The sequence below is a fragment of the Chironomus tepperi genome, unplaced genomic scaffold (genome assembly GCF_022539635.2).
Source record: "Chironomus tepperi strain 1889 unplaced genomic scaffold, CSIRO-AGI_Ctep_v1 contig_163, whole genome shotgun sequence".
Classification (NCBI taxonomy): Eukaryota; Metazoa; Arthropoda; class Insecta; order Diptera; family Chironomidae; genus Chironomus; species Chironomus tepperi.
The window spans coordinates 1259657-1331745 of record NW_027226285.1 but is presented as its reverse complement, the minus strand read 5'-3'; the positions used below and the strand labels follow the sequence as shown (position 1 = coordinate 1331745).

Here is a 72089-nt window from a genome sequence, read left to right as displayed (position 1 = left end):
TCCAACAGAAATACTTTTTAATTTTCACAAAAAAAAAAACATTCGTGGATATCTATTGACGTCAAATCAGCTTAAATATCCCTCACACAAAAATCCATGAATCAATAAGTTTTGTGGTACGAGGACTTTTATGAACGTGACACTTCTCGGAAAGACTGTAATATCAGAAAAAGGGATTTTATTTATTTTGAGTCTCCATAAAAATTCCAACTCATTAATTTTTGGCTTATAAAGTTTATGCCACAAGCTATGTTTCTTCTTTAAAAATGTTTTAACTTTGTAATATGATTTAAAACAAAGGACGTGGAAGGAGGAAACATTCAAGTGCACATCAAACATCAGTATTATGTATAAGATGATGTAGATGATTATGGAGTGATGCTTTCCCAGATTTTGGTTTGTCTGACTTGTTACAATGGTTTATTCATGAGATCTAAGATTGATGGTTGTTCAAATTTCTAGGACAGATCTAGTGGACGGGATAAGGTGAACGGGGGTAGGGAGAGCTTTGATTTTGTTGTGCATCCTACAGTCTGTGACTGTCGACATCTTGTCATAACAAATGCATTCACAAAGTCAACGTCATGATGTGTCTCTCGGGCATAAAACCTTAAACCAGAAAACAATATGACCTGTCAAGCACTGAGTACATGAGATTCAACAGACACAAATGCGCTTCAAAATTATTAAAACAAATTCCTTCCCACAACCAGCGACTTTTATTGCTTTTTTTTTCGAAAAAATTCCTCTAATAAAAAAATGAAACTTTTTTTGAAAAATGAGGATGCGAGGAAAATTTTGTGGCTTTTCGATCATTCCTACCCACATCAGCCTTATTTTCTTTTTCAACTTCCTTTGGTGGATATATTGTATATGTGTGTATATATCAAGAAAAGAATTTTGTGCTTTAATTGAAACATTACAAATTGTTTTTCTCCATTTTTATGATTTATGATTTCACATTCGTGTAATGCTTCCTAGTATAAGCAGACACACACATACATCCACATAACCATTGAACCCAAAAGAGTTTAATGATTGATAGCTTCAGCAGTTCGAAAATTACACAATTTTTTTTACCCCTTTTTTTATTCATTCTTCACCAACATGAACACGTGCTATGATGGTGTATTGCGGTGTCATGATGTGATGACTATCGAGCGTAATATAGCAGGAATTATTATATGGAATGAGTCATTTGGGGATTTTAGCACCAGTGCATTAAATGAGCAGTTGCACACGATTTATAGCTTTAAGTTTGTTAATTTTTCACATTTATTGAGCGTTTTTTCGTGAAAAATGTGAAAAGTAGCATGGTGAGGTCCTGCTTTTCATCATTTTTTATTGGCATGGATGGAGCGTCTGACGCTGATTTAAGGTATGAGATGGTTACGTAATGCTGTATAACAATGGTGTACCAGTGCCGCGTTACACAGTATGGACAACTCTGATGAACAAAATCACTGGAAATTCTGTAGAATCTGCAGATATTTGACTAGATTCATACCAAAATCCAAGTGTACAGACACACAAAGATCCAAAAAGCTATACAGACGCATTTTCTAAACCTCAAATTGCTGCAAAACTTTTTATTCTTTCCCACCACTCCCTTACCCATCCCCCCAGAGCCATTTCATTTCTCACTTGGATTTTCCCTCGCTGATAACCGATTTTTGAATGACTGTCGGTGGCTTCGCTTCTTCCATATGCTATTGAGCACGCAATGTTACAATTATTAACCTATTGGAAAAGATTTAATATTGATAAAACATGTATTCACACCATTTAACACGCAAACATGCCCCTCGAAAGGCGCTACTTCTATTCTCACGTTTTACTAGCGTGTCTTTCACATAAAAGGAGGTAAATTATGTGTAAAGTGGGCATGTAAAATTGTCTTTTGTTTTCATTTTGAATAAATTATGAGCTTATCGATGACTTAAGTTGTTATTGATTGATATTTTCAATTATTCAAATGTCAATTCAATCAGATTCTTGTTTTCTTTTAATGCCTTTTTGTGGAATTAATTTTGTTTTCGTTGGCTTACAGTTCATGAACATTCATAAGAAATCATAAACATTGTCCTTGATTATAAGGTAAGGATTCTTAAGAATTTTGTGGAACTCGTTAGTGTATTCGATTGGGTAACTTGACAATATGTCTTGTTACTAACAAGATTTCTGATCTACAAGTACTTTGACTGCGTAGTTCAACAATTGGAAGGTACAGACGCTCTCAGGATCAAGAGCGTTATCAACGTTAGTGATCGAGCTTCTTCACTACAATTGGAAGCCATGGATCACAATTTGTATATTCAGCCAGCGATGTAAGCACGTAAGATTGCATTCAACACCATATATATCTCCTGCGAAATATCCGCTATTAAGACTTCCTTAAAAATCCTTTCCCATCCACTTTTCGCTTAACACAATGCCTTCCCATTTTGATATTCTTCCTCATTCTTTGAAAGAGAGGCGTGAAAATTACATCATTAAATTATATTTCCTCGGATGATAAAAAAAGAAGATCAGAATGTGTAAAAAAAAAGCTGGACAGATAAATGGAATGTCGGCACATTTTTTTTTTTGTCGGAATTTAATTCAATTTGCTGTGCATGATGAAAGAAAATTTTCAAAAGAAATACAAATTTTTTCACATGTTCTCTGCATGTGTTTCAATATTTAATTTTGTATGCTGACCATGAACGAAAGACGTGATTAAATTTTTTGCGCCTATTATCCCTGTAGATGCTCGGACATAGACACATACGTATGAGGATAAGTGAAATGAGAATGCGGCAGAAATGTTTTCTCTAATTTTTATTTTTTGTGTGCTTGATTTTTTTTTGTGTTGCTGGTTCCTGCGGGTGATTTTGGACTGAATTTGAAGCTGTCTTGAGTGACACCAAATACAGCTGCCACGGTGTCGTCAAAGCAACATCACGTCATGCGTAGTCTTGCCGTTAACACGCAGAAGAAGCGAAGCTCTAGTGTCTACCTTGTGTTGCTTGGCTATGGACCACATTGAGCATTAGTGACAGTCATTAAAACAACATTAGAAAAATTCCAAAACCATCTGCAATTCCATAAAATTCTAACAAATTCCAACCCCATTAAGCCATTTTTCTAATTCCAAGTCCTGATGATGAAGGCACATTACCATGAATAAGCGAGCGAGAGGAGGCAAAAAAAATGTATAATTGCTGCAGATAGACCACATGTAGTGATAATAAATTTTATTACTTTTTTTTACCATGTTAATCGTACGTGTGTAACAGAATTACTGCATAATTGTGCAAGCCATTAAGAGGAAAATCCGAGAAAAATGAGAAAAACCTACAGAAGGGCTTAATTATCATCCTTAAATATTGAAATTCCCATATTAGACATGAGAATTAATTTTTGCTTATATATTATTCAGTCATACATCAGTATAGGATAGAATACAAAAAGGCATAAATTGTTTATGACCCGATATGTCATTTTAGATGTCAGGAAAAGGTGCTACAAATCAGGATCTGAAAAGTTCACTATATTAAGTCCACATCCGAAGCATCCATACAATATAGCTATAATCTATCTTTTACAAATTAGTTGATGTATATTGTATCTATACACACACAATAGCCATAAACATACATAATACAATGTAGATGTACAGCATCGACATGAGATAACATGGAAACAAACATAGGAGTTGAAAAAAAGTATGTGAGATCACACGTTTCAAGCTCATGGATAATTCATTGCCATTAACTGCACTGTTTTCACCCTCACATATTAAAAATACATACACATATATTTTCCTGTTCCTTCTCATTTTCATTCTCAATTCAATTCATACATATGCATGTACACTAGCTATCTAATTAGTGCCAAGGAGGTTTCGTGATGAGACTTCTTATGATGCAATTTAAAAACTATTTTGCTCTAGTTCTTGTTTTTTTATTCTCTCATGTATTCCCCAGTTCGAATAGTTGATACTTTATGGATATGACACTTTTTTCTTATGAAATATTTAGGGATGTTTGCGTTGGAATTGGCTCAATATTTAGGTAGTAACTTAGTTGTATATTTTGACTTGATGTTGGAGACAGTTTGACTGTTGAAAGTGAAAGGTTCAAAATAAGAAAAATCTTCAAAACCTTACGAATTTTGAACAATTAAGGGTCAATCCAGCCTGTTATCCCATTGATTATGGTGAAATTTGCTCCGAATTGCTGCGGAGGAGGAGCCGTTCCTTAATTACATAAGTAGTGCAAGAAATCGTATTATTGTACCCAATCCAGACATAGTTTAATTTACCTCGAGAACTCTTACTATCCAAAAAGTCAGATACCATCGCTCTATAGACCGGTGCATCCTGAAGTCGTCTATATTCATGTACAGTCCATCTCAATCGATTTACTCGTAGAACTGAAATGATATTCACTTCTTAGAAGAGTTGTTATAGTTCTTCATTGTGTCGTGATCGGTACTCATTTCCATGCTTTATAGGATCACAAAATGTTCGCAGTATACATCTTTCAAAGACACCAATAGCTTCTTCATCAGCTTCAACCTTGCTGAGAGCGTTACATACTAAGTGAACGCCCCTATTGAAGCTAATTGCAGCTGTAATCAAAGACAAGAGTCTCAGATGAGGTCGACGTTTAGTACAAACTTTGAAGTAACATTAAACAAGGTCAATGACAGCTTAAAGAGTGATCCAAAGCTCCTTCAAGCACTAAATTATCATACGATATAAAAAATGCATCCATAAATTTACAAGAAATGCTTACAAACCTCTTCATTGCTATAATATGCATGAATCCTTAAAGAAGCTGCTCTTTTCATCCTCTTATCATAATTTTCTTCATCTTAGCTCAATTAAACCACTTGACATTTAACATTCTGTTTTGAACAATCATAAATGCACTCCAATAATCCATTCAAGACTCAACTTTTAAACTTGTTATTTCCTGTATACATAAAATTGAATAAATTAAAAAGGCACAAAGAGTGCAGAGCAGGAAAATGAGGAAGTGAGAAAAATACAAAGTTCAGACTGCAACAATATGTCAACAATGTATGAATGTATTTAATTCCATCTCATGCTGAAACCTAAAATTGTACAGCATGAAAAACAGAATAAAAAAAGGAAGGAAAAAGAGTCAGAGTTGAGGAAAAATTGTGTGAGTTCCATTCTGCATTATGTTTTCCGTTTAACTCAGCAAATTAAACAATAAATTTTGAGTGGTGAATGAGAAATGCTATGTGGAGTGGAGAGGAAGGACTGGGGAATAAAAGAGACACACATACGACTGATATGAATTTTAAAAAAATATATATTTAAAATGGAAGCAAGTAGAAATGGCAATAAAAGTTTTGGAATTGGAATTTTCAGGTAGGAGTGGAAAAGTTTTGGGGAATTTATAGCTTTACTTACTGTTTTTTGGGAGTGTCCTTTGTGGCAGTTTAGATCAATACTGATCCATAAACGTTGTCTGAAACTAGCTCTTTCATCGTTTTTTGCTTGCCAATTCCCAATTCGAAGTCCAGCACTATCTTGATTGACAATCTCTTTCAATGAGTTCTTTGGATGCCTACGTGATGCCATCGCTAAAGTCAGACTTAAAGACCACACTTAATGGACTTATATAGGACTTCTAATTACATGTCCTACCCATCAAAGCCTGTTAGTTTTGACATGTTTTACAATGTAAGCGTCCCTAAAGTGCTCCATAAGGCTCCTCCACTTAAACAGGTCTCATTCCTCGAAAGCTCGAAGGTCTCGAAAATGCCAATAGCATCATGACATGGGTCCGTGCTTTGAATAACTTCCCATGACTTAAAAATACACAAAATCCATCAATCTTTTCAATCTCATGCTCAACATTCTTCATTAGTGATCATCATTCACAGCCACAAGATGCAAATTGACAGACAGCATGACAAAATAGACCCGAAATTTCAATAAAATTAAAACAAAAAATTCTTTAAAAAAAGATTAAAAACTTTCCGCAACTCTTTTTCGTGCAATGAATAATTTTTGTGTCAGTGCTGTTGCCTTTTTATTTCCCTCTATCTCATCTCCATTTTTTAGGGATATACATACATATGTAGATGTTGCGAGTATAAGAGCAATGTTAAATGCCTCATGCTGTTGACAATGAGCGGATTTTTTGCAATTAAGAATGGGGAGACGAACACATGCATGAATATGAGTTGTTGCTGATGCTACACATATGACTATAAAGAAATGGCTTTCACACACACACACACACACATTAAACGGCTGCCGTATCAGCATACATAGAATGGCACGTTTTTTAATTGAAATTGTTTCACTTCTTTTCACCACTTTGTGTTTCATTTATTTCAATTACTTTTTTTATTTCACTACTGCTTCTGATGCTGCTTGCTTGCTTGCTTGCTGCTGTTGTCGGAACAATTTTGCAAATTAATGAAAATTTGTTAAATTATAGTTTTTTTTTATATCTCGTGTTGTTGCTGCTTGTAAACTTTTTTAAGTGAATTTGCGGTTTATTCAGCAACTTTTTTTTTTATTTTTGAAAAAAAAGGAACATAATAATGAAATTAAAAAAGAGTTGAGTATCATTCGACTGTGCTTGTTGAATTTCTAATTTACTCAGATTTAAATTAAATTTTAATTCATTTTTTTGTTGATTTTTCAAAGTGGGTTTGGTTTTGGTTGGAGGTGTAAATGTTGAGCTTTTCATTCGTTGTGCCTCAATAGTGTTCATACATACAGCATACTATACTATTAAATCAGACTCAACCTTACAAAAATTGTCAGATCATTTTCATGCACACAATTGCAGACTTAACATTGTCAAAATGTTTCTGAACTGAACATTCTCATAGATACTAAATGACTAACTTCTTCTATTTTGCCGATAGAAATTATGTCATTGAAATTGTTTCACAATTCTAAAACACATGTAGTGCTTGAAAAGTTTTCCAGTTCTTGTTATTGTTTGACATAGTTTTAAATATGTGATAAGGTTCAGAGTCCTTGTTCACCTTAAAAGAAACTTTCGATTGTATTTATTTGACATCAGTTTAAGTAAATTTGGGAGATATTTAAGGGATTAGGGGAGTTTGAGGTTGAGATGTGTTGAGAGGATAGATGCATCCCCAAACAGGCAAAGTGCATGGCTTAATTTTGCAGAAAGAGCACTACGGTATTTAAAAGCGGTATCTTTGGCTATTATGGATCGCTAGAAAATACTAAACATAGAAATGGAACCAAAATGCTTTCCATCTAACCCTGTTGCTGGCCCTGTCATTTAGATTGCTCAATTCTCTGTCCGGATGTTGAGCTGACAATCTTTCATCACTGTTCTGCGTAAAGACGTCTTTTCCCATGCAGATCCCAATCTGCAGCTATTTAAAAAGGTTCTATTTCAGTTCCAGCATAGACATTTTCTCTGACACAACTTAATAATTGACATGAATTTTCAATAAAATTTCAATAATTTTTTTTTTAAATTTCAATTAAAACTTTCAACCATTCCCAATAATATCCAATTACTTCATTCGTGCAATAATTGCAGTATATTTCCAATAAATGGTATTTAACAAAGTTTTCAATATCATTTAAATTAAACTTCATAATTCACTGACCGCATTCCAGATTGCAGCAAATGAGATAAATGTTCAGGGTCAGACACTAGTGTTGAAATTTTGGATCTTGTTAGGATCCTTACTTCTTCTAAGGTTCTAGAGAAAAACCTACAATTTCTCACCACAAAGCTTAAGTGGGACTCGAAGTCATGCCCTACGATTTCCTGTTTCGTGCTCCTACCAGTGAGCTACCGGTGGTTGTCGCCCTTCCGGAATACATCCCCTGTAAAGTTGTAAAAAACCACAAATTTAACGACAGCGTCTGATCATTGATAAATCCTTTCATATCTCAATACCAATTAAAATGCATAAAAGTTGTGCATTATTAGAAGTGCTTTATTTGAATTTTCAATGAGTTCATATTTTTCATGCACAAACAAATTTATCTATATTAACCTGAATATTGAATTTTTAACTGCTGCACAAGAGATGAAATAGTTATCGACTGCTAATTCAGAAAATTGAATTCATAAAGTCTTTCCGTACTGTGCATATTTACGCTCTTGGTGATTAGCACATTAGATATACAATAACACAATAAAATGTTTAATGCTTATTGCATAGAATGAAAAAAAAAGGAGAACAAATTCCTCAATCACAAAGCTGAAATAAATTGAAAATTCTCTCACAAATTGGCTAATAAAGGGAAAGTTGGGAAGTCATTTGGATGACTGATGGATGGGGCGACTAAATATTGGGGCTGTAAGCATGCTGTAAACAATTATGGTTTCTGAGAGTGTACTATTGGCAATCGACAAAGTGCAACCAGGGATAGAGCCAATTTCAAACGCCAACTAAGAGAAGCCATGGATCACAGTTGATCTGTACATCCAGCCAAGTAAGTAAGGTTCCTGATCTGTGTCTTATCGACTGTCAAAGTAGATCTATTCCTTATTAGAACAAGGTAAGATTGAAGAGTCAAGACTAATCTCCTTTAACATCCAATCCACCCCTATTACTTCTATTTAAATGATATTTGCAGTACATACAGTTCCATTTCTCAACAGAAAAGCTGCTCAATGAAAGAAAAAAAAAATGAAATGAAAAGAAAAAAAGAAAAAATTGATGAATTTTAAATTGCAGATTGCCTCAAGAGTATTTTCCTTTTCCATTTGTACAGTTCTCTTCCTTCCGTCATCATCTAACATGATTCCTCATCATGATGAGAAAAAAACACACCAACTACATAAAAGTACTTTTTTTTATTTTCCGACTGAGAGGATTAGAATTCGATATGAATTTATCGCTGAGAGTAAAAAAAAAATTTTTATCATCTTTTATGGCTGTATATTTTTTTGAGTTATTTTTATTCGACTTTCTCTAAAGACTTTTAGCTGATTGCAATCAGTATGAAGAGTATAAAGAGAGGATATTGCTGCACTACACAAGGCGGGGATGCTATATAGATAGCTTACTACTTTATGGGATAACTAAATCACTTGTGACACTCAATACAGCATAGGTGTGTAGCTGTAAATAAGTTTTCAGCATTTGTTTTGTATTCCGGTGTTGACTATTACAATAGATGACTACTTAATTCGATGACAGGGCAATTGTAACTATCGAGATTGACTATTGAGAATATGAAATTTGATCGGCCAACTTATAGGAATCATCAGTTTTATGAATGGCTAATGATTTACAATCGATCAATCAGAACTATTCATAGGAATCATCATATGCATATGATATGCACAGTACATCATCATTGTCCACTGAGCAACGTCTTGAATTCTTGTCATATCAACAGCACACTACATCAATGATACTGACAAAAGACCTAATTACCTGACCTAACTCCTAATCTTGACCATAAAGGCATTATTGTACTGACAAATTCATCTATTACCAAGATTCTAGAGAAGAATCAAACCCAGTGGGAATCAAACCCACGTCATACAATTTTGGATCTCATGCTCTTAACAATCAGCTACCTGAGGTTGTTAGGGGGTAGTGTCTACTCATTGTGAGTCCTAGCTTAATGAATGTTGATAGCTAATCTAAATCCTTCTTTATAGTGCACATTATAGTCCATGTTGTTGTGTTTTAAGCTCAGAATTTTCGTACTTTTTTATGCTATTTTGAAGCAATAAAAATAAATGAAAAACTTTTTTTTTTCCTGCTGTTTCTGCAACTTCCGTATTTATGCTGTATGATATTAATACTCAGGGAATATTAAAGTTAAAAAGAACATGCACACTTGCTTTAAAGTCAAAAATCTAAGAAAAAATTTTTTTCAAAGCACAAAAAAAAGGAAATAAATTTTTCATGAAGTTGAAGGAATGAATTTAAGAGATGGAAATAATATTATCGAAGAATTATTGAAGCTTGCGATATTGAGAAGATGAGAAGGAGGAAGTTGAGAAAGTTGAAATGAACTTTTGACATATTTTCGTAAAAGAAGAATTAAAGCGCAAAACCTAATGCGGAAAAATTGTTTTTCGAGTTTAAAAGTCGTCAATCTAATGAAAATTTATTGATCAGGAATGCAAGAAACTTTGTGAATGAAATTGCTCAAGAGGATGCTCGAGCTTATAAGACGATAAAAATCATTCAATAATTGCCAAGTTTTGGAAGAGCAAACCCACTCAGTAAACAGACAATTAAGATCAAATTTGACACAATATGTCAGGGGTGTATTCAAAAAAGATGTAGGGGATGTAGTCAAGGATGTACAGGATTCGGGAATTTTAGAGATCAGCCTTTTCTCTCTTTTTTGACCCTAAACCCTCTCTCCTAGCTAGCAGACTAGGAGAGAGCTAGCAGACTAATAGTAAGCTAGCAGACTTGTAGAATACATCACCATAGAGCCTCTAGCTTCCTCGGAGCCAAACTTATTGAAATCACCCTTCAATCTTCCTCCAATCTCATCAATACTTTTTGCTCTAATTCCAAGAATTACTAAAAATTTACATAATATAGTCAAGCATTTTTGATGAATTATTATGCAAATTTTGTTATTGTTTCAATCTTGGATATGATTTTATGTAAGAAAATTATTAATATCATTCAGAAAAAGGAGAAAGTTTGTGAATTATTAATTCATGATTTACAAGTTTTTGATATTTTGTACTTGATGTAAGACTGTTCGCTTATTTTGTAACGTAATGGAATGAGTTTTTAGACCCACCTGCCTGTTGTTCAAGCTGTACAAAATTGTAGATTCCCTCTCCTCTACCGACCTGATCGACTCAGCCTATTTATGACAGAGACCTGATGATCACTTTTTAGCTGCCTTAAAATTACAACATTTATGGATGCCTAAAGGCAGCCATTTAGCCATTTGGCCATTCGGCTGACATAAATAATTTGTTCCGATTGTGCGATGTATCGACATGAAAAAGCTTAAAAAGCCATCACATTAACCTTCCTTCAGCTTTTCCCTTAACATGCGCTTAATACTAAATATCGCATTAATCACCTTATCAACTCTACAAAATAACTTGAACAGATTTCAAATTTAATCTAATTAATATAGAAACAGCAAGAAAAAAAAAATTTAATCACTTTTTCACCAGTAAATGTGCTGATATCGACGGAAATTCCCACGCTATGTTGTCTACGATAATGTGAAAATTGAGTGAAAAAACTCGAAAATGTTCCATAAAAAGCAGAAAGAAGAAATATCTATCAAGTCCATAAGTCACTCGTAAATTTCTTTTTCATTTGTATTGATCGAACGTCGGAAGTAAAGAAGAAGACGCTGATGAGAGAGAGAGAATAAAAATATCGTGAAAATTACTTTATTTGCAACCACACGAACCACAATCATCAAATTAATGATTAATATTGAACGAAGAAGTTTCGCTCTCTCTCTGTCTACGACTGTTTGTTGTTTTCGTGTCACGACATTTGCACAAGATGCCAAATTTGTGAGTTAGCTGTTTTCCAATGGTTTACCCTTTGAGGTGATTTTTGTCAAAATTTATGAGCTGGGATGGAAATGGACAGAAGATGACTCAACTTTCTGGCATGGTGCCTTAGTCACTCTGACATGGTGCCAGAGTCACTCTGACATGGTGCCTAAGTCACACTGACATGGTGCCTAAGTCACACTGACATGGTGCCTAAGTCACACTGGTATGGTGCCTAAGCCACACTGACATGGTGCCAGAGTCACACTGACATGATGCCTGAGTCACACTGACATGGTGCCTGAGTCACACTGACATGGTTCCAGAGTCACTCTGACAAATTTACATAAAAAATCCAAAATCAGGGCCTAAAATCAGCACGACATTCATCCTACGAGAGTATTTATCTCTTCTGCTGTTTATGTCCCACCATTCAGTCACGTATCATTCGATGAACATTTTCCACTCAATGTCTTCAATCCATTCATCTTCATGTTCTTCATGTGTCCATCTTCACTATCATTTTGCCTTTTGTTGTATATATATAGTTTATATTCCTTATTTCATTTTCATTTCATCCATGTATAGATTCTCGTTAGGAATGAAAATAAATCACGTTCGCGATGGCTGCTGACGATGTCGACGTCAGTTTTATTGCCCCGTAATTTTCATCATTATTGCAACATAAATAAATCATTATCTTGTCTTTGTGCTTGCTTTTTCAAATAAAAAAGCAGCAGCAGTAAAAATAAAGGAACGGAATAAAAGCATAACGTAGGGAGGGAGGAGAGAAAGCGACAAGATTCATGGATTAATGATGATTGAGAGTAAGGGTGTCATGTACCTGCAGCAATATTACAAAAGGGCGTTTCTCTCACCTCATGCTTACCTTTTTCTTCCCTTCCATGCTTCATAATAAAGCATATTTTTTCACATTTTTCTCATCTTTTATTCGCAACAATAATAATAAAAATGAAAAGAAAAAGACTTTTCTGCTTCTTATGCTTTGTTATGTCATGAATTTCACCTTTTATAGGAATTTAAATAGTTGCGTACGACTTTATTTTAAATAATTTAGTTGTCTGACTGAAATGATTTTTAGCTCATATCTATGTCTTCTACTTACTTAATTTGCTGGTAGAACAGATCAACTGGGATCCATGGGCTCCCTCATTTAGTGCCTGAATCTGGCTGCTGACTCTTTCGCTGGCTGTCCTTTGCCTTTTCCAATTTGATGTCTTTTTTTGAGGTCCATGACATTGTCTTCAAAAGAGCATACCATTTAGGTGAGGATGTCTCAAATTAGGGGCCGTTCATTTATTACGTAATGTAAGGAGATAAGGGGGAGAGGGTGGTGTCTTAGTGACGGAATGGTTTAAAATTTCTGTATTTGTCATGGGTTCGAGATTCTACATCTGCAGGAGAAGTTTTCACTTATATTTTTTCAAATCATATGAAGCTAAACACGGCCTCTATCCTCTCTTTGTAGGTCTCAAGTATAAAAGTCATCAAATGAATGGCTCTGATCCCACTTCAAACTGAGAGGTTTTCTGAGCACAAAGGTTCATTCGTTAAACAATTAATGGCCACAAATCTCTCTAGTGCAGCTCTAGATCTCGATAATTTGAACAGCTAAGGGCTTTTTACCATATTGACATCCATGTCATATTGCTGACTGACCAGTACATATTTCTGTCAATATTTCACAAAAGTCTCTTACACCGCATTCCTTAAATTGATAACTACTGATTTAATCAACTTAGAAAATAATGTTGGACAATCTAGATCTATGAGTATTAAATCAATTTGTAGAAAAGAGATCTATTGTCTATGCTAAGCAAAACTTTTTCCTGAAGCTTCACAAGATTTATTCTCCACACAAATAATACCAAAACAATCTCACAAATTCAGAATCTGAAGGAAATCTTTAGAAATTTTCCGAAACAATTCAGATATTCACTTAAAAATTTTCTCTTAATGAACAAGTTTTGTCGAAGTTTTTCCATCCCCTCCTCCCCCCATACCCGAGCAAAAAAATTTTCTTTTTCCTCATTTAGCTCGAGAAATTCAATCGATGAAACTTATACTTTTTCAACTCATTAATGTGAACATTAAGTTCAATAATTTAATCAACCAATCAATTATCTTAATGAATTTTTCATCAATCCATTCATTTTGCTTTTTTTTATGTACTTCCCTTCACCTTCTTTAATGATCTCTCAAGTATTGAAATTCAATGCCTCATTTCCATAAAGAGCCTCATTTTCGATAAAGAATGAAATTTTTTCTTATAGATGAAAGAAGATTGAGACTAAATTGCAGTCTCAATCACAATAAATTGTAGATATAAAAATATGAAAGCGACAAGCAGGCATGGATGGAAAGTTTAAAAAATGCGGGCGAATGTAGAGACTCACCCGAGCAGCACAATGCGGGGAATCGCGTTTTTCGCGGTAAAATTGGGTCTTAATCTGCCTTCAAGGTGCAATTAGGACAAATTTGCATGTTCCCGGTTATACTGCTACGAAACGGTGTCCTAGTGCTAGAAGCTGCCAAAAAACGTTGTGTTGTTTGGGCTAGAATATGAAAAAATTACTGCTATATATGTGAATATTAAGGAACATACGGAAAAATGCGAAGGGAGCAAATGGTGGGTAGATGAAGAGTTATTTGTAGGTGTAGTAAAAATATACAAATCATGAATTACAGCAAAGCTTTTATAGCATTTATTCTCAATGTTTGGAGTAGGCGACACAATTGAAGCTTTAGTATGTATGTTAACGTACAACATTGATATCAGACAATCATGTCAAGGTCAATATAGTTTTCTTTTGAATCAAAATCACTGCAAATTCGGGCCCAATCCGAGATGATTCTGACATAGTGCAGAATTCGGTTTGAATCTGACTCCATCCCGAAATCTGTTAGGCTTGGTGCCGGATTTTGTATCAACTAACCCACTTGTGTTATTCAGACACCTGATTAGTCATTATCTGCCATTTTGATCAAGGATGTGGAACTGATCAGTTCCGCAACTTTGCTTTGAGTCAACTGTCAAACTCAGAGGTGGACAACCTGTGCGTCGCGACACAAAAAATGTTGTCCAACTCTGATCTAGTTGCTCAGCTTGTCTTTCCATAATATCGATACGATCTGCAAAAAAACCATCAATAGATGCGTCAAAATTGTCATTCCATATCCAACTTTCCAACTTTTCTTTTCCTGTATACCAAAAATAGGCACATTCACATGATGTGAGTGAACGAAAATTGCTGAAAATTGTTTTTAGATATACACATACAATACATTCCCACCCCTCTGTCGATCGTGTACCAAAGCTACTACTGCTTCATTTCCTTACATTACATACCCATCCTCTCTAGTTTTCAATACTTATTTCCCTTCTGCATGTTTCTGTGTGCCTTTTTATGTGTGTACATCAATAGGAAATACAGAAAAAGAAGCTTTTTTCCTTTTTGGATTCCAAAATGTGAATTTCATCCAGCAATTTGATGATGGTTAGTGCTTGATTTAGGAGGCATGTTACGCATTTTTTATGAAGAGTTGCAGAATTTTTTCCTCCTCATCCTTTTTTTGTTTCTCACATTTTTTTCTATTGTACGTTTGCTATAAGGGATGAGAGACACGCAGTCACATCCCTTGAGATTGTTTTAATAGAATTCACATAATTTGTGAAGTTTATTGATATGGAGAAAAAGGAAGGAGTTTTTATGGCATTTTTTTGTGTGACATGTTTACCCTTTGGAAATTTTTGAAGATATTTTTATGCGGATATATTTAGACGGTATTTTAGGAGACAAGGGGGAGGGGGGTTTGCTGTTCCTAAAGAAAAAATGCCTTTAGATATTCAGATCATTGAGATCCAGAGCTGCACTAGACTGATTCACGGTTAATACTTGTAAAACGAGTAAGAATGCGATATACCTTTGCGCTCAGTAGACATCGGGAGAGGTAAGTCACAAATACCCTTAACCTCTGATTACTCCCCTGAGTCAAGGTCTCGTTCCTTTGTGATTGGTTAATTTAATCAAGCTCAGAGGTCCGACTATAGTTAAAAGTGGGATCAGAATCATTTCTTTGATGAAATTACTAATTTCCTCTGCCGAGTCTCGAACCTCCGATCGCAGGATAAGTATTGCATTAATTAGGCACCGAAGTACTAAACCATTTCCCCCACAGAGCCACTTCAACTCATTCTTCCCAACGAGACATGGGCTTTATTTAACAGATTAAATATTTGATTTTAGAAACGACAAATCACATCTTTAATACACCCCATAGACTTGCTTGAATGTAACATCGCATCTAGTACCACTTTTACCCTTCTACGAATAGAAAACAACATCATCTTCTTCCCAAAAATCAACTTCCATTGGGTTCCAATTTGTAAAGAGATTAGTCTTAAATTAATTGATATTGGAAACCCTCAAAAACAAGTGTTTTCAATCCGAATCCTTTCAAGCATGATAAAGATTCTATTTCAAATCCATTTTCCACAACCTAATTTCACAGAAATGGCTTCTATTTGAAATTATTAATTATACTCTAGACATCCATCAAATCAATTTGTAACCTTGACCTTATTCTCTCTCTCACTCTCGATTTGACCTTGTTGAAGGAAATATTGTAAGAAATTTTCGCAAAGGTAGGCAAAGAAGAGTGGGATGTGAAAATATATCACACGATTAAGGAACAAAAATCGATTTTTTTTCCTTCCTATTTTATATGAATTTGCTTTGATTTTTCTTTTCTCTTTTTTCCCATTTACCGATATATTATTTGTTGTTGTTCTTAAAAACTACTTTTTTTTTTCATGCCGACATGTGATGAACATCTCTCACGTTTGAGAGTCAAATGAGAGACTGAGAGAATATGTGGATTGTGAGAGGATACGTAAAAACGTAAGACGTAAGAGAAATTGTATGTTGTACGTAGATGTAGAATGTAAAAAAAGACAGAAACAACACAGGCGGCAAGAGTTAGTTCAGCCGTGGAATTTAAGATGATGAGACGATTTTTTCGATTCACGGAAGAAATTTGAAGAACAATTTTTTGGATTATTTTTTGTAAAGCATCAGAACTTGATGTAAAGTGACTAAGTGGATTGAATATGTTAAATTTTAGACAAATTTGTTGATATTTTGTGGATTTAAAAAATAAAGAATTGACAAAAAAAAATCGATGAAGGAAAAAAATTGATAAAAAATCCTTAAAAAAGTGAGCAGCATAAATAAGGGCACGAAATACAGAAATAATGAAATGAAATGAAGTGAAGTGATAAAAGCATATAAAAAAATAACGAAAAATGAATGAATGAGAAAAAAAAAGTATAAAATATTGAAAAACGTGCATAACCGAAATTGATCTGATTGCCTTCTTCGTTTCCCATCCGAAATAGAGTGTTGGAAGTAAGAATGAAACATTTTTCTCGTCTCTTATTTTTTTGGTAAATGGTGTCGCATGGATATGATATTATTGATATTGAAAACGTGTACGTAGATGAACATTTTTTAGGAACCAACTCGCCTGCATAATCAATTTTGAATATTATAGCTCCCATAGTAACTCAATCTTGTCGTCCTGAATATATAAAAAATTTATTTCAATAAATTTCGTCTGTTGTTTCTTCTTCCTTTTATTTTTCAATCCTAGTAAATAAGAGACCCAGAAGAGAAAATCGATGAACTTTTTTTTTTGTGTATGTGCTGAGAGAAATTTTTCGGAGCTCCATTTAGTGATTGAATTAATCAAATATTGAAAGGAATGAGAGGAATAAAGAAAAAGGATTTTAAACGTGTCATGGATGGCACACACTATAATAGTTCGAATCGAATTGATACACAAACGTGATGCTTAAATAGAATCAAAATAACAGAGCGATGAGCTTTTTTGAAAGGAGGCAAGGAGAAATTCCCATAGTGAGGTTCAATTATATGTTTGGAAACTGAAAAATAAATAAAGTCTTTTGGTAGCAATGAATAGACTTGATTCGATTTTTATAGACGCATTTAGTGACATTGCTGTAGGGGTTGAGCTTTCTATACAAAATTGCCAAATTCCAGAACTTGGTATAAATTCCTCAAAACTCATTCTATCATCCAAAACAATCCTCAAAATTCAAATATAAATTCAGATCAAATTTCACATGAAAAAATATAAATCCTATTCAAAGTGACAAAGCATTCATCCATACAGAAATGCTTCACATCCGCTCTATAGCTTCTCAAATATCACAATCGTTAAGAGGAAAATAAACACAAATACTGCCAATTGCGGCAATAGTGAAATGTGCACTCAAAACACTGAAACTTTTTTACTTCAGCCATTTGCATTTACCCAATGCAGAACTGGGAATAAAAGTTACAATAAAAACTTCCGCACGTTTTGAAAAAAAAAATCGCACATGAGGTGGATTTTTTTGAAACTTTAAATTCAGCTAATGCAGCCACGAATGTTCAATTAGAGGGAAATATAAAGTTTTTGTTTGGCTGCTGTTCAGTTTTTTATTATTGTAAAGCCCTTTGAATGATTTGGGGTTTGATTGTAATTGAAATTGAATACCTGTCTATAGTTTTATTTGAATAGTTTTGTTGTGGTTTTAGTTAAATATTGGGAAATTGTTGGTGCATTACATAGTGGAATTAGTTTAGAATTAAAATTATGAGCCACAGAAATGTTGAAGGATCCGATATGACCACCTGCATTCTCTGCATTTTAGATGTACAGGCCTGCAAAATTTGGCTTACTTCATGGTCTGGCCTAGGCTGCCGATCTGAATTTTTGTCTGCAGGACTACAATTTTGGACGAACCTCTAAGCTGAATACATCACTAATTTAGCTAAGAAAGGGTTGGACGGGGATGATGAGACCCCCCAAAAATCTGGTATAGAATATGATTTAAACTAGAGATGTGACTAAAGTATTCACATGGCAATCATATCTGACATTTTCAAATAATTCTACAAATGAAGTTGAGGATTTGCGAGGCTATGACTTAATAAACCAAATATCCTGTCAACGACCTCAACCCCCATCAAAATCTATAAATTAAAAAATTAAGCAACCTCCAAAAATCATTAAGTAACTCCTCATTTCCATGCCAAATTACTCCATAAACCATAATTCTTACTTATTTTCATCATCATAATTTTTCCAAGGGGAGTAATAGCAAAAAAGTCAAGTAAGAAGAGGAACAGAAACTAAAATAAAATTCTTAACGTCATGTAAGAAAATTCCAAAGCACATTCCACATGAAGGCAGAATAAAAAAAAAAACTTTTTTTCCTCACTTTTTCATTATAAAAAAAGAATTTCTTTATGACAAGTTAAAATTCTCATTCTTCCTTAACGACTAATTTGGGCAGCAGTGAATTAGTGGAATTTGCGTGATCATTAAATTTTTTTTGTCGTATTTTTTTGGTTCTGCAAAGTTGAATAAGGAGGAAAGAAAGAGAGAAAGATAAATTAATTAGGATTAATGACTGTGCATTAAAGCTATTCTTTCCCTTAAAAAATTTCACTCACTGCTTGATTCAGTCATAAATTTATGAATGAACGACTGAATGAACTTCTGAGGTAGCTAACTTTGTTCATTATTGAAGGTTATTCATAACTTTAAATTAGGGAGGTGATGAATGGAACTTGCTAAAAATAAGAACAATAATTGTCTGATGAGCAAGGTGACGAAGCATGACAGAAATATTAATTCAGTGTGAAATATCGCAGAATTTTATTTTTTGGTCAAAATAGACAAGCCATAAATGTGATGTAGTGCTTTTTATTGTAGCTATAACGAATCATGAAGCTTTTATTAGTCATATTCGACAGAAATTATATTATCCTTATTAAAAGATTTCATAGCTTTAGCATTTTGGTGGTCGTAAAAAAATTCATGCTTAAAACTAGAAGCTTTTGATATTTTGACAGAAGTATATGTCATGTCCGAGCATGACAAGGTGGTAAATTGCCTTTTTCGCCTTAGTGAAGGGTATAAATAAACCGTCACAGTGCCTTCAGTACAACTTGACGTCTTAGTAAGATGGTCTTACCGTCAATACGGTGACGTAGCGCTTCATTAAGGGAACACGTTTTGCTGCTCGGATTTTTAAATGCCAGATGATATAAATTATCGATAATCAAGTGGACTTTATTTTGAAATGCAAAACTCAAACGTCAATTTATAATCCATCCAGTCCATAATCCAGCAATTGCTCATCAACACCAAATTACAGCTTACATATCAATTTAACGCATTACAGACACAAATAATTATTACCCGCATTCGATCTTCTTTTCACGCCTGAATCTCTTAGATCATCCAACAACAAATAAAAAAAAAAATAATCAAGATTACACGCCGTAAAGCACTAATTTTTACTTCCAACGAAATATTGACTTAATTATCATTGCCCATGCAGTCACAGGCATCATTAAAGCCATCAATCGGAATCATAAAAAGTCTTTTTATGATGTTAATTTAAACTCGCGCGTGGAAGTTCACTTGATTTGTATTTTTTACCTTTTATGGCAAGTAGCGACTCTGCTTTTGCATGAAAATGAGAAGAAGTCAAAAATTATGAAAATATTTTTCATTAATTATTTAAATTAACTTTTAAAATTTGACTATATTAATCAATCAACTAGGATATTTGTTGTGAATTTTTAATTAATCTGGTAGTGAGTGTAAATTGGCGAGGTTGTAAACTAGTTTAGAAGAGTTTTGTCGTTGGAATGTTGTTTTGGATTTGGTCATTAAGAAATGATGTCTGATTTGTTCTAGGAATTAGCTTTTAGAGTTTGTTAGAGCATTTTGACTCATTTTGGTCAATTTATCTACTTACTTCCGTGGTCGTATTGAACAATCTTCGTCCATTGGCTCCCTCAGATGAGGCCTTAAGCTGGCTCTATCGTTGGCTTCCTCTAAGAGTTCATTGGTCGTCCACAAGCTCTTATGCCCTCTGCAAAGTCAGATTTAGAGACCTGATCTGTGTTTTCGTTACATTTATGCTGATATACTATTCTCTTGGGTCCAATGATGACTTCAAGGATCCTCTTCTCAAAGATACTAATTACATGCTTGTATGCAGCAGTCATTTCTCTATTCCATCACCATAAAGCCTTAGAACTTCTTTTTCACATAAATCTCATACGTCGTAACTCATAAATTCCAAAAAAGTTGCTCAAAACTTCCAATGAAAATCTTAGTCCCTAAAAATTGCCAAAAATTATCTACAGCTAGCTTTCTACAAACTCTCAATGATGCAATAAGCCCACGTGCGCCCTTTACGAACGAAGTAAGTAAGTCCATTAAAAATCTGCCATAAAAATGCCTCACCACAAAATTTCGTTCCTTAAAAAAATACTTTTTTTTCATCAAAATAAATGAGAAAATTTTGTAGTTTGAGTTCTCGCAGAAAACGAGAGATTATAAGAATGTAAGCCTTAATAAATCCCCCAAAATACTTTGGAAGGGATTTATGTGTACAACAGATTTTGTGAGTAGCAAGGAAGGGACAGGAAAAAAAACTTTATCAACCCTTCCGTGAAGGTTCTCGCATATTAAGTGCGAGAAACATTTTTTACCATCTTAATCATCACAGTTAAAATTAATGACTTTAAATGAAGTCATAAAGCTTGCCATCAGTGCACATTTAAGTACGTTTGAAATGAATTTGCTAAAGTGCTAGTTTTAATCCAGCAACAAAAGTGGTCTCAATGGAGTCAAGTTTAAGTTCATCGCAAACACTCTACATCCACAAATACTCATTCCTATACAGCTTTATGTGATTACATTACATAAATATGGGCAAAATATCCACAATTTCTTCATTAAAATGACTCTCATCTCTAATAGAGTTTTAAGAATGGAAACAACAACAACAAATATTAATTCTGAGAACTTGTTGACAAATAGCGCATATTTCCTTGTCATGACTAATAATACAAATTGTTTATGATACAAATTGACTAAAATCAATATTTGAGATTGAATCATTTCATGTCAAACTGAATGTTTTGGAGGGAATTTTTTTTTAGGAAGATTGAATGACTGAATGTCGAATTGAGGGAGCTCTGACTTGTTTAGCATACTGAATTGAAGCTAATGCAATTTATTGAATGGAAAAAGCAAGCAAGAAAAAGACGTTTTGAATGTCAAATTGAATACATTGAACTTAGTATAAGATTGTTGGGGATGGGGTGGGATCGGTTTTATGTTGTTGGAAGTATGTTAGGTATGGTTTACGAATCCGACCTAGGACTAGAGTCATACTGTTCTGGGATAGGATTTTTGGCCATTTTTACGTGGTGTTGATACACACGAGTGTTCTTTGACTTCATGTCATTTACGTCATGATGCTAAAGCCATCCTTAAGCTCCTCATTGTGTACGTCAAGTCTATATTGGTTCTTGAAAAGCTCTTACCTCCATTCTAGGTATCAAAAATATAATTTTAAGAATCGATTGCTATAATTAGACATCATTGACTTGTAAGCTCCTTTACTCATGTTTTCCCAACCAAACAATTGATCCTACAGTCAACGAATAAATACTCGACAGACAAATCAATCAGCAAATACTCACGAAAATGTTCACATCAAAAAGCATAATACGCTGGAAGCAAAATTTTCCTCATCCAGCTTAAAATGAGCGCAAAAAAGGGAAAGAAAACAATAACAATTATTTTACAACAAGGTCGAATGGCTTTAAGCAGTTATTTTATTGACGATAAAATGCCTCAAGTTGAATAATGTGCCTTTAAAAGTTTTCAACTTTTTCTTCTTCATCATGGCTTGTTTTAATTCCCCTTTTTCCTTTTTTCTTTCATGCCTACCCGTCTGCGACGTAAAAAATTCCTCAGAGTTAAATAATAGAGGATAGAATCTTTTGTTAAGGAACAATCGAGAGCTTAAAAAAAAGTTCATTAAATCATCAATTATCTGTCTAAACAGAGGTGGAGTAAATGAGCTTTCTTCATAGCTTACGGCTGTACAATAGAAGTGACATAGAAGCCAGAAGGGAGGCTCATTTAAGACACTTTTATGATAATGAGATTATAATCAGCAAATTGATTAATTTCTGTATTTTTTCTTGGTTTGGTTTGGCTTTTTATATATTTTGTTAATTTTCATGAATTTTTGATGACAATCAGCGTGAGTTAAATTCCTTCTGATAGAGAATTCTTTACATTCAATCAGCCGAAACTTGTTTTTTATGGAGATTTTTCTTTTTTACTGATTATTCGTGTTGTTAGCTATTCATTTCGTTTGGCTGGGTAAATGTTGTTTTTTGTGAGACTATTAATAGCATGAAGAAGTTTAACTTCTGAACTATTTGTGCTGTTTCATGACACCTAGCAATTATGAATAATTCTAGTTCTTCAAAAGAAAAGTTCTTTCTCGACAGAAAAGTGTAATTTTTTAATCAAATTCGATTTAATTTCATGAAATTTTAATGAACATTTTGCCTGAAGTTTGGAAACTTTTGCTTACAAAATTTATTAAGGATCCTATTTGGCTTGGGATTAGATTAAGTGGAATTTGGGTTCAAACTTGGCTCACGTTGGGATGAGGCTGAACTTTTCACTCTTGTACTACGAATTTGATACCTCAATGGTATCTGGTTGATGGTTGATACTCTTTCTGAACCACGAAAGCAGTCTGTTAGGGAACACTACACGCTGGCTTGTACAAGAGAACTAAAAATACAGAAAAATATCTTAAAAACCAAAAAAATGTATAAAATTGACCATAAAAAGCCCTTTAGTTTCCAATATCAAATACATATCTAATATACCCAAGTATGCGCTCCAAACCACATCCATCCATGCCTCCCATACTCATCATCATCTTCACCTGTTTATCTAATTTGAATTTATGTAAATCTAATAAGAGAAACAATTTTTGCGACATTTTTTCTCCCATTTGAAATCATGTGAAGAACCGAAACTAAAATTGATGATGTTTATTTCCCATGAAGGACGTACGACATATAGACATGATGATCATGTCATGATGATCGTCTTTGATGATGGACAATAAATTTAAGATTAATTTGCTTTAATTAATTAAACAACATTTTTTTTCCCTCTCTCTTTCCGTGTTTTTTTGCGTTGTGTCTACTTATGTTATGGGAGCAATTATCTGTCTACTTAATGTCTTTTAACATGCTATAGCTGTTGTTGGATAACAATGCTCCCCAGATTCCAATTAATTGAAGAAATACGATTTATTTTGTGTTAAGCATGGATGGAATTAAAGCGATTGTTTTTGAGTCATGCGACTTTATCAGAAATAGACGCAGATTGCAGCTACAAGATATTGCAACTTCCTTAAAACCTTGAATTTTAATATTATATCATGGATCAAAGCTCCCCTTTTTTTGTGCCATCAAAAAATATGCTCTCAAAAATCCTCTTGATGCCAAAAAGAATGTACTGAAAAATTTTTCAATTTCTCGCATCATAAAACACTTAGCAGAGATGAGACGTGGAAAGAAGAAACGCGAGCAAGCACAAAAAAGATGCAAATTTGCAAGAAAATTTATCTTCAATCCCCCCAAACGCCTTTATCTGTCCCAAGGAATGTCGCCTTAAAAAAATTTAAGAATTCTCTCAAGACAACTTAAAACTGCTTGGAATTGATGAGATAGCTTGACTAACTTGCATAACAATGTAATGATTAATTGTATGTTGTTATAATGGGACAAAAGTCGAAGTATTAACCTGCTGTTCTAATGGAGATAATAGAAGCTAGAGAATGAAAAATTAACAGGAACTTTGGTGGCATTAGAAGGTGTGTGTGGCAATGAATTGTGCGGTGTGATATTTTTAGGAAGACACAAAAGATTTTTTTTGTTGTTTTTCATTCTTTTGACTTAAACAAGAGAGGATTTAAGTAGAGAAGGTCGAATGATATTGTTTTTGTTTGTGGACTTATTGAATATTTATACGCTAAATGTAGCACGTTTAAGTGGATTATTTATTGATAATCAAACCGGGAATTTGAGATTTTTTGTTATTGAGGCGCCAACGCAGATTAAAACTTTTTAATGCTATGAGATAATTTTTATTAGAGCATTTCGATTTGGATGATGATTCTTGGAGGGTTCATCATTGTATGACGTTGTTAGCGGGTAGGGGATCTATAGGAATACTTTTAGGACATTATGAAAGTCAAAAAATTCAAGTCAAACCAATCTCCGAATGGAACAGGCTGTTATTCATCGAAAGTTACAGTCGATTAATTAAAGCCTGTCACAATCAGGGTATGGTGGGTATGAACTCTGATTTATTGTAAAACTGTAACCAACTTGACACATTTTTGATATTTTCTGGCGTAATCTGCCACCCAGCTTTGATCCGAGTAGCACAATGGAGTCACTAAAGCATCACTCCGTAGTCACGTTGACTTCAAGACGTGAATATGCTCTAATGGCAGCGTAGCAATCTTTTTTTATCCAGTCTTTACAACAAGCAATACAATTTGCCATTCTGCTCAGGCTGACACATCTGAAGGAACCCAAAGAATTCCTAACCTTAACATAATTCCATACCAGAATCATCAAACTCACATTTACCATGATGAGTATTGAAGACACAAACTAATAGACTTATTAATCCACAAAATATTAGGATATTACACATTCTCTACGTTAGAGAATCATGCAATGTGCTATTATGATACCATAAGCTATAATTATAAACTTTTACAACTATCATGGAGTCGATAAACCCCAAAAATACCTTCTATACACCCTTTTCGGGTGATTGATTATTTAATTACAGTACAATTTTCTGTCATATTAAGCATGAAGAGTAGAACGTGTGAATTTTAACACAAAATTTTGGTATTTTAGTTTGGGTATTTGGTATTAGGGATAGTCGGCAGTTTTTGAATAGATTCGGATTGCAAAAATGTCGGAGGTGGGGTAGGTTTGACCTCCCTGCATACCCCCTCCCCTTAATTGAGCCAGCTTAAAGGTGACTCAAATTTTGTATCAAAATGTCAACTAGAGTCAACTCTACCTTCTGAAACAACTCAATTTAATTAAAGTTCATCAATTAAATGACCAATCAGCCCTGAAAATCCAATTTTCAGTAACCCCAATTTTGAAACAACTCCAACAATAACTTTTTCAAGTCGACCAATTTAAAGTGCTTACAAAAAATTTTCATTATAATTAGGAAAATATTTTCAAGAACTTAAGTTTCTTGACTGTTTCCAAGACTGCAGTCAGAAAGGAAAATGTTTAAGAGCTCTTAAAAATAATTAAACTTTTTATTCTGAAGAATTTGAATTTTTTTTTATTTTATGAAGTATCTCCAAAGAAAGCAAAAAAAAAAACTTTTGAGGAAGGGAAAAAAAATTATTTCTGAAAATATTTTACAAGCCATTTTTAAAGACTACCCTACAGTTGACTGAATGTTATATTAATTAAAAATCGATAAAATTTGTCTAGAAGAGAGTTTTTTGAGTAGGAACAACTTTCTGTTGAATTAAGAAGATTGATGAAGTTTTATGGCTTATTTGTTCATTTATCTAGAGGGGAAATGAGTTTAATTATTCATAAATTACAGCACGTTTGGTGCTGTGTTCAAGGTTACATTACATAATAACCCGAGCGACTCATGTCAAGAAGGCTCCGTCACGGTACTCTTATGGCTCTTATAAACCTCTTCTATTAACACCAAATGGAAGTTGCGTACATTTGACAGCCATCCAGTCAAATCCTCCTTCATTTATGCTACTCGGCCTTAATCTATCAGTTTTAAATTCCACCAATCACTGACAAATTCAGCCTTAAATTTGTCAGGATTAAAACATAAAAAGTAACTCAATATTGCACTCTCAATTTCACGGAATTGATATATGTCTCATTTCAACATAAATAATGTTCACCCCGCAGCTTCATCTTTCTCAGTGACTTAATTTATACATTTTGTCGATGAATCTCAAACAAATACCTTAGAGAAGAGGAATCGAAGACAGAAAAAAAAAATCAATTTGAATTTGATTAAAAAGAAACATTCAAAAAAACGGCAACAACATCGACGACGATGATAAGAAAGAACAAAATACAAGATTGTAAATAATGCCAATTTTTGAGTGTTAATGACGCATTTTTAATTATAAGGAGATTGTTAGGAATTGATATGAGGTTGGGGTCATTCGTTATTTGATGTGTGGAAATTGGACGAGTTAAGGAGGGGTAGAGGAACATGGAAATAGAGGAAAAGAATGATAGTGGACCCAAGATCGACTAATGATACTCGATTGTCCACTTGGGTAGGGTGAGTTAGGGATTAGGACGGGCACACGAGAGCCGAGAAAGAGATAGTGTGCATAGATGAATAAGGATGAACGCAGAGCAATACAGCGGGTCAATATTGTACACAAATTGAATAAAGAAGGAAATAAAATGTTACATAAAGACTTACAGAGAAACCAGGGGATGCGGAAAGATATAGAAGAGTCCTGAGATGGATAAAGAAGGAAACTGAGTAATTTAGAGGAATACATAAGGATACAGATTGACACAGATAGATACATATGAATGTAAATAGACACAAAAGGATACATAGGAATTTAAAGGTATACAGAGAGATCTTTAAGAATAGATATGAATACAGACATATATAGAGGAGCACATAGAGACATAGAAATACGCAAATAGACACAAAACGACAGAAGAAGAGATGTGACATCATTTACGAACAATCCCCATATTTTAATAATCAATAATATTTACTCCAAAACCTCAAAATGCGTCAAAAAGTATTAAAAATTTTAATTTAATCTATGATACGAGAGTAAACAGTCACAAAGACATCAGACAGCCTTAAAGGCATCTCTAAGAGATAATCATGTTGTTAAAAAATTCAAGTTTTAGCATTTATTTTAAATATTTTTATTGTATAATGTCGTACGAATTTAATTTTAATATGAGAGAACAAGGCAGGCAAAAAGAGGAGAGAAAAAAATAATAATGCGAGGCAAAACTTAATTAATGTGGAATATTCAAGCGTAAAAAATCTTCAAAAAGCTCTTTGACATTATTTCCACTCTCTGCTTGCCTGATTGTCACACGGAACAATTTTTTTTCTTTTTCGAGTGAAATAAAGGCACACGGAAAAAAAGCAGAGTCACATTAATTCAGGGTGTTATCTTGAAATTGCCTCACGGCATCATTTTAATACATATATGTATATACATACCATCCCATATATGTATGTAGATGAGCTCTGTACATGCGACTGACATGAAAAAGGAGACGACAATGGTGGTGATGGTTGAGTGAAAAAAAAAGATGTTCCTTTGTGCTCAGCATAAAGCTAAGAGAAATGAAAAATGATAATTTTTGATGTGAAAATAGCATTTTCCCTTCGGTATGATTTTGGACAGATATTGCTGACAATTTGGGTCAGTGTTTTGTCATCATAAGTGTTTCCATTTTTTGTGTGATTTTCATGTCCACATTTGTTCTTTGCATTAGTTAAAGTTGTGAACTATCCAAAAATTTCTATTTAATTGAAGAATTTTTTTCTGATTTTTGAACAATGTAGAACAGTTGTGGGCAACCTGTGTGCCACGGTACACTACTGTGTCTCAAACTCTTTGAAAATGTCACGAACTGTACGCCTTGTGAGATTTTGGTCGAGGCTTACTACCAAAGTGTGCCACGACGAATTAAAGGCTGACCAACCCTAATGTACAACTTATTAGGTATTTTAATGGCTGTTGAGCGGGTTTATCATCAAAAAATTCAAGAATCTGCTCAAGTCTATACCCCAAAAACTCAGAAATACGCCAAAAAGTCACTCAAGGGATCAAAAGAGGAACAATTTTATTAAAATTTAATTTCAACATTTTTCAACTCACATGAAAAACTTTGTCATCAAAAAAAAAGTATGAAATGTGCTCTACGACATTCATTAATTTAATTTCTTAAGGTTAATTAGGATTGACGATTTTTACATCAAATTAATTCCAAAAACGGAAAAAATGGAAAAGACTTAAAAAATTCAATTTTATTTGAGAAATTCTCAAAGCAAAAAAGAATCTTGAATTAATTAGTGGAATTTTTGGCGCGTGTAGATAAGCAATTGCTTTCGTTTCCAGCGTGTTTATAAACATGAAGAATTTAAGATAGACGTTTTTGAGGTTTGGCTGTGTTTTTAACCCTTCTAGGTTTTCTGGGAAAATTGAGAGTTTTGGTTTAGAAAAGAAAATATTTTTTAAAGACTTTTGAGTCTGAATTTTGACACTTTTGAAGATTGCATGACGGCATTTTTAGGGGCCGTTCCTTTCTTGACCTTCAGTTTACGAACTTATCCCTCTCTAATTGCGTTACATAATAGGTGAATGACCTCTAAAACAGTTTGCTGGGTTGGTTAGCTAGCTGACTGGATGAGGACCGTTATATCTCTACAATCAGACATCTTAGAAAGCTTTAGCTCTAGATGTTCTTTAACGTTTGGATGTATGGAGTCGAGTCGAGTCGAATCGTCTTTTCCTTACAAAATCCGGATCCATTGCCAGTTCTGGTAAATTGATTAAAAGTGATTCTAGATCTTGTCCTGTAGGTCAGGTCATTTTCAAAATTTGCAAACTAATAAGCGTTATGATCTCTGAGACAATTTCGCACTGAATTTGCTCCATGAGCTCGAGCAAACGAGGAGCAAACTCATGAGGACGAGTAGAAAAGGTCGAGTACTTTTGTTATTTTTCACTCAAAAATGTCAAGGTCATTCCATTACTACGCAACATCTGTCAATATTAAACAATGAAAGCAATTTCGAAGACAACTAAAAAAAGGAAGCAAGCAAATAACAAAACAATTTCCAACGACACTTAAGTTTTCTTGTTCTTATTTGAACTGTTTTTTTGATTATAATTAATTACCATTGGGGTAGCAGATAAGATACGTAGTAGAAGTTAAATCTAAAATTAATTACAAGCCCTAGATATTGATTAACTGAAATTGAATAAGTCTGAAAAATTAAGTTCTATTGAAAATGTAGTTTATCATCCTTATTAAATCTGATGATTTTCGATTTTTATAGTTTTCCGTGACTGAACAAAGCCTTTCTCATTTTCCATATTGTTTAATAATTCGGCCCATAATTTTTTGTGCATGGTAAATTATGGCAGTTCTTTTGAAAATTGTGTTAGGTCATTAATGCTTAATGATAGTAATTATAAGATTGTGTTAAGATCGCTATTGCGTGATCGTGCCTTAAAATTTCGCTACTTCATCGACTTCCTGAAAGAATTTCCTTAATATTATCATTAATTTGAGGATACAGAGTTGAAGAAAAAAAAACCAAGTCATGATACAATGATAAATATTAAGTCGCACACATGTTCCTATATGCTGTTACATATGAATGTCTTCAAGCATTGAAGTATTTCCTTTAAAAAAAATCATAATTCAATTTCCTCAAATTTCAATTTTACTTTAACAAAAGGAAAACACATAAGCATAATATTGTTATGTTACGTACTGTATATGATGTAACGTATAGAGATAATATGATATGCTGTAATGTTCTCATCTTCTTTTTTTCTCCTTTTGTATAAATGAATACATGAATAATGCCATTTGTGAACATTAAGATGTTACGTTATCTGATTTAAGATTATGACATTCTTAAAGACGACATTTTTTTGTTGTGACTTAGGAACAATTTTGATTCCGATTTTTTTGTGTGACTTTTATAAAATGTAATCTAATTTGTCTTAATTATGTAGCTTAAAATTGTAAATATTATTTCTGTTATGAAAATAATTAAATGAGTTCAAATTCTTTGTGATAAACTCAAAGAATGTTCGGTATAAAAATATTTGAACAGTTCTTATGCTGGTAATTCAGCGTAGGCGAATCAATTTTCATAAATAAATAAACAAAGATAGGAAAAAAAATTGACAAAGCATCCGAAATATTTCTAAAAATATTTTGACTTATTTCTACCCTCGCCAAAAATTTGCAAATACAAAAAATGAAGCAACCGTAAAACTTAGTCAGTAGTAAAAATTACGATTGTGTGGGCTATAAGCGCTTATAGTAGGTTTGTTATTTCTAGAGTTTCTAGAGTTCGACAATTGTATGTAATTATGCGCATACAGCTCTAAGAATTTGAACCACTCACCCGCATATCTCCCTCCCTCCTTCATTTCCTATTAAGGATACGTCCCATCTGAGTTGCATGATGTGACAACCTTTTTCTCGAGAATGTGACAAAATTGCCATCACGGTCTTGTCAGGACACAATTCCACGTATTGTGGTTAATGTGACAATGTAGAAATGCTCCTGCAACTTCATTGTACTGCTAGGGTTGTTTAACTAGTCATCCAGATCAATTGAGATTCATTAGTTAATTTCTGGAGCATGTTAAGGTCAGACAGTTTCGTAGAATTTGACTTTTAGAAGCAGGCTTTATTGATGATAATATTCGGAGTATATTCAAAAATATGTTGTAATAGCTACTTTTAAGTAGGATTCAAGTAGATAGGTCCATAGCTTGACTAACACCTTGACCCAAATGAAAGAGGCTTCACTATACAACTTAAAAGGCCTTGCTAAACCTATTATTGCCAGTCTATTTTTACTGCCTATTTTCGACAGCCATATGGTAGCCATACAAAGCCTTCCTCATTTGTGTCACTCGGGCAGACACCAAGACTTAAAGACAATAAATACCAAACTTGTTATAAGACTTCTAAAATTTCCCTTAAATTCCCATCGATGCATGAATAAAATATTATTTTTGTTCTGTCACAAGAATTTTTGACGTCACATTTGATAAGAACGATTGAGTTAAAAAAAGAGAGATATTTATCGAATAATACCATGACACCAAAAAAAAGAGACTATACAAAAATCATTTGACATTATTTCCAAGAAATAAATATTTATTGCGTGTATTTCCATCTCATTTAAGGTACAGCAACTGACAAGAATTCATAATAAAAAGGGAGGAGAAGAAGAAGAACAGAAGCAGAACAAGACATAAAACAGAGTGAAAGAAAGCAAGAAGGAACACAAAAAGAAAAGAAATTCTCAAAGAGAAATGGAACAAAAAAAAATAATTGAAGCATAAAAGAAGAGAAAAAAAAATCAACAAGTTTATTAAAGAACGAAACACAAAAAAGAAGAAGAAACGAGAAAAGTGCCACCGACAGCGTAAAGTGTCTAAACATCTACAATTGTCATCATTGTTATTTTCGAGTTGCTTGTTAAGAATTTCTTTCTATTTGCCCATAAAAAAAAATATGAATCCTCAATTCAAAATCATCACCATCAACAACACATGGAGTGGATATTTGTGTAGTGTCAAGTGCTTATGCTGATGCTTGTAAAGAGCTCCTGAATGTGCATAACTTAGAAGAAATTTTAAAAAAGTTTTGTTGTGTCTATGTGTGTAGCTTGTTGAAGAATATATATAAAAAATATAAAAATTTCTCTCTATACTGCAATGCACCAAAAATGCGATGACAGTTGGACACAGAGAGATGGAAAATTAAATTTGAAATTCACAGCAGAAACACGCTATGGCAAGCGGACCGCTGCAAGTGCAATGTAAACAACAAGAAGAAGTTTAAGTGAAATGTAAAAAAAAAAATAGTGAAAATAAACAGAAATAAGGAACATTTTAAAAAAATATCCAGCATAAAACCTTAAAAAAATTATACTTACACAAAAAATGTCGATAAATGTGCAATGGAAAATGAGGAAAAAGTGTTTTACATTTTTTTCAATTTTCAGTCTTTTTTGCTTCCTCAATGAATTTAAAATCACATGCGGGATATACAATGATGCCGATGATCTCGTTAATGAGCTCGATAGACCGAGTGAGTATGAAAATTTTAATTACACAAAAAATGCCACACACAGAAGCTGCTCCGTTGCCCCGTTTTGTTTGACTTTCTAATTTTTTATTCATCACTAATTTGTCGACTGCTTTTTTCTGTCATTATGTGTTCATTAAAAATCAACTTGATGACAATATTTTTTTTTGTGGACTTGTCTATTGAATGTGATGACAATGGTGATCAAGGGCTCTCAATTATTACTGGTACATTGCACTTTACATGTGAGCAGTGAAATGGCTATTTTTAGATGAAATTTTGAAGATAGGAGGTGGATTGTGGTGTGGGATATTGGATGTAAAGCTTTAATGCTTATTTTGAGTATATAGGGTTGAGTCTCTAGAGTCTAGAGCAGTTGTATGAAGTGTATGCCGCGGTGTAATTTTTGATATGTTTTCAAGATGTGGTTAGTCTAAAACTGCAGGTCTGCAGACAAAGAATGACGATCTGCAGCCTTGGACGAACCATAAGGAACATTCAAACACTGCAGACTCAATTCTGTACTTCATATACAATTTCCCATCAATATTCTAAATTAAAACCTCAATAATTTAATTACATGCGTTTAAATTCTATCCAATTTTTAATACCCACTTAATATTTTACTGCCTTTCTTGTTTACACTATACAAAAATATAACATGCTCTAAAAATAAACTTCATAGCCATCAAATTGGAAACTACACAGATTATAAGCATCAAATTGAGTAGAAATGGTTCAGGCTGTAGACGGATAGGAAAAAAATTAAAAAATAAAAATTGAGACACAAAAAAAAAATAACATAAATAATCGAATTGATGACAACATGCATGCCATGCGCAAGAAACATTAAACAATCACCGCTGCTGTTGCTCATATTCCATTTTTGGATTCTTATTACTTAAAGTGAAATGAAAAGTGCGTTGGCGAGTCACGAATGAGATTAAAAGGCGAACAAATAAAAAAATTTCATAAATGTTTTCGCTTTACATTAGCACTGCTGTAAATTTATTGTTGGCTTTTGTTTTAAGCCTACATTCCTGAGGAACATTTTATCAGATTTTTAATGGAATTTTATAGAGAAATTCCATCATTTTGTTGAAGATGGAATACTTCTTCATTCGATAGTTATGTCCCCGAGCAGCACAAAGAGGTGAACTTGCTGTAAAAATGGATCGAAATCAGCCGTCATGATTCCATCAAGGCGTATTCGCGTCTTATTGTTCATACGGCGACTAATCGGTGCTTTGACCAACAAATTGAGCTGTATCGGGCCAAATATTGAGGTTAGGTTTAGGGCAGAGCTCAAGAGATGTCGCAAAAAGGTATCCACATTGACATTTGGTCAGCTTTAGTCAGACTTCGACTTCCTCAACCTCCCAATCCACCTAAGTATAATTCCTTTGTTAATCCTCATTCTCTTGATAGACATCATCTACTTACTGCCCCATAATAATTATCAGAGCACATTAATAACAGTAAATGCTATTCAAATAATCTTAAAACACAACAAAATCTTCCTCCTAAGATTCCATCTCGTAATTGACATTCATCGAATGTTTACATTTGGTCACGATGAGTGCCGGCATTCTTCATGATGAGAGAATCACAAGTTGAAATAATTAGAAATGATGATGATGCTGAACAGAAGTGACAGAAAAATTCTTGTTGCTGCTTCTTCTTCTTTGTGTTATTCATTTAATTATCATTCAATTTGTATTTTTTTCGTATAGACGGATGAGAAGATGATCGAAAAATAATTTTTATTTCTGTTGAAAATATCCAGTCATGAAGAATAAAAATTAATATTGGGCATTAAACTTGAAGCTAACTGGCGTCTGGTTTGAGAGCTGTTTTTAAACAGATTCCAATTTTAATAATGTAAAGGAAATATTTAACATTTTTGAGTTTGCGAAAGTTTTATCAAGACTTCAAAGACTGCCTTTATTTGTGGATATTTCAAAAGAATTTTAAAATTTGTTTTCTAAAATTAACTCCAATAAAACAGACGATATCTCATTCCATCTTGATTACACAAAAAGAGAAACCTGAAAAAAAAGGTTCTTATCCAATAAAAATAGAAATAAAAAGAATTGACATCAACTAGCGCTGTTGCATTAATTATCAAATCAATATAGAAACTGAATGTCATCCACGACGTGCTTCCCATACGCAACACCAAATAATGTGATGTGAATGGAAAGACAAAAAGGTCCACAAAAAAAGAATTTAATCTGAAGTCAGTCTCAAGACTTTCTTTCATGATAAAAAGTTATTTTCTATCGTTTTTTCTGCTGCTTGTTCATCGTCATCGTCTACAGACGCCAATAAAAATGTTTAATTTATTAATTCCACTTACGATGCAAGTCAAGTCGAGTGATCGTCTTGAATAAGACAAAAAAAATCCTCAAAAATTATTATTAATGCTGTGGACTTGCATTATCATCATCGTTTAACGTAAATGCAATGACTCCGCCTGCCATGCGTCTGGATATGCCTCTGATATCTGCAAAGTGACTGTCAAATGAAATGATGAAAGTCATTAATTTAAAGAACTTCCGAGTCGACTTTAAATCACAACGAAATGCATTTTCATTGAGTTTCTCAGTTAACAAGCATGAAAACATAACTCATCGAATTAATTGTGTTGAATGAAGTGCCTGCAACACTCAGCATAAAAGTGCAACTCGAAACTTGCTCTTTTCTGTTTTATGAAATAAATCTCGGAGCGAAACATAAAATTAAATTTGTGTTGAATTTTTTTTTAGTTAGCAGTGCTGCATTTTGTGTACATTTTGAGTAGTTGACAGGTTGAGATACTAATCGTGCAGTAAAATTCCCGAAAATTAAACAAAAAATTGTTTAAAATTGAAAATTACCTAATTCCAATTATGTTTAATCCAGTTTCTATAAACACCGGACTATATTCAGGTCATCAGATGCATCCATAAAAATGCGCTTCCATCATCGACATGCCATAATTTTCCAACATGCTTGTTTTTTGATTTATATTAAACTTTTTATGTTTTGATGTTTCGAAATATAAACAAAAAATGAAAATTAATTGCAATTACGATCAACTCTGCCTTTACAGTGTTAACCACACATCATTACTTGCATTGCTTATTGAAATAATAAAAAAATTACTGACAACAAAAAATGCGAACGTATTAAAAAAATTTTTAATCTAAACCATGAAATGAAAAGGCTTTAAAAAAATATAAACAAGCTTCATATTAATACTGTACTGACTTCAAATGGTCTTTCAATTCTGAGCGCATTTCGTGCGGTTTAAAAATAGACTTTTTTGTGGTCGGAATTTACTTCTTATATACAACAAAGGAGAACATTTTTTTACATATCAAGAGTTTTGAAACTTCATTGACCTTCGAACTTGTTGAAAAATATTCAAAATAATGGAAACTTCTGCTTTTGATCTGCTGATGTATGGCTTGGTGTGGTTGATCATAAATGGGGTCGAGTATATTGGAGCGATTGAGGGGATAATGACTTTTTAGATCGTAAAAGAGATCGAGAGTGAATAAAGTACTCACGGAAGGAAGCTGGCGAAAGAACCAACTTTAGGCACCATCTGAGGGAGGCCACGAATTCCAATTGATCTGTATGGTCAGCAAAGTAACTAAATAAGTGGGGATCTTTGGGGTTTAAACATCTTTTTTAGTGACGTGAGGAATTTGTGCTCTAGAATTAGAGTTTGACCTAGAACCATAGGCCTGTAATGGCCGGCTGTATCTTATAGTCCGCCCAAGCTTGTAAACTTGAAGTTTTAGACGAACCGCACTTAAAATTCTATTCTTGATGACTATAACTTACGTACGATCCCTAAATTGATTCTTATGAAACAGAATCAACTGAAAAAATCCGACAAAATTAAAGCAAACACAATGAAATCTGCCCTTTAACCCATAACTCTATTTTCTTTTAATCCTGAAAATAATAGAAACCTCAATTTTCAATCTACAGAAAAGAAAGAAATCAGTTTTTAAAGTACTTTCTTCATGTGTTGCATCTGACTTTTCATTACACCATTAAACGTCCATTTCATCTCGTTCTTCCTCATCCATTCATATAGCTTATCATATCCATTTCTACAGAAAACAAAGAAGCAAGCAAGAAGATCCAGAAAAAGAAAAGCAATAAAAAATGCATCATCATGAGAAAGTCAGCAAAGCGTTTCGCGTTTACTTTATTGCATCATTGCGTTTATTTTATGGTGATTTCGTGCTTATGGTCAGAAACTCTTATCATCTTTTAGTTATGCGCCATTAAAATTGTTTTTATAGTCGATTCTCACTTTGAACATGCTATAATGTACATAAGCATTGCATTACATTGCATTTGTTTGGCTGTTGAAGGTGGATTGGACATAAGGAAAGTAAGGGGTGAATGTTAAAGTTATGGATTATTGACGCATGCTGATGGTTAGAATGAGAAATAAGGGTTTAAAGAAGTCAAATACCAATAAAGGTAATGGTTCATGCATGCATGTGCAGGTCGCTGCTTTTGTATGCGATTTTTTCCGATCTCTTTAAACAGATGTACCAAATTTGATACTTGCTTTAACTAAGACGCATTTAGGCTCATTGCCTCTCGTACGTAATGTGTAAATCTGTGAACCATGGCCTCCCTCAAATGGTGTCTAAAGCTGACTCTATCGCTGTCTTCCGTCTGCCAATTTCCATGATTGACAATATTTGTTACAATATTAAAAACAGTCTGCATCCTCTGCAAACATCCAGCGCTCAATTCAAAACTGTCAAACTATTTGTTAACCAATTTCACAAAAATAGTAAATCCACATTCACAACTCTCTGTCAATTCAGTTCCTGTAAATAAATATATAAATAAATAATACCGATTAGTAGGTAGGAATGATAGACATGCCATGAATAATCACAATAAATTCGACAATTACGTAAATAGACAGACAAGATTTCTTAATTTTCTGCTAGCTCTCAGTTCCACCTACCGATTAAAAAATGCTAATAAGTAAACAACAAAGAGGTAATTTATATAGAACCGCCAGAAAGCATAAACCAACATAAGACGATAAGAATTATCATCATAGAGGTGCACTTTTGAAATAAGAGAAGAAGCGACTCAATGGAGAATGAAAATGAATATAAAAAACTTTTTTTTAGAACGGAAAAACTTTATGGCAATTGCTCTTGTTGATGCAGACTGCATTGTGAATAAAGTGGAAATAAAAATAATATTTTTTTATTTTATTTTTATGTGCAATCAAGGTGGTTTACATGGTTTTTCACATGAAAGATTTGTTTTTGGGTCTATCGGAATTTACAGCAACGATACTGAAGTTTATTTTTAGAATAGTGCTTCATGCTGCATTGAGATTGGAATTTTATTAGGGATAAAAAAAATGAATTTTTGTGTGCTTTGGGCTTGATGATGCATAACATGCAGTATATTTTGAAATAATTGGGATTCATAAGGGAGATTCTGGTGTACTCATTTGAATTTTTGGATTGTATGAAGGCATGGTAACGTGAAATTCTCAGTACTGGGGCTGATATTTTGGGTACAGCACGATATGATGTATATTACAGGTCTTTCATTGATATGGGACTTGTTTACCGCTTTTGTATGTCAGGTTTACCATTGTATCAAACCAAAGGTGTACCGTACCGTACCACCACCCCAGAAATTGACCACTGAATCTATTGCTCAGCATAGGGGCTGCTTATTTAGTACGCTCGCTTTTTAGGGTGTTGAGAGGGGTTGTACGGCAAGAAGAGGTGGTAGGGAGCCTAAAAATCCATTTCTCTTGCATATCATAAATGAACGACCTCACAGCCAAATCGCATTTCTACGAAAACAAGAATTGCCACAATGGGAAACAATCAATGATATTCTCGATATTAACTAAAATCCAATAAAATCATCCTATAAAAGACAAACAGTAATAAAAAAAAATCGATAAAATAAATGAAAATAAAGCATGTCACATTAAAATACCCAAAATGAAGTTCTTAAAGGATTTAAATGCCATAAAATTCCCCTCTTATCAGTTTTAATTGAAAATATTTTTTTAAAATACAATATCAGCCATGATACATTTTAATTAATGTGGTTGACAGATTAATTTTAAAATTTAATATCTTTAGTGTTGAACTGTAAAAAATGTTAAAATTTAAAGACATTTCCTAGCTTTAATTAATTAGTTAATTTGCCTGCACACTTCACTGACTGCATAAACATAAACATAGTCTTATGAAAACACACTCATTTGGAACTAATATTAATTAAAGTTATCTTCATTAAGATGTAAATATTTACAAAGAAAGAGAAAAAAAGCCTTTTTATTACCCTCGTCGTAAAATCCAGCAAAAGAAAATTCATCAAATTTTCGAGCACCATAAATCAAAATGTTTCAACATCATTAAAAAGTTTCTTACAAAGTGCAGTAAAAAGGCTACCAGAAGATGTATAAAATGACGGAGTTAAGAAGTTGTCTTGTTCAGTTTTGCATTAAGCGCATTTTTGGGGTCTACAACTGTAAACTAGTGTCAAGTGAATTTGCTTTTATATGATTAGTTATGTGCTTAGCTCCGAGGATCATAACGAGTAGGTATAAAGTCAGGAAATTTCACGAATAACCTTATTCTAATGTTGTGGGAGGTTGATATCCTAATGTTATCATAAGGAGCTCATACCCCCAAATAGACCTCTGATGATGATATTATCTATCTCTAGAATTGACCTAGGCTGTACAAATTGCCAAGAATTTACAATTATGTACCTTTGTTCACCCGAATTTAGACTTGATTACTCTAGCTGTTTGAACCTTAGTTGAGTGTAATATAAGACTCAGAGAAGAGATAATGGAAAGGAAATACAGCTCGGACTACTCGAATATTATCTTATTTTAACAAAATGGACAGAATGTCGTACCACAGACAACACAAAATCACATAAAATGCAAATATTCTTCTTCAAAACTCAACAAAAACAAGCTACCTAATTCACTCATCATACCAAGCTTAATATTGCTTCTTTACAATCAGAAGATACATACCTTTACTATATCCATTCACAGATTATCAAAAATATAAATAAAGTTGCAGTGGCTGCACCATAAAATTGTATTAAATTTCACCATATATGCCATGCAATAATTCTTCTCGTACCATAATTTATAACACTAGTATGAGAAATGATCATAGTCATTAAAAACAACATGAAACACAATATCATGTCCCCCTACTCATACCTTAACTCAGCATTCCATTTTGATCTCAATTTTACATCTTCGATTCATAATTAATCAGTCAATCGGCAATGATAAATGTTATGTATGCGTCCATAAACTTGTTTTATATTGAAAAAAATCCATAAATTTACATCTGTTTCCCTAAAATGTTTAGTCATTAGAGCGATTCCATGAGTAAACGTAACTGAAAAAATTTTAGTACAAAACTTTGTATTAATTTTTCTCTTAAGTTATGCATTTTTAGTTAACTTTTGAAACACATATAGGATTATTTTTCTATTTTAAATATGTTTTTAGTGTTTAAAGATCCTAACATAGCTTAATTATGGCAAAAAATGTGTTTTGTGTTTTGCAATAATCGGTCGAAAGTTAACCGATTAAGTTGTGTTTTCTTCAATTTTCTCCTTAATTACAGTAGTTACAGGCATAAATAAGATATAAATACAAAGCCTAGGCGTTTTCAAATGTATTTTGTGTAATTTTATCACACGAAAATGTATACTTAAGGAAATATTGACAATTGAAAATTTAGAAATTTTCGAAAAGTTAACCGGTTAAGTTTAGTTTTTCAGAAAAATCTTTTGTTATATGCCTCTTTGTAGTGAATTTGTTATTCTTGTGGTTAAATATTACAATAATACATAACATAAGTTCATAACATTGGGGTATAAGTAGTTAATTAAAGAAATATTCATAAAAAACTTTTAAGACAAATTTTTTTTCACTCATGGAATCGCTCATTAGACAAAAAATGCAAATGATGAGATGGACGGTCTATTATTCAATATATTATGCTATTGTCTCATATTATTGATGATATTATGGTATGAAAATTTTAATTTTTAATGGTTGTAAGCTGAATGTCTTGGGGTGGCTATGAAGCATTGTGATGGATAGTCAGGTAGAATAATCTAGAAATTAATTAACATTTGAATTAATTTTAATTGATGCAAAATCAATATTATAGATAGAAATAATCTGAAAATAATTAATGGAAAACTTTAGAATAACTAACCCGAGCAGCACACCGTGTTCGCTAGGATAACGCTATGTCACCATATTTACGGATAGACGCGAAGATGTCCTATCGACACCGTGACAGATAAAATCGACCTATTTTTATGGTGAAAATGCGGTTCACCTCATTTTGTTGCTTGGGTAGGGAATGATATCCAAAAGTACATAGTCGTTATGTAGCCATCAGGGAACCCCCACGCCTAGTTGTCAACGAGCAACGTAACGGCGTCATAGTGACAAAATTGTGCAACTCGGGAAGTCTACTAAAATCAAGTCAACTTCAGACAGCTTGAAAGCATTCCACAACTAGATACAGCTCCTATATTGTATACATCATGAGTAAATGGCCCCCAAGCATCATACTATATATTAAATATATGCAGATCTAAATTTTTCGTAGAAATTTACCTATGAATGCATTATTATCAGTCCAGATTGATCTAATTTTGAACATTCACATTACTTATTCAGGTCGATGTCATCGACACAGGTGTAAAACACAAATTTGCATCTGTTTACTAGTGTTGTGACTGACTATTGAAGTCATCAAGTCTTTCAAAAAACTTTAAATCTTTAAATTTATTGACAATTTTCTCTGTCATTTCATCTTCTTGTTATCATTTATTTCTCAATACCTTTCCATATTCATGTTTTCCTCATCTGTACGATGGATAGTAATTTATGTTATCAAATGAAATTAACCTGAAACCATTAAAAGAAACTTTTTTTTCTCTTAATTAATTAAAATTAATTCGGTCGATTTTCTATTAATTTGAATTTCTTAATTTTGTGAAGGAAAAATTAAGTAAAAATTGAGTAAAAGTTTTTGTGAGAAATTCGAGTATGGTAATTAAAAATTATTGATTCGATATACAATTTTTTTTATGGAAGCAATTAACGGTAATGGTGCTGATAAAGCTTGATGCTGGATGCTGTCTTTTTCTGTTTCACCATTTGAACACTTTAAAATGTTAATTAGTGTGTTATAATGAGTTGTTCTTATGTGATAGAAGTAGAATGTTCATAGTTATTTTTGGTGCGTTGAGTGAGAAATTGTTAAATTTTGCGGAAATTTTGATGGTTCATTAAGGATTATGTGGGATTCTTTGTGGGGTTTTTTGGATTCATTATTGTAAAAAATTACTGTCATTAATACTTGAACAGTATAAGGTAGTTTCTGAGGGGTGCCGCTTCGATGCCACATTGATGCTATGACTTGATGGTGTCTTGCTCTAACAAACAGTAGCACGCTCACGAGTTCTTTACAAAATTGACTATACTTAATTATAAACTTAGGTTTCATATTGGAAACTTGACTTCCAGCTCTGATTATGGTCGAGTACAGTCATGAGCAAGCTGATTTACATAGGTGAATATACTGATTGTCAATAACGGCTGATGGTAGGGGTCGTGACGGCTCACTTTCCTTAATTTTTACGACAATAATGCAATTTGGCTCATTTTACTGTTCATGATTGCAATTGGACTAAGTGGAATAATCTTCTGCCTGCACGTCTACCTCCTGCCCTTGACATCTCAATCACTTTAAATAACAAACAAATTTAAATTCAATTTAGATGTGATTTTAGACATATAATAATATAGATTAGCATTTCGAGTTCCATAACGTCTAATTATCTACGCCGTTAGCAATATTACTTCAAGCCAGACACGTATTCAGAAGGAGGGGCAGTTTGGAGCACAAAACCCTCAATTCGTGGAAATTTGACCTATTTTTTTGGAATCCATATCCATGTCAAGACCCTTCTTTTCTCTCTCCTCAAACCGATTTATGGCTACTCCCTTGTTTCAGCCATTCCAACAAATTGTCAATAATTTCAACAAAAACAATCCCAAGCATCTTTAATCCATAATTACAGGTATTATCATTAAATCCAATTGTTTGCTATAAAAGAATACACAATAGTTAATTAAAAGACACTTAGGATAAATCAAATAATATTTACTTCAACACAATACCGACCACACTTGAGTGCTTAGCTATTTATAATGAGTTTTATGATTTTCAATTCATCCTGAGAAATCATAAATTCACAATAACGACCATAAACTCTTCTAATGAGAGAATCATCAGCCAATAAAATCTCATTCCAACAACACATCGTGTTTATGCTGTATAAAAGTAACTTTAATGAGCTTTAATTGATTGATTTTATCAATTAATTAATAATTTTCCATCAACTTAACCTATGACTTTAAAGAAGTACCGTGTCGGTTGATGAAAATGCTTGTTGAGTCGGAGCATTTCAATAGTATCTCAATCAATGTTCACATGCAGCCATTGGAAGGAACACAACAAGACGAGAATTGAATTAACTTAATGATCATATAACAGGCGATGCTCTTGATGGACTTTTAATTTAAGTTATGAAAATTGAGTGGAATTAATTCCTATTCTGGATTTTTATATTTCAATATTTTAATGGGATTTTTTGGATATCTCTTTTTTTAATTGATTATTGAGAAATGTTTGCTGTCTGGATGGGAATGGGATTTGGATTTTATTGAGAAGAACTTGCTGTTGTATGGATGCTCAAGCAGTTGATGGGAAAATATAGGGGGCCGTTCTCATTGGAATCTTATTGACTTGTCTTTATGGGTCTCTAGTGAGTCCTAGTGGGGCTTTCAGCGGTATATAATTGGTATAACTTACATGGTACTTTACCAGATAATCGAACAACCCCCAATAGCTCAGTGGTAAGAGCATCCTACTGGAAACCGTAGGACTTAGGTTCGAGTCCCACTCGAGATCCGTTATTCGGAATTATAACACTTTCCAGTCAGATCAAACAAGGTATTATGGCACAAAATCTTAAGTTCTAGTTCCAGATTGTCAGAAAATGCGTTCAAATCCCAAACACTAAGTTCCACTTACTGTGAATCTGCTCATCAAAACAAATGTATGAATAAATTTGACATTAACAAAAAAATTCCGATTAAGAATCGCGATGATTTGAAGCAGCAAAAACAATCATTATAATTTTTGGTTCCTTTAAAATTCTCTATAAATTAATATTTTATTATTTATCTTGACGCTCTCGGCATTTCCAATTAAGTATTCAAATGCTTATACCCAAAAATAAGATGAAACATGATGTTGTGTATAACATTCTATTGTTTCCATTTTCATAAACTCACATTTCATTCACATTCTTTACATTATCTTTAATTAGGTGAATTGAAATTAATCAGCACAATAAATAAGTATATATGGCAACAGCGGCTGTATTTATCTACTTCTTATATTCAGTCTCTAATCTCTTAACGATCTTTTATCTTATTTTACTTCTCTTTCTTGCCTACCAGTTCCAATAACATCTGTAGCGGGTGTGTTAGGAAAACAAGCGATGCTTCCATGTGATATAACACCTCTAGAACGTGATGATGCCGTCTATATGGTGCTGTGGTTTAAAGAAGGCGACGGTGAGCCGTTGTACAGGTAATTTGAGATATTTATTACTTCATATACACAATATTACCAGTATAATTTGTCAATTAGCTGGTTTAAGGTCGTAAATTAATCGCATTAAGAAATTTTTCGTGAGATTTTTTTATGAAGTTACTTTTGAGGCTGTTTATGTATCCACAGAAACACCTGATTTGAATTGCTTCATAAAAGTAATGATAATTTAAAGATCCAAGATGGGGGTCGTTCACAAATGACGTCTTTTGAGATTTGGCTCGAGTCGACTTTTCCATGCAAAATCCGAGTCGACTTTTATTTCTGCTTTAAGCTTTTACATTCCAATTAACATCATTTGTCGATGACCCCAGCACATTTATTACATTTGCAACAAATCCATTCCAACCAATTTTAAGCTTGATTTGATTCGCTATCATTAAAGTTCTCTTACGTCAGTTAATCACATCAAGTGAAGGTTTAACGCAACAATCAATTAAAAAATGATCTGCGTAGCCAATAAGAATGGTTAATTATGGCTTTTAGTCACGACTTTATAAATTCATAAGCTTCATAATTTCTCATCGGTTCTCAAAATTTATCATCTTTTTAAATCTTTTACTTATTCTCTCAGCTTCGACGTAAGAGGCCGGCAATTTGGACAGGCAAAGTTATGGTCATCGCCAGCAGCCTTTGGCGAGCGAGCATTTTTTCGTACCGCATCACATCCTGCACAGCTTTTAGTTGATGATATTAAACTTAGTGATGAGGGAATGTACAGATGTCGCGTTGATTTTCGCAATTCGCCAACAAGAAATTTAAAAATTAATTTTACTGTTATAGGTAAGTTGTGCCTTAATCCTGTTCTGTACTATTATAAATTAATGCATTTCCACAGTTCCACCTCAAAAACCTGTGATATATGATGCAAGAAGGAGAGATCGAACGAAATTAATAGAACCATACAATGAAGGAAGTGATGTGACATTAATATGTGAAGTCTCAGGAGGTAAGTTTCACTTCTTGACGCATAAAATATGCCAAGCTTCACATGTCTGGTTAAAGGCGTCTGTAAATGAAATGAAAATATGAATTAAATCAGGTGATGAATAAGTGCATGAACAAAAGGGAATTGCAGTAGTTCCATGAAGCATGAAAATAAAACTTTTTAATTTTTATTGCAAAAATGTGAGATTTTCCATGTTCCCTGTGAAAGCAAGGACTCGTGCATGAATGCTTTCAACTATAAAAACTCAATAAAAATGCCTGGCTGACTGGCTGTTGGAAGTTCCACAAAATTACATCATTTTCGCACAATTTATATGAAAAATATTTTCCATAATGAAAAATTCATGCAAGATTGAAAAGTTTGGAACGGTTGGAATTTTTCATGAGTTTTTGTGCTGCATATTAAAATAAGCTTTTCCGACTTTTATATTCATGCATTTACTTACTTCCTCTATCTCGTTCAGCTTTAAATCGACACACAAATTTAATCCATTTTTTATTCCTCTAATGCAGGTCGTCCACGTCCCAATGTGACGTGGTATTTAGAGAACACAGTAATCGATGAATCGTTTGAGACACGAAAGGATGGCATCACTGTAAATCATTTATCATATCCAAATATAGGACGACAACATTTGAATGCACGACTAGTGTGTGTGGCAAGCAATACGAATTTGACGCCGCCAAACAACAAAGCTGTAATTTTAGATGTAAATTGTAAGTTATGCTGACTGTTTATTGACTTTATGGTGTAAATTGTTCTTGTTTGGTATCATTGGATGCCTATTAAATGTTATTGACTTATCCTTGTGACACCTACCCCTTTCTTCCCTCCTGAATATGTCCCTGATTGCTTTTTATTCCAATCCTAAGCTGAATGTCCCCAAGTGGATACCAATTAACACCTCTGATTACCAAAAGTCAAATAGACCAGACTCTGCTCATCTACATTTCCCATCCTATTGTTCAAGCTTCTCCGTCCCTTTTCACACAATTCTATTCATCCATTCTTAAATTTTTATCTAAAAAGGTTCTTTATGTCTACTTCCAGTGGAACATTTGCCACATTTTACAATTTTTTATTGTCAAACGTTCCTTTTTTCACTGCATAATGCGAGTTTGTGCTCATCTCAATCATTCGCATATGCTGCTCAGTTCATTTTTCTTATAGCTTCCTATCCAATTCTTTCACTGTATGTGGTTTCCATTGTACAGCTTGAATTGAATGGATGAAAATTTGTCTCAGCATTTCCGGAATTTCTTCTTCTTCCTTACTTTTTTTGTGACAAATCATTTTTCAAACTTTTGATCTTTTTAGTTCCATTTCTATTTTGTGTGTTCCAACTACATCCTTATTAAATGAGAGATTAAATTTCTGTCTACAGTCACAATATTTTCATGTCAATTAATTTAAAATTATGAAATTTCCTTTCCTTTCTTTTCTTGTGTGCTGTACGTGTGCTTCATATTAACTTCGTCATGTCACAAACTATCAAGAATTTTCGAGTATGAAAAAGCATTTAAGGAAGAAATTGAAACTTTTTCCTTCATCTTCAATGACTTTATGGTAGAAAACTTGAGTAGTTTGTTGGCATTGACGATGATTCACATGAAGACTGTACATGATTCAAGATTTAAAATATTTAATTGAACAAAAAATGCGCCTTATGTCATCTTCCTAGTGACTTCCTTACTTGATTTGTCTACAAAAACTAAATTTCATTTTAAAAAGTAAAGAAGAAGAACTGCCTGTAAGGCTTAATACGACAATAACAGAGCAATGAAAGAGTTTTCATAATTCTATAGGAATTATTCATAACTTGCTTGTAACTATTTAACTTAAAACAAAAGAAAAACAAGGAAGAAGTTTCTCATTTGAAAATAATTCCTTTTTTTGCTGCATCCAAACTTACAGTGAAGCCAATAGCAGTGCATATTACAACGAGGGAGAAGTTCCTTTCAGCTGAGAAGCGCTACGACGTAGAATGCAAAAGTTCCGGTTCACGCCCTGAGGCGGTGCTGACATGGTGGAAAGGATCGAGACAAATTAAGAGAATGGCTAAGAATGTAAGTCGGGAATGCCTAGTTGTAACTCATTTTTAATAGTCTGTAACAGTTGAGGCTTATCTATTCATAAGAACTGCTTTAATTAACGACGAGACGGAACTACGATAAGTTCTTCTGTATTATCCATAACTATCCAATTACAGCAATCTCTATGCCTTCATATTAAAGTTGAACATTTCATTCCATTGGCTGTGCTTCTTTTATTTACAATCCGGAAATACAGCCAAAAATTAAGAATTTAATGATGTTTGCATTTCGATGATATTTATTAAGGCATAGAATGAAGGAATGGATTTTTAAAAATTCTCCAATTAAGCCTCTTCTGTTCCTGATTCATCCTACGCATCACGTTCATTTGAACCATATGAATCAACAACAATACAAGCTGCATTTGCAACATTTCATTCATTTCCCTTCCTTTTCATTTTTTTCAATCTCTTCCTTTATTCACAGTTTTCCGAGAATGGCAATCAAACACTCAGTGTTCTAACATTCATCCCTGTTGTCGATGATGATGGAAAATACTTGACGTGTCGTGCTGAAAATCCATACATTCCCGACAGTGCAATAGAAGACAAATGGAGGCTTGTTGTACACTGTAAGTTCTTTTGTTCCATTGTTATAGGAATTGCATGCACAATAATTGCGAATGACAGAGTTGACTTACTGTAAGATCGAATGGCAATTGACATTTCATATGAGAAAGGAATCAACTTCCAACACTGTCAGTTATTGCTATTGTCCTTGCCAATGACTGTTGAATGTGAAATTTTCTCACTATTGTCACATTAATAAAGCCATTCAGTCAGTCAGTGAGTCAGTCTCGTCCACAACTGTGCTATTCATAGATATGTCAATGAATGGCTGCTTTTCATCCAAGAATCCAGCAGAAAAGCTTTAATCGTTTTATATCATTTTTTTACAGACATGCCGATTGTTACACTCAAAATGGGATCATCACTGAATCCAGATGACATAAAAGAGGGCGATGATGTCTACTTCGAGTGCCTCATACAGTCAAATCCAAAATTCTATAAATTATCGTGGTTCCATGATGTAAGAACTCCCATAACATCCATAATCCATATTCCTTTTGTCATCAAATCCATTTTGCACTTCCACATCTTTTTTCAATTTTCAACTTCTTGACATTTTAATTTTCACTTCTTCTTGCTCTTATTTCCTTAGGGAGTTGAGCTACATCACAATGTCACAGCAGGAGTAATTTTATCAGATCAGTCGCTTGTCTTGCAAAGTGTTACAAAGAGCCTCGCTGGTGATTATACATGTTTGGCTGCAAATACTGAAGGTCGTGGAACTAGCAATCCTGTAACATTAAGAGTTCGATGTGAGTATCCTTTGGACATGATTAACTTGATGAGATACTTTTCACTTTGGGACATAATAAAAAGTGCAAGTGAAGTGAAAAGCAGACAGAACATTAAGCATAAATAACTGTGGCTGTTGATTATCTCTTAATTCAGTCAGTCTCTGTTTTGAGACTATTTAGGTCGCATGGAAAACAAAGAGACAGAAATGAGATTGAAAAAATGCGGAATCGCTGATAATTTTTGGTGCTTTTTTGTGTAGCACATAAAAAAATATTTAAATTTTTCAGTCGCTTTCTGTCATTATCTATCCATTTCTGATTCCGATAAATAATTCATTTCCATTTCTTGGTTCCAACAGTTTCCCCAGTTTGTGCCAACGACAGAGAAGAATTACTTGGTGCTTTAAAACATGAGACATTACAATTGAAATGTGAAGTTGAAGCATCGCCACCGGCTGAATCATTTCATTGGACATTCAATTCATCAGGCGAACAAACAGAACTGACCTCACAATTGCAAACAACAGAATCGGGCTGGTCCCGATTAAATTATACACCGACATCGGATCTTGACTATGGAACAATATCATGCTGGGCTAGAAATGTTATAGGACAACAGAAGACACCATGCGTGTTTCAAATTGTTGCAGCAGGTGAATAAATCCATTCTGATTTAATTTTTTTTTGTTCCTGCGACAATTTTTTATTAAGCTGCAAAAACTGTATGTATGCATGTATTTGTCGTGTGCGGCCTTCAACATTGAATTTTCTCTGAATTTCCTGCATCATGCTGCCTACTGCTGCCTCATTTTTTTGAGGATATGCAACCAATTTAATTTAATTTCCACATGAATTGAGTTGAAGCCACATCTGCAAATACATGAAATATTCAGAAAGTCAGTTTGATATTAGCAACTAAAGCGCTCATTGTTCCTGCATGCTAAATGCCAAACTGGCCACAAAAACATTGAAATGTGCTTAAAATGCTCACGAATTTAATGAATGAATTAAAAACAAAGCAAATTCTCTGATTTCACCTCTTTTATTTGTTTGTATATTTGCAGGACGTCCGTTTGCATTGCAAAATTGTACAGTGTCAAATCAATCGATAGACTCAATTCACGTTGAGTGCATTGAATCCTTTGATGGTGGATTACCACAAATGTTTTTATTGGAAATGGTCGAAATACCAACATTGAAATTAGTCCGAAATTTGACACTTTTTGTGAGTATTAATGTCACATCCTTTCCTTTATGCTTCAACACATATGTGCCAATGATCATGTCCATGTCCATGATATCAACTTGCAAATATTTAATCAATTTTTTCTTCTTGTTTCTTTCATTCACAGAGACCACCAGTGTCTTTTGTGCTGGACAATCTTGAGGCAACGACATCATATCGATTGATTTTGTTTGCTGTGAATGCAAAAGGTCGTTCGGAGCCTGTGATAATTGACGACATCAGCTTTAAGGGCGTTGCCAAATTTACGGGTAAGTTTTTATTTTTGTCGGCAATATTTAGTTAAAATGTTTGACTTTGGGGATATTTGGTGGATATTTGTGGCATTTTTGAGAAGAGGGAAGATGGGATAGGGGTGTGGGATTGAGGGTCAACTCCTTGTTCAGCATATTCATCTTTGAATTGAATAAATGTTTCAAATGTTTTAATATCCAATCCAATTCTGGACATGCTGGAAGATTTCAATCAAAAAGTAAATGATGAACTTCAAAGGATGGTTATCTTGATCAATGCATTCATTTCAAGATTGACGACTTTTAATTTAAAAAGTTCCTGTTTATCTTAGCTATCGCAGTTACAATTTATATAGCTGTACTTCCATTTCATATTCAAATTCATCATTGATCTTATCTACAAAGCAAAGATCTCGTCCAATTACCATTTTTGATGCATTCCCTTTGAACTTCTTGATTTATATCTCAAAGTGAAACTATTTTGCTCTAAATTATTTGCTCAAAACTTTTTTCCTTCCTTTTTTTATTGCAGGCGTATCAAATGTGATGAATGTTCCAGTTTCACCTGTTCTTGCAGCACTCGTTCTCACTGCGGCAATTTTATTTGCCGTCGTATGCATCGTTTTGGCAACAATTTATCGAAAGCACTCGCACAAGTATGTCAATTTTGCTATCTCTTAATTAAGCTTTGAATATTTAATGATCATATCTAAGGATTAGATTTTTAAGTTTGCCTTTTGGGGCTGTCGTGTTATATTTTAAGGATTATTAAGCATGGGGATGCAATTTTTCAGTTTTAATTGCTATAAAGTTCCTCAAAAATTAGTTTTAGACAACCTTATAGCCAAATTGATATTACAAAGATTAGCTCATAGGTTCCTTAAAATTAAGGTTCTACCAAGGACAGCGGGCCTCCACATCCTGCATTTTGGATGCGTATGCCTGCAATTTTGGACGAGCCCTACTTTAAGCTTCCTTTTGTACAGCCATTCCTAAAAATTCTAATAAATTTAAATTCTTCTTCTATCTTCATCATCAACTGCCATTCATACATCCTGCCTAAATCGAAACAAATTCTCAATCAATTGATTTCATCCAACAATTCGATACAAAAAATATAGAAACAGCGTAGAAAAATTAAAAAATGGCAAAACAGTCGACATATCAGCCAAATCAATGATGGATTGTCAATTGCAATCAATGTCACAGACGGCACGAGAGAATGGTGGATTATCAACGCCGCTTGTTGATGGCAGTTTAATGCGTCAAAGTCCGCAATTGATATTGGGAGAGGCGCCTGATGGCGACGATACAGATCCTGATGTGATACCTAATCAATATGGTGAGTATTTTGGATTTATTTTTTTTTTGGTTTCTTTGGTGATTTGAGAGGTGCTTGATATGATGTTTAGTCATGATTGTATGCTTTGGTTCCATTTTATTTTATGGCTACTCCTAATGACGACTAGAATATGATTGTATGTTTAATTTTAAGGATGACTAAAGACTTGATTCATGTCTAGCTCTAAGGATGACCAGAACATCTAAGGACGACTTGAACTGGTCTTTGGTACTTTACAAGCTCCTTCACATTTCATTCCTATTCTTTACATTCATAATAATATGGATCTCTTCACAAAATTGAATGAGTAAATTTAAGATATGTTCAGCAACTACAATAACACAGGCACTAGAGACTACAATGGTTCTTATTATTAAAATTTTCTCTAACGACTTCCATTCTCATTGCAATGCCTCTTTTTTGATGACGTTAGTGTTAGTGGCTTTTCATTTAATGCTATATGAGCTAGTAAGGGGTGTAGCTAGGAGAGTAGTCCACGAAAATCATAACCAGAGCTCGAAGTCGACTTAGAATTTCTATGGAATAATCGAGTAGAGCTCGTAGATTCAAGCTGACTTCAAGCTATGAGTCATACCTAAATATGGAAAATTTGTACAAAATTCAATTAAAAATTTATTAAACTTTTGTAATCCTGCTTCATTCCTTCCAATTTTGAGTTCATTATATAACATCCTTGCCTTTTGAACTATAAGCATCATTAAAAGAATTAAGCTGATTATCATAAACAAGTTGAAGTTGCTGTTGACAAGCAAACAATGCTATTATTATGAAGAAAATAAATTTAAATTTAAATTGAAGTTGTTCCGCCCAATTGTCATTGAACTGAATAGTATGAGGAGGAGTATGAGGAGGTCACTAAAATCCTGCAAATTCAAAATGAAAATTAATTAATTAATTGTGTCAAAGTCATCGTGTACCTCCTCATTTACATCTATAGAGCTAATTTCAAGAGAATTTTGTCGAATCATAAGACATAATTGAAATAATAATAATCAAGTGTAATGAGAACAAATATTTGTCTTGATGTTCAGCTCTTGATTGTTGTTGCTATAATTGAAGAAATTTGTAGTTTCTCATTTTCATTAAGGGGTCGTTCGTAAATGAAGTCCATATTATTGTCCATATTTGAGTTATGAGACATTTCAGGCAGAAGATCTACATCACTTATGGTCGACGACCCAACATGCTCCCATTGGAATTTCGTCTTTATGTTTCCTTTCAATCAAAATTTAAATTAAGGATAAACAAAATACACAAAATTTCATGTTCTGTATTTTGAATTTGTGCCATGTTTTATGTCTTATGGACTTCATTCTGACTTTGAAGCATCTTAAATTAATTGAGAGCTTAAAATGCATCGAATTATGAACATTTTATAGACATTAGAGAAAATTCTTATTATGCTGCATAACATGACTTATTCATTTATAATCAAAAAGCCAAAGACTAACATTATTTCATATCTTTAAGAGCTTCTTCATTCATTCCTACATTTTTTCTATTTATCCTGTATACAGAACGACGTCCATTGAAAACATCACTTCCCATTCCACTCTTCCGTAGTCCATCATCACGTTTAATGCCAAAGGACATAATGGAGGATGATCGAGGATGTTCAGTTGATGGATTAAATATAGCAACATCGTCATTCGAGGGAGTTGTATCGCAGCCGTCACATAATGAAGTCCTTCATTATTCATTTATGCCCAACAAACAAATTGTGAGTCTTCCTCTTTCCTTATCCCTTTCTCTTTACTCTTTAATTCCTCTCTCATTATCTCATTAAGTGATGAGTTAAATTAAGACACAAACATCTTAGTTTAATTATTATGCTGATTATGCTGTAAGGTGCTCTTTAATTGCATATTTTGTATAATTTTGTTACTAATTTTTGGGAAATTTTTGTAAATTTTATGAAAAGTTGAAGGTTCAAATCTCAATTTTTTTTTTCATTTTTTATGCTTATATCCGGCATAATTACTCTTTTTTGATTCATAATGCTGCATTTCCCATTTGTCATTTTATTATGATTCATGAAATTGCCATTTTAATGTCTTCTTGACATTTCCACTTGCTTACATGTGTCTAGTGTGACTTACGGTCTTTAATTAAAAGATCATTAAAAATATGATTTCAGACATAAGAATATAATGATGCATTACATTTAAATTCTCCAGAAGTATTAATAAAATGCTCATCATTAAAAGAGGGAAATAACAATCTGTGTAAAATAAAGAAAGTATGCACACAGCTTTAACAACTCACTAATACAACTACACAAGAAAGAATAAAATATTTTTTGTCTCTTTCACACTTTCATACATTTTCTCTATTGCTATCTCACTTTTATACAAATCTCACTAAACTTCACAAGAGCATGCAGAAATGACTTATATAAGATGATGACTAAGAGCAGAGCAAAGCATACTTACCTGGCGTAGGGGTTACAGTGATCACTAAGGCTGTTCCCCCAGCATGAGTCTTTGTCATTGCACTACGACGAAGATGACTGCTGCGATTACTCAACATCTGAGTAACTCGTTCGCGCAATTTTTGGTAGCAGGGACTTGCGTACGCGCTTGTCCCTACATTATAATAAACATAAACAAATATACTAGAAATGGAAGTGATAAATACAGAAAATGTCATGAATCGTATGTTTATATAGACTATTGGGTCATTTGAAATTTAAGTCTCTTTAACTGAAATACATGGGACAAAAATCGTTGTAATTCAACGACTTGGACAAAAATCGTTGTAATTCAACCACTATTGACATTTTAATGATTTAAATTAGAATTTTAAGACAAATAAAATTAGTAAGAGTGAAGGAACTAGTCACACACTGGCAACAATAATCATTATCATCATCATTTGCGAATAATTCAGTAGAAACTACTCTAGTTAATAAATTTTCTAATGCATCATTAAGTGCTCATTCATACAAAAGCAATTCGACAAGTAGCATCAGCATAAGAAGCATAAAAAGGAGCTAGAGAACTTAAGAGCTGCCCATTAATTATCACAATTTTCTTTTTTCCACTTCCATATTTCAACAACACAGAGCTATGCCACATTAGGCCGTAACAATAAGAATAGTGTAACTACAACGTGTACAGCATCACCATCAGTCTTCACTTCATCAACATTAGGTAGTCCAATAAATCAGCAACAGCAACCATCTGTAAATATTTCAACACATCCGATGAGTGTAGGCCTAATCAGTCCCAATCAATCAATCGTCACATCAACACTCAATGAATTTCGATTTCGACCCGAATTGCTTGCGAATTCAAATCGACTACAGGAGAGCTGTATATAAGCATGTGATGAGAGGATGAGGAATAATTTGTAAAATAAAATAGTGAATAAAAAAAAGGCTTTTGAAACGACTCGACAGCAATCTTCATCTCATCTCAAACATATATATATACATAGTGTATACAGAGTCTGACTCTGAGGAAATATATATACATGATATAGTCTTAAGGAGGAACTTCTTTATACATACAAAAAAAATTGTAGAAAATTAAGTGCTGTATGTATGTAAGTGTGTCTGTATGTATGGTTAGCTATAGTATTTTGTAATTTATATTGTGGATATAAAAGCGAGAAAAAAAGCGTTGCTTCTTTTTTTGGGGAAGGAAAGTTAGGAGATTAATCCATTTAAAGCAGGGAAAGTGCAGAATTGTTAGTCACAATGATGTTTTAGGATTCGGCCAGAATTGCAGGTTTGCAGACAAATAATGCAGGTCTGCAGCCTTGGAGAAACTATGAGGTACAGCACAAAACTAAAAAAACCGTTACAGAAAAAATTCAAATTTGAAACACAATAATGCAGAAAAATTTCAAATAAATTTTTAACGGTCAAAATCAAAATTCAAATTTTTAACGGTCAAAATCAAAAAAATTCAAACTAAAGACCATAAAAGCGAATTGGAAACAGTCTTGAAGACAATCAAGGTACCAACCAGCCAGACAGTCGAATAGACAATAACTGCTCTCCTACTTCCTTTCCCCAAAAAAGAAAATGCGCTACGAAGAAAAAAAAAATGTTTTCATTAATTTTCACATTAACAATGAGGAAGCGACGAGGTCATAGGATAGACCACAAAAATGTACATTCAGCAAGAAAAAAAAATTTACCGAATGCGGCAGCCGAAAATAAAGCTAAAACAATTGTTTTTACAACGATGCTAGTTAATTATAGTTACAAAAAAAAAATGATAAAAAAAGAGAATAAAAATGGATAATTTTTCTTTCTCATTGTGTTTCGGTTCATATGTGGTTATATTTATGCCGACAGCAGCATATCCATTACATAATTAATTGTTAAGTCGGAAAAAGACTGGAAAAAATGAAAAAAACTAAAATAGTAGAAGAATGGATGAAGAAATTATAGTAAAAAAAAAAATGCTTCTAATTTATCTAATGTAAGTAAGGAAAATGAAAAATTTGAACGATGAAAAAATGAGATTTTTAAAAACAAAAATACAAAAGAAATTTTAACTGTTAGATTATTTTGTGGATTTATGTTGGGCTAGGTAAGGTTCTTTAATATTTGAGCAGTAACAAGTTTATTCAAAATTTAACTTTTTAAAACATTTTAAAGTTTTGAATTGTTTAAAGTTTTTGATATATTTAAAATTTTTGAAATTTTTAAAATTTTTGCATTTTTTTAAATCTTTGAATTTTTTGAAATTTTACATTTTTTTGAACTTTTTAAAGCTTTCTTGAATTTTGAATTTATCAAAATTTTGAATTTTTTAAATTTGTTGAATTTTAAAAATTTTAAATTTTGTCAAATTTTTCAAATTTTGTCAAACTTTTTGAATTTTGTAAAATTTTTTAAATTTTGGTAAATTTTTCAAATTTTGTTAAATTTTTCAAATTTTGTTAAATTTTTCAAATTTTGTTAATTTTTCAAATTTTGTCAAATTTTTCAAATTTTGTTAAATTTTTAAAATTCATCAAATTTTTGAAAATTAATTAAAATTGAAAAAAATCTCAAATTTTTTGTGCCATAAAATTCCATTTAAAAACCTTCATTTAAAATAATTTTAAACTTATTTCAACTACCCAAAAAATAACATTAAAATTAGAAACCCAAAAAATACTCTTCCAAGTGCATAACTAGCCCTCACATGAATCCACATACATTCTCATTAAATACAAAAATAGTGAAGAGGAAAAAAAAGTAAATTAAATGAAAAACTTTCCTTTTTTTCTCTGTTAATTTAAAAAATATTTCGTATTTCTCTTTTTATTTTTGGAATGAGAACCCTTGAAGCCAGTAATAATTTTTCTAGTTAAATTGAACATGTTGTAGGGGGAAAGAAAGTGTTGTGATGAGGATTTGGATGATGGCGCATTTTTTGTAGGAATTTTGAGGATTTAGGATTAAAGACTTACTGATTAATTGAAAAATTTTGATCAGTTGTGTCCAATCATTGGGTTGTGGCTCAGTACAGCTGCATATATTGAAAAATGTAAGCTCCAACTCTTCGAGAATGGGCCGAGCACCTTGAGGCCCCTCTACGCCTATGCTTTGGATACGTCTCTGATGCATCTAAATGACAAAGACCTTTACTAAATCATATAAAACTTAAAGCTATCATTTTTGATTAATGACTGATTTTTAGAATCAGTCTTGAACGACACTTAGAGCCTCATTCAGGTGGGAGACAGTGGGGATAGGGGGGAGGAGCAGTGTTTAAAAACACCATCTCAAAGTTCAAGGCTCAAATAAGCTTTTTTGTATATTCTGTAATTTAATGGGGTTTTGTGATAGAAATCCCTAAATCCCCCAAATTTTGGCAATCTATACAACCATTTCAATTGCCTTCATCCTCAAAAATAACCCTGCACCGAATCATTGTCATTAAGGCAGCCCTTTATCACTGATTTGTTTGAAAATGGAGGTTTAATGGAGCTAAATTGGCTCCTAAGTAACTGGCTGTTTTATGACTGTTTTAATCCATAAATCACAAAGTCAGAGGAAGCCTATTCGCACAACTTATAGTATAGTCAGCAAGACACCCCAAACTATCTAAATTCACAACCATCCTACAAAAAATGCGCCGAAAATTACAATCCAAAATTGAGAGAATGAGAAAAGTTTTTTCAAAAAAAAAAAATAAAAAAAATACAGCAAAAAGATGTAAATGTTTGTGAATGTGTTAATTTTTCCATTATTAAAATAATGACTAGCTTTTTTTTTTTGTTCATTTTATTCAGTAACAGAGAAATGAATTAACTTTAGTTTTTGTCTAAAAAGCGATTTTTTTGGTTTTTCTACAAAAAAAAAGGAAGTAAAATTCGTGAGAATTTTTATTTGTGAAATAAAAGAAGAAAAAAATTTGTTGCTATAAAAAGTTGAAACTGCAAAAATTTTTTTACTCTAAACTTTTTCATGCTTTTGTTCATTCTTGCCTTCCAGCCTTTTTTGAGCTCCTCAAATTATTTCAACATTCAAGTTTTTTTCACGCTCACTAAATTTGCATAAAATTATCAGCTTTTATTGTGTCTCTTTCTCGTTGTGTCATAGCAAGGCTTCTGCTGTAACAATAGTGGCATAAAATTTCAGTCCTGACGATGACGACGAAGAGGAATTTGTGCTCTTTAGCTTAAGGATGTATTTCTCTTAAATGAGACTAAAGTAGGAGTCAAATATCCTGTTTGAAGTGCTTCGATGACGCATTTTGAAAATCCTTGGAACTTAAGCCTTACAACATCAACTGACTCGATTCATTCATTCAATTTACATAAATTTTATTCGTTTGCCATAAAATCATTTATGCAGATTACATAAACAAGTGAAACCTCAGTCGAAAGAATTCCTTTAAGCATATACAAACTGACTAAACGTGAGCTATTCTAGCCTTTACCAAGAATTTGATGCCACAAAAAAGAATACAAGCTTCATAACCATCATCATCAGGCTTGATGTTATTGCATAAGAGGAATAATGACACAAAACCATCATATCGTGGGTGGGAAATGAAGCAAATTCACAAAACTTCATGTCCTACATAAATATTTTTACTCTTCATAAATCGCATGACTATGCGAAAAAAAGCATTCTGTACCCGAGCGACACAAATCAAAATGATTCCTTCCCTGAGCTTCAAGGACTCTCCTTAACCTCAAACATCATTTATGCCACTCGGGGCGCATTCACATACGTATTATTAAAAAATAAGGAATCTGAAAAATTATGAGACATTCAGCATCATGTGAATATTATTGTGAATGGCAGCAGCAACTCATGACTTTAAATGTTGGAAATAAGAGCAATAAACATTCTGCTTTAGTTTTTCTTTGCTTCTTGCTTCATAAAGAGGTGATTCTGTGTTATTGTTTAAGATGGGATGCAGAGTTTATTTTTTTAGACATTTCACATTTGCTTGCTCTCTTTCTTTGATGTTTCATCTTTTCACCTTTCTGACGTGATGCCAGAGGTGATGTAGATGGAGTGTTGCTGAGTTGGATGTCATTTAAAAGGTTAGTGTTGAATCAGGAAGATTCAAACTATTTTATTTGTATATTATTGCTTTATATATGCATATTTAATGAGAAATTATTCAATCTAAATGTCATTCTGATTTGAAGTCTAATAGCACAAGTCAGTTAATCGATGAAAAATCTGGCACCAGGTCGGTATGACTCTTGCATGCTTTCAAATTTCATGCCTGGACACCAAGAAAGTGCCATTCAGACCAGTTCCCATGGGATACCAATTTAGATCAATCGCATCAGCATGACACTTCAGTCGGATTTTGCAGAATCTGGTTCAAGCAGACCTGTCAGCCTTGGGACCCTATTTTCCTGTGTTATATCTATAAGTTATGACAAGAAATAGTCTCCCTCGAGTTGATGTATATTTTATGGTTTACTAAGCAATTTGCCTCAAGAGGGTCGTGTTAGTTGTACAGGACTGCAGCTTACGACAGTATGCTATAGTTTGTACAAGTCTGCATGTCAGCAAATCTGCAGTTTTGTAAGAAATCTTATAAACATTCGTAAATTTCAACTCTGTAATCAACCTTTATATGGATAACTTTTTGATTGATGGACTAAAACTGAACGAGTTTGAAATTGCTCATAATTTTCTTTTCATCCATAACAAAACACAAAAAAAAATTGTAAATCGTGAAATTTATGATGGCAATTTAATTTCACTGAAATTTTCAAGATGAGAAATGAATTATTAAAGTTTATTTTTCCCGCATCACACGGATTTTCTTCATCATCTCGTTACTTTCTTTTCTTTTTCATTTGATGAAGACGAGAAGAAAGAAGAGAAAATTATGAAATTAAAGTTTTGAAGTAAACAATTTCTTGTTTTTAATGCTTAAAAGTTTGTAATTCAATTTTTTTTTTCTTTCTTAGTCCATAAAAGAAAAATGTTTTTGTAATTTATCATCGGCTTTTATTAAGTTCGATTGCTTTATACAGACTTAGAGCTGCTTACTTACTTTGTAATGTAAAGAATCTATCTTTTAATCCTATCCCCTCCTCTTGTGCATACAAATTAACCTGAGCAATGCAACATAATCTTAAGAGTCTGTGAGTCAAAAAAGCATAAAAATCGATTCCGTCTCGATGGATCCGTTTCAGGTCCAATCGACGGGAAGGATTGTTGTTCATAGAATTGACAGAACTCGTCTGAATTCGACTCAGCTGACTAAAAGTTGACTTAACCAAGACTTAACTAAACTTGTTGTGAATTCAAAAACCTAGTCGAATTGATGTCAAATTCTGCTTTGTTCGGAGTCCTCCTGCTGCTAAGGTTCTAGCTTTTCTAGAAGTACACTTCCTAAAAACACAGCCCGAGTTGGACTTAAACCCACGCCTTATGATTTCCAGTCCTATGCTCCTACCCCTGAGCTACCGGGGGTTCTTATGGACTGTTGAACAAAGTGCACTTAAACCTTCTTTCTCAATCCAGTGCTTATTACACATGATGTATTACCTTTATTGGACCACATCACAAGTCGAACCGACTCAACGGTGTCGCCACAGATTAATGTAATTACTCACATAAAATCCATTTTAATTCGATTATTGACAATCTTTTAATAATAAAAAAATTTAAATACATCGCTTGTTGAGTGCTTGAACAAAGCTCAAGTCGTGATTGAAAATTAATGAGTTATGCGATAAATTTAATACCATTATAAAATCCATTCATTTTACACTTGAACAAGTCCAAAATGAAAAAGGCTTTTGAATAATTTGACTACAATTGAAAAATTAAATATGAAATTGAAACCGAAATAAAACACATAAAAAACTGTCATAAATTGAAGAAAAATGAGCAATAAACTTGAAAAAATAAATATATTATTGATAAAATAATAAAAAATTGAAACCCGCAGAAATGGAAAAATACGTGATAATGAAAGAAGAGAGAGAGAGAGAATAAAAATCCATCAGATATACATAAATTTGATCCATCAATCCATCAATTTAATAATAGAAAAATTTTCACGCATCATGAATTATAATTCATCATATGTCAACGAGATGTGAAATGAAATCCGAATGAATAAAATGTGTGTATTGGAATCTATTCGCTCAAATTACGAAATGATACTCAAAACCGGAATTTAGGTTAATATTCAAAAGAGATAAAATTACTGCATCGAGACATAGGAACAAGAGATTCAAGCGACATTGATCGCAATGGGAAAACAAATAGAGAGTTGTGTCTATTGTTCAGGTTTAGGTACGGCGCATTTTTATATTGAGTTATTTGAGTCTTTATGTGATGCTATGTGATGATGTTCGAGCTGTTTTGGATCTTTGGGTCAAGAATAGGGCTCGTCCGAAACTGCAGGCCTACAGTTTTGGATAGTCAGCGGTTCAATCTACTTTGAGTGCCATCTAAGAGGCTTATGGATAGTTATTGATGTGTCGAGTCAGAAGATCTAGGACAGACCTCATCAGGGGCTTGTTTGGATCAACTCGCCTCTTCCATCTTCTCTGACAATGACCTTGAACATCATATTCGAGTTGAATGACCAAAAACCTATTTAAGTATCAGAACGTCTAAGTCTGTCAACATCAAGATCTTGAATAATATCTTTAACCTGCCCAAATGATGTTAAGTACTAGTACTCATCTGTCACCAGCTAGCAACCCCCTTAGCGACACGAATTAAAAATTCAAATCCATATAACACCAACCAAAAAGAATGTGCAAGTTTGAACTATCCCAGGCTTAATATCATCATAAAAAAATCCTCTTAAAAGCAAGCGAAAATCTCCAAATTAAAGTGGTTTATGAGCCATAAACTATAAAAATTTTAGGATATGAGGATTAAACAAAATTTTATTACGGATTACTATCGTGTACATTTAATATCATTTATTCTATAAATACATCCACGTCAATGCGATAAACTCACGTGTTAAAAAGGCAAAAAAAAAGTCTATGAATAATCAGACAAAGCAAGACCAAGCACACCCAAGTGTTTATGAAAATTTAGAGAAAGACACACACACGCGACCATAAAAAGCCTCTTTAGCCATCTGAATGAGGCAATGTCAATCGATTCATATTTTATGTACTGAATTAATCGGAGATGAGAGAATTCATCTGTCAATTTATGTCCACAGCTTCATCATTCATTCATTCTTTTATTATAATCCCTTACTAAGTATCTGCTCAGAATGAAAGAAAAGTTTATTTTTATGCAAATTCATATCCAATATAACAAACAACAAGAATAAGAAAGAACTCTGTCATAGTCGTAAAATATTAATATAAAGTCAATTGTATTCGCTCTTTAGAAAAAAAAGTTCTTTTTAAACTCGAATGTGGATGTAAAGTGATTCACATTTTTATGGCATTTTACGATTTTCTGTAGCTAAAATTGATTTTCTTTCCTTTCTCACAATTCGCTCGTCTATGAGGATAGTGGGGGTCGTATGGATGTTATGTAATAGTATAGATGGGGGTCAGTCTGGCTTTTACTGCTTGCTTACTTACTCTTTTGGGTGAGATGCATGTAGACGCATTGGTACGCATAAAAATGTCGGAAGCCGGGTCTATAATGTCGTCGAATCCTACACTTTTGTTCAATTTTATACATACTCTCCCATGCATCCCAAAATTGACTCAACGTGGCTCATCATGAAGTCTTCAGGGTACCCTAACGTCTTGCCGTCATCGCGACAATATAGTGTTTTAACGACTACATTGTGCCTATTAAGTAGGGTTCGGCCATATTCAGTTATCTACAGTTATCTACACTTATATTCAGTTATCTACAGTTTACTAACTGTAGATAACTAACTGAATATATTTTTTGAATTTAAAATGACCGTTTAAATTGAAATGCGTAAATTTTCTTCTTTAGGATCTTCTTTTATGATTTAGGGCATCCATCTGCTGTATTTTTGCCAGGACACTGCTGTACGTTTCACCCTTGCTGCTGTGTCCCGACAAAGCCCCAAAATATCCCGATTTTTTAACAAATCGAAAGCTTCATACAAATATTGGAATTTTTGACAAATTTCGAAACATTTTCGTTTTGAAGATGCGGGTTCAAGCCCAGGACTGAACATGTTTTTTACAGAATTTCAATTAATTTCTGCACTTTTTTGCCAGCTCCTAATGTATTTTAATTAGTTCTTTCAATATTAAGACTGAAAATAGTAAAAAAGAACCCCAATAGTGCCAAGTTCAGAAATGCCCAGAAATATTCAATTTGAAATTAACGGAATTTTCGTATTCAAAAAATTTATCTACAGTTAGTAAACTGTAGATAACTGAATATATTCTGAATATTATCTACATGTTAGCAACTGTATATATTCAGTTAGTATTTTTCCGAACCCTACTATTAAGCCTCTTAACACTAAGAAAGTTGGTATTAGAAATTGATAGACGGAAGCCAGTAATAGAGCCAACATCAATCATCAACTAAGGAATGCCTTGGATAATGAATTGATCAGCATGCATAGTGAAATAAGCATGAATGCAAGCAAATAAGTTTGAAAGGTCAACAATCTTACATTTTCACGTAACCCAACATCCAAACAATCCCCACGAAAGGCACAAAAATTTTCTTTAATGTTGCATACGGCAGTTATATCCCCCACGATCGTAAAAACAAGAATTTCGGTTCATCATGATGTGAATGGCACTGGCAGTAGTACATACAAAAAAAAAAAAATGGAGAAATCTACACCCTCAGCTATACTTATTACCATAAAATAAAATAAACCCAACGGTGGTGGCATCCGCAATACAAAAAACAAACAGAAGCGGATATTACGCCTTCGTGATACTCATTTAACATACATATCTATCTCCATTTCCATATCATAGTTCTGTTTCTAAATTTTGAATATGTGATTCTTTTATGTTACGAAGAGGGTTTTGGTGTCTAACTTCATTCTTTTTTTTCGGGAAGAGTCATGATTTATTGGCATTTCATATTGGATGTCTGTCTGTTGACATTATGATGAATTTAAGATATACACGAGATGTACACAACAATTCAACCGGTATTGTCATCTGACCAATTGTTTCAAGTTTCCAATTTTTTATATCCACATAGAAAAAAAATGCGTCAAGTTTCATTTCTCACATGACGTTATTCTTCTTGCATCCACATACATCGCATAACCATCCATGAATTCACACATATAACCCATTTTATTTTCACTATACGCTCTCATGTTTAGTCTGAAATCTGAGACCTTTTTGATTTAATGTTTGTTTATTCATGCCATTGCGACATGTGTTTATATGGCATAAAAAAGACCATGTTTAGGGCTATTGCAATTGTAAGGAAAAATTTGTAGACACAAGACACCATGAAATGATTGTCTGTCTACAATGGATAAATTATCTGTTTTCTCAGCTTTCGAATTTCTTTAAGTGAACTTGTGGGAATCAGATGGAAGAAATTTTTTGATGGATTTGTAAGAAGATGATGCAGAATAAAAAAAATTGTGCAAACATCCGAATGTAAAGAACTTTTGCTGAATTCTAAAGATAAATATTTGAGGAATTTAGGATGAAACTTACTCCGATGACTTTTTAAGAATAAAAATTCATCAGAAATAAAATTTCAAGAAGGTTAGGATCGTTGAACTTTTTCGAACTTTTTCACTGTCTTTAAATGTTAAGGCCAAAATATTTACTTTGTGAATTTCGAGATGTTTTTGTAACAAAATTTAGAATTTCTTGAAAATAAGGAGGAAAGTTGAACGTGTTTAAAGGATCACGCCAACACCTGGGAGGAACATGACGTAGAATATACGAAAATTCTAATTGCAAGTCGTCATGACTCTGATTTGGGACAATATTGAGGCAAAATCTAATCATTGACCTTTCGGGGTAAGGTTCTGGCTTTTCGATGCCATCAGTTTGATGCATCAGGTCATTCTATTATCGATTAGACGCGAAGCTTCCCTGACGGCATCGTTACAGCTGATTTCGACCCATTTTCGGCATAAATCCCAGCTTGCCGTACTTTACCTTGATTGTGGCTTGTTCCCATTAAAAATGGTCATTTACAACCAATAAAACCTGCAGTAATTCCAAAAATATTACTTAAAGTTCAAGAACTTACCTTGACTCTTTAAAATCCCATAATAGCTCAATTCCCATTATTTCCAACGCCCTTCAAAAACTACAATTCTCAAAAACAATTAGCTCAATTGTGTATAATTACCAATTTGAAAATTAACAACTTCCAACACTCCTACCAAGCAGCGTAAAGTGAGTACATTAATTGCTTTCTTTTTCAAGTCAATTTTCCTTTCATGTTCTCTCTTGTTGCCTTCTCGGAGAGTTTTTTGGGGAGAAATATAATTTGATACTCCACAAATTAGTCTTTAGTGAAATCAGATAGCTTATTTGTCGATTGATAATTGTTTCTATATCCACTTCAAAGACTCAAAATTTAATGTTGATGATTTTTTTTTGTGAGAGATTAGGTTTCAGCTATTGTTGGAGCTCATTGATGGGAATTATTGTTGATGTGATTGGGTGGGCATTAACTCTTCTTTTTTGATGGAGGCAGGGGGGTATTTAGGGGGATTGGGGGTAGTTTGGGATTGAAATGATGCATTTAAGTCCATGGTCTCTTTAGATGTCACCTGATGATGGTTATTACTTACCAGATGGCGTCACGATGTCACCAGAGCAATTTTGTGTCTTTCCAAGGATTGAAGGAGTCCTGATGGTCCCGTAACGGCTATTTTGAGCTATTCTCCCTCAGCATATTCATTCTGGATATGAAAATTAGTCAATCGTTGGCTTAAATTATAAAAATACATTAATAACTTACAATAACAAACGAAAGTCAAGCAGAATGACCTAAAACTATCCTTTAATATATTGGAATATAAATTCTTTGTCGCTTAATTTTTCATTCAGCAATTCCTTTGTAAAACAAATTTAGGTCGACATAAAATCTTTAAAAGAAAATTTCCTCAAAATACACACAACAAAAAAAAGTTAAAAATTTTCAGCATATAATTTGGGTGAAACAAGCAGACATGGATTTATTATGACATGTGTATTTATTGGCTTACCCATTAGGTTCATGCATGAAAATCAAATTGAGCAACAACATTTGTATATACATTCAATTTATTCTACATGAAAATGAATTTATGACTAGTTCCCCATTTCTCTTCATATCATGAATATGGATAGTAAAAAAATTTTATGCATTTTTGAATTCGAATGTGAAGAAAAAAAAATGATTTTTTATGATTTTTTAATGACAGAAATTGAATCGTAAAATTTGAAAGACCACCAAAAGTTGGATACACATTTCACATGATAAAGTTTCTGAAAAATTGATTCAATTTTTTGGATGTGAATAATTGATTGGTGACAAACTTTACTGTCAATACCTAAAATCTGATGAATTATTTGCTGATTCTGAAATTCACACACAACTTCCCGAGCGACACAAATGAAGAAGCCTTATGGATGTCATACTGAGGCGATTAATAAAAGAGGTTCAGTAGAGCCTTAAAAGCTTCTTGGCTCAGTCTTCTTCACTTGTGTCGCTCGGGCTTGTAGACAAACTTTTGATCCATTTTTACATAATTCTCAGCTAAATATAAAACTTTTTATTGACATATTTTCTGAAAATTTTATAGCTTTCAATTATGTGAAAATACAGGCATTTGAGGACCATATAATGATGATAATTTTTTATGATTATGCACAAGAGAAAATTCTATTCGAAATTTCATATTTTTATTGAAAAGTAAATGTACGTATGTAGACTATGACGTGGGTCTTATTGATGTCAATCACATAAAATGCAATGAATGATAAGGGGGAAAAATTTATTAATTTTTTTGAATTTTTAGCTTATTTTTGGGGAAATCCAGGTAAAAAGTGGGCAATTTGGAATCTCAATAGGAAGTGGTCAATGGGGTTCATTTAGACAGACAAGATGCTTATTCTCGGCGGAAAATTCTTCAATTTGAGTATTGTATTAAAGAGCATAGTTTGAATAACACGAATTTATGATCATACCTAGTTCTCAGATGGAGCACGACGTGGAAATGATACAAAATCTAGCCTAAGATAAAGTGATTCAGGCTCCAGTTTAGATTCGATGGAATGTAGGCTCCGGTCAGAGTTAAGTCAGTATGATTCTGAGTAATTTACATAATATTGTACAAGGATGGGGTGGAGGTCTGAAGGATCTCTTCTATTATGCGCAGTTCCTGTATATAATGCAGCAAAAGCCTCAATAATACACTATTAATAATATTAAATTCAGCTCCACAATCACCTTGAACTAACCTTCCATCTACCTTTAATCAAAACCTTCACATCCAATATTTACTTTACTTCCAAAAAAAAAGCCTTCTGTCCCATTACTTCCTCTCAAAGTTCATTCACTTACCGTTCCATTCATATTTCTCTTGATTTGACAGAATCATAAGAAGTATATATTTTCATGATATAGATAAATTGGGGTCGTTAGGATATATAAATAGAATATCACACTAAGAAACAGAATAAGAGTACCTGATTATTGAAATGGATATAGCACAATGGACGCTGTCAATGACATAGAATATTCTTTTTTACTACATCAGCTGACAATTGGAATGATAATAAGCAGTTGTATCGCATGTTCATATTCAAGAGACTAGACATATTGATATAAATACTTGAATATCTTTTTTTTGAATGTTTTTACATAGTTTATGATAATATCCTCAAAATTTGGTGAATTCGACAAAACTTAATGTCTGAGTTTATACAGTTAGGATCTTTAAGGCTTTGTTGCAAGACAAGGGAGTCATTCACTTAATAAGGAATCGCGAGAAATCGATTTTTTGAACCCACCTCCTCCTTTAGGCGTTGCAAAGTCTTTAACCGAGGTAGGCAGGGAGGAGGTTCTACGTTTTACTGATTGCAGTCTGTTCCACATCCGTTGCATTGTCTAAATCAACAGTCCAAGGATAGATGTTTAAAATTAGAATGAGATGAATGATATGACGTCATTTCCGAACGATCCTCATAAGCAGAACTACCTATACCTGCATTTAAAGAAGAAAAGTCACCCAAACATCTTTAAAAGGTCTTCAAACTTATCATTCATTTTTATGAGGAATCTATTGAAAATGTCAGCTTTCTACTTTCAGTCTCCTGTTAACATCAACTTGAGTGACGTAAATTCAATATTATAGCATCGTCTACTTTAAGGAGAACTCAAACTGAGCAGTTTGTTACGTCAATTTTAAAGGAAATGAAGAGAACAACCTTTTGGCCTATCGATAAAGAAAATAAATGAAATTTTCATGAACTCTACAATGTCCTAATTTTTTTTTTTTCGTATAGTTCCAAATGTTTCACTACTCAAATGATTAATGAGAAATTAATTGCAACCATTTGTGCTTGAAAATACAAAAGAGTAGAAATTCCATTGAAAAGGCTCACTATACAGACCCAGAAGGAATTCAATGAAATGACATGGCATTGAGGGGGGAACTGAAATAATTTCAGATATTTTGAAATGATTATAGATTGAAAAGTGAATGGAAACCTTTTCAAGAAATGAATTTAATGATCAAATATGCTTAACAAGGAGGCTTTTGTTTTTGAATTTAGCTCATTGGAATTCATTTGAAGAGAGGATTATTTGATTGCTGAATGAGAATTTTCTATTGAATGTGATTGTATAGAGGTTTATTATGAATTTGTAAAAGGGATTTTTTCTGAGAAATTTTGGAATAGCTATTAGAGATTATAATGGACTCCATGATTTACTTTATTCTGGAAATATCATAAACTGTTGCTTTGTTCATTAATAAGTAGGATGAATGTGGGCGAATATCTAGGAATTTTTACACATTGTTATAAATGGTTTATGCTGATAATTCGTATTTATTGCGAAAAAAGAGAATCCATCGGAAAACGCTCTTGGTATTTTAAAAGGCACAAGGTTAGAAAATGAGGAAAAAATGTTATCACCCGGCCTGACTTGACGTCATTCAGTTGAAAAATTCGGGTCAAAGCCAGAATAACCCTCAGATCCGATCGAAAAGTGACTTTACTCCAACCTAACTCTTCCTTTGGTGTTGATATGGAAGAATTCAAGGTATTAAGACTTCAACCCAACTCTTCACATTGCATGACCCATGGAATAGGCCTATTCATCTAGGGTACCGATTAATCTCGAGTATTGATTCATAATGGTCACCGATTCTTTAAGGATACATTCACCGATACTTTCTCTAAGGATTGAGTCAGAGTGGCTAGGATTGGCAGACACTCTAACTCAACTACGCCACTGCTGCTTTCCCGCTGCTTTGGGTAAACAAAAATTCATTCTTATCTTTTAAATTATTGGTCATTAACATATCCAAAGACCCAAATTCAGAAGTAGGTGACCATTTTGACATGCAAATTAATTAACAAACAATACATTTTGTGTCAAAATGTACTCATAACTTATTCTAATTCCAACATTCCAAAACTAATCGTACCAAAAAAAAATTAAGCAAAAATGTCAACAGCAAAAAAAAATGTTACTAAAATGGTCATTATAATCAGCATAACTTTACATAATTTAAAATGTCCATTTGAAATTCTTAACTGGAACTAGTTCTCACAATCATGTAAATAAATAACATTTTCATTTCTTTTTAAACTCAAACATGTGTTTTACTTCAGTACAGAAACTCAAATAAACATGAATTGAACATAAACTTTACGCCTAATTGGCTTTGATAGTCGAACTCATACATCCACAAATCACTATAATTTAACTCTAACAATAAATCAATAAACAATTTTTTCGGATATATTCAATATCACATTGAATAAATTTGAAGAGAAAAGGAACGAAAAAATTAACCAAAATTGATGTTGGCATGAAAATTGAATGAACATATTGAACGAAAAAAAGAAGGAAAAGTGTGGTTGGTTAAATTATTGGAGGAGAAAATGTGTTTCGGTAGTGAAGTTTGGGAAAATTGTGATTGAAATGTGAAGGGTGATGACCGAGAGTGGGGCAGGAAAAGTTGGCAATTATTGTTTTTTGCTGCATTCTTTCAAGGCTGATGAACCCATTCAATAAAAATTGAGGATAGCAAATCAATATATTTGGCACTTCTCCCTCCCCCTGCCTACACCCCTGTCATAAATACCACAATCTATATCAAGCATCCATTCCTTTTATTAATAGACACTCAGATGTTCTCGGAAATGAGCCTGCCATAAAGAATATCAAATTCAACTCTTTAAGGGCTCCTGTAATACTTATTTGTGCTACTTTAACATACACATTTATTTAATTAAAGTGTCTGCATGACACTCTTATCACCGACATGACAAAAAAGAGAAGAAACTTTTCCCCCTGGAATATGTTATTTTTTGACCGTATAAACTTTCTCGCGCGCGAATTTATGCTTCCATACCTGTCTCATAAAGAAGTGAATATGATAAACTTTTTTTTAGCTGGAAAACTATGACTGGAGAGCAGGATGAATGACAATTTGGGACTGTTTTGTGAGGATTTAAAGGAAAATACATAAGGGTCTGAAGAGGGTCTGTAGAGTCTATAACGGTTAGCTCAAACCGACAAGGTTCATTGAGGTGAGAGACTCACCAAAGCCTCTAGGGAACTAATTCATCTGGGGCATTCATCTAGAGCATCGATTCATATAAGGTACCGATTCATGTCATTCGTCAAGGATATCGGCTCATTTTAAATCTAATTTGCCTCAGCATTCCATTCAAAACTGATTAGGCATGACAAAAGTATCTGTCTAAATTTCATTCATACTTTACTCATGTCTAAAGGATTCCAAAAATTCTATTTTTACAGACGAAACAGCGTATTCATATAATACTTTACAGAAAACATATTAAATTCCAAGAAGTGCTAAAAATGCGTCAACTTCGCTTTCTCTTCAACTTTTTATCCACTTTTCATTTTCCTCAACTTTTCCTCGCACCGAATGTGATCCTTTTCCTCGTTTTTTTTCCTCTATCCTGAAGCACTTTACGCTTAGCACATTGTGTAAAGTTTGCGAGTGTGTCTATATATTCACAAGGTTGTATGTTACTCACGCCATTATTGTTATTGTTATTTTTGTGTTTTTTTGGCGATGCTTTTCATTTTTCCCGCTTTTATAGCATGCTGAATAAAATGCAAATGAGATTAGAGAGTTTTTCTTTCAAGTTTTGCCTCTTTTTTTTCTTCCTCCTTTTTTCATCGTCGTCGTTGGCAAACGAATCCAATTTTATGCTTTTATTCTTTCTCAGCTCAGTTCCTTAGTTTCCTTCTACTTTTTTTTTTGTCTGTGAACATCATCATATCCTTAAGCAGAGATGAATTTTCAACAGTTAAAACTATGAAAATGAAAAGTTTTACAGTTTAAAATTTTAATGAATAAAGCGTAGGACATGCTGAAAAATTTTTGTTAGGCATATTGTGTGGAGGACTAAAACCAAAGTGAGAAATCAGACACAATTGCTTGTTATAACTTCGTTTTTTGAGAGAAAAAAAGTACATAAATTTATGAGAATAGGAAAAAGTTTTTCCTCATTCATTCAAGCCCCGATGCTCCAACAACCGGTCGAACTTTTCCTTTTCTTATTCTTGTTTCATTCTCACTATAAATTGACGTTATCATCCGGGCACGTTCGTTAAAGTGATGAACACAAAAAATTGGAAAGAAAAGTTTTCAATTTTTTCTTGTCTCATTTTATTCATTCCATTCTTCCTACTGTACAGAGGGGTATACAAGGGGGACTTGGGGGTCAACCCTCCTCTACTACTCCCAACCATACCCTCTCCCGCCTTTCTTTCTAGAAGAGAATTGGTCTTCCTTAAAAATTCCCAAAACAGACCCCCACACCCCCTCCCTGACTACGTCCCTTCCATTTACAACTTCTTACTAGCGATGACTTGCAATGGTTTTCGGATGACTGCTTGGTTGGTGGACTGTGGATTTTTCATGAATGAGAATTTTCTTCGTGTTTTCCTTTCAAAAAAAAAAATTGCTGAAAGACTCTTCTTTTATGTTATTTTCTATTTAGTAGGAGGCTACAAATTAAGCTGAAAATCCAAAATGATTTTTGTGGGGAAAAAAAGTCATGATGTACTTAAAATATCAAAACAATAGCAGCCACGGATGGCAGTTAATGTAAGATAAAAAATATGATATTTTTAGGACTGAATGGCGCATTTTAATATTTTTGTGCATTCATTCTTGGAAGGTTAGTCTATTGCGAGATATTTCATGGTATTTTATAGAAGAAGGTTGCAGACCCGGATGGCACACGGCACCAAAA

At 33.2% G+C, this 72089-nt stretch overlaps 1 protein-coding gene and 1 non-coding gene across 2 annotated transcripts; both read left to right on the top strand.

The window, feature by feature from the left end:
- Window positions 1-16502: 16502 nt before the first annotated feature.
- Window positions 16503-55851, top strand: side-IV (sidestep IV). The gene is made up of 17 exons (XM_070637700.1): window positions 16503-16912; window positions 31444-32353; window positions 43947-44079; window positions 44675-44883; window positions 44939-45049; window positions 45562-45765; window positions 46964-47115; window positions 47569-47713; window positions 48041-48171; window positions 48304-48463; window positions 48805-49098; window positions 49510-49670; window positions 49798-49939; window positions 50454-50577; window positions 51043-51263; window positions 52802-53004; window positions 54349-55851. Exons 2-17 carry the CDS (start codon window positions 32206-32208, stop codon window positions 54604-54606), a joined length of 2796 nt encoding a protein of 931 aa, XP_070493801.1. The 5' UTR covers window positions 16503-16912; window positions 31444-32205; the 3' UTR covers window positions 54607-55851.
- Window positions 53709-53872, top strand: LOC139088605 (U1 spliceosomal RNA). The gene has a single exon (XR_011544241.1). It is a non-coding gene; the product is annotated as a U1 spliceosomal RNA (small nuclear RNA).
- Window positions 55852-72089: the final 16238 nt, after the last annotated feature.

Excerpts from the sequence above, each read along its gene's own strand:
- side-IV (XM_070637700.1), top strand. The coding sequence starts at position 32,206 with ATGTCGATAAATGTGCAATGGAAAATGAGGAAAAAGTGTTTTACATTT. Across the intron at positions 44,080-44,674 it reads GACGGTGAGCCGTTGTACAG|CTTCGACGTAAGAGGCCGGC; the intron begins GTAATTTGAGAT and ends TTATTCTCTCAG. Across the intron at positions 45,766-46,963 it reads TGTAATTTTAGATGTAAATT|TGAAGCCAATAGCAGTGCAT; the intron begins GTAAGTTATGCT and ends CCAAACTTACAG.